Raw genomic sequence first — 72,089 nt, forward strand, 5'->3', positions numbered from 1 at the left:
GAACTGACAAGTCCACGCCTTTTTACTTTCTCTCATTTTTTTCAGATTGTGCATATTAATAGTTCTGTACATTTTTTTAAAGATTTTTCTTAATGTATTTTACATTGGAGAACCAGTTCCTTAACCTCCAGACTGATGTCCTGTTTGCAAATGCCTTGCCCATGTAAAACCATGAAAGAGAAAATGAATAAATGTAAAGAGCATATAGAGACTCAACTTTCAAGCCAACTGCACTTTTAAATGAAAGATTGGGAAATGCAGACACTACACACTTTCACTTAGTGGCAATCAACAGGATATGAGGACTGCCATAAGTGTGGCTGTGCCTGGCCTACTGGCTAGCAGACAGCAAATTACCCCCTGTCACAAAAATGACCATCAAACATTGAAAACGTTTTGGGGCAGCCACCCGTATAATTGTTCCCAACTGCAAAATTGATTCATTAGCAAAGACATGTTTATTCAACCGAGTCCAAAACAGAACTGATTCTCTGGAGACAAAATGGTGGCTTTAAAGGCCAGTACAGGAAGTGATGTCATCAATACCGGAACCAGAAGTGACGTCATTGGCTGCAGGATTTCCCTAGAATGGTCTGCAAAAGATTGAGAGGGAAAATTAGTACACTTCGCCACCCCCTAGTCTGGCATGGAATTACATGTATTCAAGCCCTTTAGCTGTCTCCTAAACACACGTGTGTGACACCCCTTAGTTGAAGAAGCAACTAATGAGCTGTTGTGCAGTGGTTCAGTAAAAGAGGATCCCCATACATGAAGGAAGCAGTTAAGACTATATCTTAAAAGAAAATAGCAAAAGTGTATCCTCAATTGCATTATCTGAGTTTAGAATTTAATATTTTGAAGAGCACAAGATGCATGGAGACTGTTAAGTGCTTTGGAGAAGTGATACAGATATTCATATTTTACTGGACTAGATTTTCTTGGGCAAAGTGTTTCTATGATGTAGTTATAAATAAGTATTCTTTTATGAATGTGTGTAATGGCCCTTATGAAGATGATTATATGGTATATCGATTTGCTATTGTTGCGCCTAAGTTGAGAATTACTTGAAAAGTTAATCAAATCAGATTTAAATCGCATTTCTTCATTACATGTCAATAACAGTGCGGTCTAGTGGCTCAATAGATGGACTATAGAACCACTTGAGTGCCAGTTCAATCCCCTTACTTGTCTTACTGTCTGAACTTAAGTAAGACAGTTAACCTTCGAGTCCTCAACTGTAGATGTTTGTACTTATTGAGCTGGGCATATTTAAGGGGGCAGACAGAAATGTGAAGGGGGCACATGGTGGCGATGGAGGCTTGAAAGGTGCTCTGGATAACTGTTTTTGTCATGTCATTGGATTGCACTTCATCAGGCCTCTACCCTAAGACCTGTCCAACTTGGGTGTCCCACCTGAAGGCTAAGCTTCTGCTGGTGAGGCACGCAAACCCCCTGACCACGATAAGGTGGTAATCCCTCAGGAGGAAAACATAAAAATAAAACAACAAAAAATAAAATATTCCTCATCAGATAATTGGATGGCCTATATCAAATATATTAGAACCCAACAATAACACTTCTCACTATTGCCAATATTAACAAAACTAAAAAGGGTAGGCCAAGTTATTAAAAAAAATCAATTCACCAAGTCTTGAAAAATAAAACTGAAAAATAGAATAAAAAGTAAAATAAAATAAAGAATAAAATAAAATATCCATCCAGATCTTTACAACCAACAACATAAAATTTATCTTTATTGGATGGCCTAATTCTCAAATAAATTTGCAAAATAAAGTAAGAATAAAATAAGACCTCTCAATATAGCCAATATTTGCAAAACTAAAAAGGGTTGGCATAGTAATTAAAAAAAAAAAATTCACCATGTCTTTCCCTACAATTCTCAAACTAATTTGTAGAACACAACAGATTTAGAACAGAACATTTTAACTTTTTTCTTCTTTTTTTGTCTTGTTTTAAGCTTGTTTGTTTTGTAAGCAACTGAACTCTCTGTTTGCAACTAAACAGCTCCGTTCTCCTTTCTCCTCATTTCACTCTACAACAACAGTCTCATGTTCCCCTTTGCAAACACTCTTACAAATTCATCCATATCCAAGTTATTTGTTATGGACTTCTCATGGGCCAAGATCACCAAATTCCTCTTTCGTTTATGTAACATGGTGTGACGATAGGGGGTTAGGAACCGTGACAAAGTGGAGAAGGAACTCTCACACGATGCTGAAGACACACCAATTACCAGGACTGTTACATACAATTTATGCAACTCAGGAAAGGCTTCCTTGTATTCCTGCAGGAGTTTACACACAGTGGACAGGTCTGTTTCCTTTGAAAATTTTTGAGCAGCATCTGTTTTGCAACAAGAACTTCATTTTTCAGACTTACAACATCTGCTACAGTGCCAGCCATCACAGCCAGAGGGTGCAACAGGATGGGATCTAGAAATGCACTAGATTTGGGTGCAAGACTAGATATGGCTCTCATCAGGTCAATCTTCTTGTGTGAAAATCTAGTTTCCATTTCTGAAATGGCCCTGTCAAGGATTTTGAGCAGGGATCTTTTCAGAGACTGATGGGGGGAAATGGTAGGGTCACCAGAGACTGTATGGCCCAAGGTTGAGAGCAAACACTTTGACCCAGGTGTTTGTTCATTGTTCTCCATCTCTTTGTTGGATGTGACTCTTCCTCAGCAGGAGATGACACTCCCAAACAGTCATCCTCATGGATGTTTTTTAAAGAGCCCAGTGCTGCACTAACAACCTCAGAAGCACTGCACAGATCAACTGACTGAGACTGTAGAATAGCATTTGCTGGTTTCAAGACACCAAGCACCCGCACTGGGAACTTTCCAATCTCAAAGAAGTGATGCCTCTTAATTTGGCATAGCAGGCCTGATTCCTCGGTGCACAGGTCAACTGCAGCATCATCATCCTCTGTCATCTCAGATAGGATACTAAGGATTTGTTCTTGATTGTCCACAGTGCACCTTGTCACCTCACCTCATAGTGACTTGTCCATCTGATCTCAAGCAGCCTTTTTAGACAAGGTGCATCATGTTTATTGAGCATATAGTGGTGGTGAAAAAGTTGTAGAGTGAACTAGATAGGCTAAAAAATTATTTTGCACACGGCTCACTCTGCATGGCATGCACAACCACTAAGTGCAGTTGGTGGTTGTAGCAGTGGATGTATGGGACATATCTGTCAAGCCTCTTTTGGAGCAGAACTTGTACACCACCTCTAACCCCACTCATCACAGAAGCCCCATCATAACACTGGCTAAGTATACTGTCAGCACTGTAGCCAGCATCAGAAAGCTGTAACAGGATCTCAGAGGTGATGTACTCTGCATCAAGTTGTTACAAGTCAAGCAACCCAATAAGATGCTCCTCTGGCATGGAATTCTGACAAACCGTATTATTACAGACAAATTTTCCACATTGCACCTATCCCTGGTCCCATCACTTTTGAGGCAAAACCCTGCAGAATCAGCACTTTCATATTTTTCCTGACCTCTCCAAGCACCATGTCAGCCAGTGTTTGGATAATTTCATTTTGGATATCCTTAGATGTGCATTTTGCATTTTTTGGGATACCCTTAGCAATGCTTGCTAGCTTCTCATCCTTCTCTAAGGTATATTCCATCAGTTTTAGAAAAATACCTGAAGCAATGTCATCATCATTACCCGCTGCATCATGTCTCAAGGTTTTTGCAGTCCCATGGACCCCCAACTCATTTAAACAGAGAAACCCTTATAGCACTACCAATACTCTTGACATAGTAATGTTTTTTTTCAAGTTGTGTTTTACCAACCAACATTGAATCCACAGTCCCCCCCTCTGGCCTCTCTGCTTTTATGCTCAGTCCAGATTGTTGAAGCATGTACATGGCTGTGGCTGGACACATGCCTCTGTAGCCCCTTGTCTCGATCAAGTGCTGCTTTCCAGTTGTTAAAACCAGTTAAGGTAAAAACTACATCCCTCTCATTAACAGTGCTGCCATATTTCCGACAGGGGAACAGAAGCATGCGTCCCACACAACAAAGTACTCCAGCCATGGTTGTGTGCGGTACCAGGCAGGATTGAATGATCTTAATGCTGTACCACCTAATACACATTTGGGGTAACTAGCCAGTATTGGCTGGGATGGTGTATTGCCATTTAAGTCACTGGGTAGCTGAGCGGGTTGCTTTGGGGCAGCAATTGTTGGCAGAGGTACAGGAGAAGCAGTGCCTGTTGATGCCACAGGAGTAGACATGCTAGCTGTTGTCTCTGATGTACCAGTAGCAGCATCATTGCTACTGCTATTGGTACAGCCAGGAGCAGCGTCACACTTTTTAAAAGCTTGGGAAAAAGGATGCATTTCACAGCATTAACTTTCCCTTTGTGAGCTGCTGGAAGCTGGGGTGGAAAGTGAATAAATAAGCTTTACTAAAATCACTGTGATTACATCAGTATATGAAACGAGAAAACTGTTGAGTGCAGAGTTGAAAGCTGGGGCGGGGCTTTGTGTCGGGGTCTGACAGACAGACACAGGTCCTTCAGTCGGCTCTGTGCAGCAGACAGGCTCACAGTGGTGCTTGTGGGATTGAGAAAGAAACAATTCTCTACCAGACTGAAACTGTGAGAAGAACAATGGACTAGTCCCCATTGACTGTACAAATATAGATGTATTGTTTAGTTGTTGTTAATTATTTCACGAGTCGCTATGATTTTGACGACAGAGATTTGCTGCTTCCTCAAAGCCTCCTGCAGTTGACGAGCTCATTTCGCTCTGCCCTGCCTACTGAGAAACCTGACACCGAGTCATTTGCATACTAACAGTGATTGGATATTTAGCTGGGGGGAGGGTGAGAGGGGATCTCTACGGAGTACTGTGTGAGCTGCGCACAAACAAAGCACAAAGGGAAACAGCGAACAAGAGGTGAAACCTATCATCTCATTTGTGCCTTTTCCAGTGGATTTTTCAGCTGCTGTAGTAAATCTTGTCCATATTCAGTTTGTGGGTAATCTTTTATTTTCTTTCTCAACCTCTAAAAGTTTGATTTAAGGGGGCAGGACGTTTGTTTAAGAGGGCATTGCTCCCTCTTGACCCAGCGTAGAGCCGACCCCGTTATTGAGTATTGCATTTGGAGAATGTTCACTGTGCAAAGGCAAAATATAGTAAGTTTAAGCAAGGGTACTATAGATTTACTGAACCTGGTTGAGACTAAATTTCTCAGAAACAATAATTCTTCACACAAATAACTTTTGATAGACTAAACAGGATTTTTTAAAGCATCAGCTGTAACATTAAGTGAACAGGAATTGACAAATTGTTGTCAATTTTTTGCTTATGCTATTATGCCCCGGCAGGCAGTGGATAACATAATCACAACTTATAAGGTCATTCTGCATCATTAACCCAACATGATACCTTAAGTTAGTTCATTTGTCCAATTTTGGAACAATGAAAAAAATGTAATAAACCATGGTGGTTTGTAAGCTGCATTGAATAACACGTCGGAAAAATAGCCAATTTATTTGTGTTTATGTGTAAATAACAAAACTGTATTTAGTGGATGTTTAAAACTATAAAATTATATGAAGTTGACTAACCAAAGTTACGAAAATAAACAATAAAAGGAACTTAATGCAAACATATTATTTGCATACACCTGGGTACAGTCTACTGTAACTCTTTGTTTTGCTTGACACTTCCCCTTAGCAATAGAGGTATTACAGTGTGAATTTAACAGGTTTCATTTATATCTGACTGCAAAAAATACATTTTATAAGCACTTCTGTGCTTGTTTACCTGGTTGTGCAATTGAAACATCCCAGCCAGGTATTTTTTTAACTTTTTACAAAACATTTTTCAATCAACTCTCTGCATTTGATGAGCTCAGTTTGATCAAATCAGCTATTTGTTAAAAGTTTGACACTTTTGATGAGCAGACAGCAGTGTGAATGTCAGAAACAAAATGTTACTTTATTGTTCATTGTGTGTGTCTGCACACCAATAATTAACTGAGCTTCATAGATTATCTTTGGAAGATATTATTGCATTTACTTTTTTGACTGAATTGTGCTTTGTTCTTTAAATATGAGAAATTAAAAAAAGAAATGAACTACTAGGAGCCTTATTCTGATAGGAGAGAGGCGAACTAAGTCCAAATCTTTTATTATTCTACTCATTATTTACCTCTTCTTGTATTTAAAAGAAATGAATGATGAATGTGAATTTTGTGCTTCAAATTGGTGCAAATGTGTGAAATTATGTGACTGTATTAAATCTGCTCCATTTCAATACATCACATAAAAGAATACTTCATCCAAAAAATATATGTTTAATATGTTACCTAACCCATGTAGTTTGTAGTGATGGTAGAGAACACTATTATCTCATGTTTTCATGCAGAATTGAGAGATAAAAGTTAATGATATAATTGTAGCAATTAGTGACCAATACTGTACAACAACAAACAACATGAAAAAAGAAACTCTCATGTTACTCATGTCACATAATATACATGTCAGCTATCCAGTTGTATGCACAAAACATGAAAAATGCATACTTTTTTGCTAAAATATTGTTAAACAGTTACTTCAGGAATTAAAGCATCATGGGAGTGACCTTTTGACTTGAAGATTCGCTACTCCCCTTCATTCCTGTCTTCTGTTCAAAAAGTCAAATGAATGAGGTTTTAGTTTACTGTTTTTGATGTGTGTTGAATATTCCAGAAGTAACTATTTAACAATATTTTAGCAAAAAAAGAATGTATTTTGCACGTTTTGAACATACGACTGGTAAATGACATGTGAATTATGTGACACAAATAATATGAGATTTTTTTTTCCCATGGACATTTTTCACATAATTTGCCATTGTATAGCATTAGTCACTATTAGATTTTTGTTATGTCATAAAATTTTTTCTCTCAATTCTGCACAATTTTTTTTTCTCAGCCACCACTATAAACTGCATGGGGTAACATATAAATTAAATATTACTTTTGGGTGGAGTACTTTAATTGCTAAAGAACATGTTACACTCACTCATTCTTTAATTGCTAAAGAACAGGTTACTTCAGTAGAACGGTAACAGCATGAGTGAGAAGAAATAATTAATGAATCATTCATTCTCCAAACCACCTTATTCCAATACACAATCACAGTGGCCCACCCTAGCCAAAACAAATGCAAAGCATTGACCAAATCTGGATAAAACACCAGTCTGCTGATGGGTGTGCTCACAGACACAAACTCATCTCATTCACTGCCAGGTTAATATTCTTGATGTGAGAGGAAACAAGAGTGATCAGAGACAAATTGTGTGGTCAATGAGAATATGTTCACACTGCATGCAGACTTGGGCTTTACTAGGATTTGAGCACAACTCTTTGAAACAATGAGGCAGCAGATGTAAATACTACATTAGCCATTATTCTTTACTTTATTTAGAACCGTGTGTTAAAAATAAAAGCTATTAAAAGCTGCCTCAAAATGAAAATCAGGTAACAGTAAGACAATAAAATTGACACAAAGAATAAGATTTTTGAGCAGCTGTACTACAAGTAATGAATGGAATACAGTTGTCTATGGGACTGGGAGGTGCTTGTGAAACACATAACATCAAGAATGGTGAACAAAATACAATGTGAACAGAGACATCTGAAACAGGGGGTGAAATTATACAGAAATGTGAACAAGAAAGGATTAAGACATAGTCAGTATACTTAACATAGCATTCAATGTATCTTCTATTTTGTAAAAATATTTATATTTTGCTTTTTTTAATTTGCTGCATTAATTTTCTCATACTGAGCACTTTATAAACTGCATTCTAATATTTGTTTTCCTGTGTTAGTGGTGCAATACTGTATAAAATAAAATAAAGATTGGTTGATTAAGGTAATACGAATACAAGCGGCTGAAATGAGTTTCCTCTGCAGGGTGTCTGGGCTTTCCCTTAAAGATAGGGTGAGAAACTCAGTCATCCGGGAGGGGCTCAGAGTAGAGCCGCTACTCCTCCGCATCGAGAGGAGTCAGATGAGGTGGCCCAGGCATCTGATCAGGATGCCTCCTGGACGCCTCCCTGGTGAGGTGTTCCAGGCACGTCCAACCGGGAGGAAGCCCTGGCGAAGACCCAGGACACGCTGGAGGGACTATGTCTCCCGGCTGGCCTGGGAACGCCTTGGGATTCTCCTGGAAGAGCTGGAAGAAGTGGCCGGGGAGAGGGAAGTCTGGGCCTCTCTGCTTAAGCTGCTGCCCCCGCGACCCAACCACGGGTAAGCGGAAGAGGATGGATGGACGGATGGATGATTAAGGTACATATTACTATAGATTAATTATCATATAATATTGCTCACAGCACAATAAAAACCCTCTGTGGCTGCTAGTTTTAATCACAACTAATTTTTAAATAAGACAATTGATATTTTATTTCTGAAGTTAGCCTTAAAACTCAAAAATCCCCAATAGTCTGAAACATGCTTAGCTGCAAAAAGATGTCACACTTGCTTTATTATATGGGAATTTCATTTTTGAGGTAATTAAGATCTAGAAGAAATTGTTAGTGTTTTACTTGAAAAAAGGTTGCAGATTCATAGGTAAGCATATGCAGGAATAAATATAAAATGCTATAGAAAATGGTGTGAATACTCACTCATTGGTATTTTCACTTGAGCGTGCTCCTTAAGTTGTCTACCTTAATAAAAACTGAATGGTCAACATGGTGCTGCAGAGTTCAGTGCTGCTGCCTCAAAACTTCAGACACTATGGTGCAAACCTCTGCTTGGACAAAGTCGGTGTGAAGTTTGCATGTCATCTGAGTGCCTGTATAGGTCTTCTCCTGCATTTTAAAAAGTGCACATTATTGTGGTTGAGGGCTCTAAATTTGTTCGGTATGATGGATGTTTTGTACTGGCATTCTTTTTTGTCTTATGCTACCATTTGCTGTAACGGATTTTGGCCCTCTGCAACCATGTAAAGGAATAATCTGAAAAATAATGAATAACAATACTGAAGAATAACAGATGTGCTCCTGTCTAAAGGACTCACACATCCTTAATTTCACAGCAAAAGTATACTGTATACTATTTTTATATTTTACACACACATTCTTATATAAACAATTGAAAAAGACAGTGCTTCAGGCAGGGCAAAATGCACTTTGCAGCTAACTGAAGTATGTGATTAATAGCAGTAACTGGCTTTTAAACAAATGAATTTAAACAAAAAGCTGCCATGGGTCAGAGCTTTGAAAACTGCCCAAACATTTCTCATTCAAGCAGTGCTGTAATTAAGGAAGAGCAGACTTGTAACTCATTGTCTGTCAAACATGCAGGTCATTAAATTTATTATTACACAAATAACAACGGAGGCACACTGTTTAACTCTATTACCATATGGATTCAGTGCCCTCAGTTCAAATTCCATGCCCAGGTGTTGTCCTTATGACATTTGCACATTCTCACCATACATTTTCCCTAGTTTTCCTACCATATCTCCAAATATGTTGTGGCTACTTTAACTGGAATTTCTGAATTGGCCTGGAGTAGGATGCATGTGTGTGAGTTGACCCTGTAAAGAATGGGCATCATGCCTAGGCTTATTTCTTCTCTTGTGGCTGATTCAGTATTATTACTGCATTTGAGAAGACTATGTTATAAATAACATTTTAAAAACTCCAGTTTCCAAGGATATGTTGTACATTGATTGTATCTGAACACGTGAGGTAGCACAGTGGCTATAAAAAGCATTTATACTGATGTTTGCACACCATTTAGAAAGAAATGGTCTGAGTCAAGGGGTGGCATGGTAGTGCATTGGTAGAGCTGCTGCCCTGCAACAAGGAAACTGGGGGTTTATACCCCAGGTACTCCTGGCATGGAGTCTGCATGTTCTCCCCATGACATTTTTAGGATTTGATATTATCTGGGTCTTAGACTCCTTTATGGTTTTCAAGCACAATGATACAACTATATAACATGGTTGAGCAGGGAGGGGAGGGCCCCCCTTGGGGTTTCAAACTTTTTAAATATCTGTATGTAAAACTGAAGAGTGGGGGGGAGGTCCCCCTTCCCTCTTAGGGTTTTGTGCTCTTTGATATACATATGTAACATCGAAGAGCAGGGAGGTCCCTCTTAAAACTTGGTAACATAAAGAAGCTCTGGGCAGACTTGGGGTTTGAAATAAAACTGAATAAAACATTTGAAAAGATCAGGGCTTGTCGTTATACATCAGGGGCTTAAGCCTCTGGAGCCCCTCCCTCTAGACACAACTGGTTCTCCCCATGTCTGCTTGGGATTCCTCCCACAGTACAAAGACATGCAAGTTAGGTGAACTGGCACTGCTAAACTGTGCGTAGTGTGTGTGTGTGAGAGAGAGAGTATTTATCATTAAATGAACTGGCGCCCAGTTGAGGAATTGTTCCTTCCTTGTAACCAATGCTTGCTGAGATTGCTCCAGCTTCCTTATAACACTGCTCAGTATAAACAGGTTTGAAAAAGGATGAATGGATGGATAGTCTGTGTCAAAGCAAAGTGACTGAAAACAAAGCAGTAGTCTCACTCTACCTTTCAAATCAGGCCAAAGTAAAAATACTATGAGTCCAATTACAAAGGGGGATTGTTTTGAGGTGTCACTTAACTTGAGAGAGTGAGTGTTGCCTACACTGCGGCCCTCCAGGAACAAGTTTATGTTGTCGTGAGTTGCAATCTTCCTAAAATGTTAATATCTTATTACATTTAAAGAATGCAGGATCATCGAAGGTGTGTCAGAAAAGGTGACAGTAAAGTTTATGGTAAACTGGTTGTGCAACCTAATCGACAAGAACTCTGCATGGGGGAAAAAAACGAGTTTGTCCTGTATACTTAAAGAGGTGTTCGTTTCTCATATCCAACAGTAGCTGAGCCAGACTACGCGTAATAAGAAGCAGCCGCGTTTCCTTTCGGTGCTGCAGACAGCCAAGCCGCGGAGAGGGGCTGAGCTCCAGCCATGGGGAGTGTTCTCGACTCCTCTCAGGTATTCCTCACAAGGGCAGGTTTCCGGAGGGGGTTAGCGAAGCACGTCGCACAGCAATTTTAGAAGTTCGGCTGGGCACAAAGTGTAAAATTTGCGACACTTTTTTTTTTTTGTCATGTGCCACTTTTACGGCTGAGGGATTTTTACTACCCTGATAATCTGCATAACTTTTGGGTACTCATGTATGCCAGTCTGTGGAACGAGGTGCGCCGTGGGAAGAGTGGGTACTGGCTCCTTTGCCATTTTCTCCAATTCGTTTTACGTGGGACTCGATTTATGCCCACACATGGCATTTTACTTACAATCTTGTGAATTTTAACCCTTGGGTTTGAGGCTGGGCACTTCATCAAAGCCAGCTGCCCACACCGCCTGCCACGCAAGCATTCCATGACAGTCATCGGCACTGAGGGAATAAATCGGATTTTTTTTTCAGGTTTGATAACCTACAGATATTTTAAGATTTTTTTTTTCAGATCATAATTTTTATTCTCAAAACATGATGAAAATAAGGAAACATTTAAGAGGCAGCGGAAGGGTGCTCGCTTTTATCTTTTTTGCCTCCGTCCTCTGGTTACTTTTTGACATGGCAGCGCTCAGGATTTCATTCAGTGAAGCAAACAGCAAACTTAATAAGAAAGAGATGAAGCTGTTGGAGAAAGTAAGGCAAGGACAAAAGGAGCCCGCCAGCCATGCGCCTCTGTTAAGGAAACGACCCACCAGGTTGCTGCCGAGGAAAGAGGACAGACCCCGATTGGAAGCGGGTGAGCGCGTCGCTCCTCCGAAACTCGACAAACTCCAAAAGAAGAAAGGCAAAGTCGTCGCCGGCGATGCTGCTGTAGGCGGTCGGACTCCAGTCGGTAACGCGCAACTTGTGCTAAACAAAACTGGGGGGCCAGAGAAAGCCAGAACATCCCCCCACGTGCTCGATAAAGAAAGACAGCCCAAGTTACACAATAAAAACAAGTCCCAGATACAGCGAAATAAGCTCAGTGGCTTCAGCACAGATGCGACACTGGGACGCGCGCAACAGGGGAACAGGTCCTCGCACTCTCCAGGAAATCCTAAAGTGGCTCTCGGCACCGCCGAAGACTCCAAACAAGCCGCGGAACATGTACCCGCCGCCGGAGACGACCATAAAAAACTGGGGCAGAACGACAGCCTTGGGGCCGAGCCAGAGAGCGAAGGGAAAGCGTCGCGACTGCTGATTAAAGCCGAGCACAGGGCGCCCAATAAGACACAAGGCACACAGGATGAGAACGCGGCCAAGTTCGGCGTCGGCCCTCCGGGGATCAGCGAGCGCAACATCACCGGAGCTCCTAATAAGGCGACTCGGCTCGACACAGGGAAGCATAAAGTACTGCGAGTCGATCTCACCAGCAATCCAAGAAACCCCGAAGCCCCGGGTCAGTTCGGGCGTGGGGCGGCAGTGCCGCCGGAGGACGAGTTGAAAGCCAGGCAGAGATGGAAAGAGGGCCATTTCAACGTGTATTTGAGCGACTTGATTCCCGTAGACCGAGCGATTCCAGACACCAGACCAGCTGGGTAAGGAGATCCCAAAGATTAAAGTGTTTTTTTTTTCTTATTTAAGTGTACTTAAGTATTTGTCTTAGTGATGCATTTTCTTGTTTCTTGTACAGTTGTAACCGAAATAATTTTACAATAGAAGGTGTCGTTCTCACGTTTTAACGTCAGTTTCTTATTTGAAACTGTTGTAAATATAACCTATATTTTAATTTGCAGGCCGATTTCGTTAGCCATATTTAACCTAAGGCCGCGACCCTTACATAGCCTGGTTTGCACCCAGCTTTAAGCCAATTAAATTTCCTGCCAGGAGGGACACCGACGCCCCCTCTAACCAGAACTGGATAGTCGGTTTAGAAAGTGAAATAAGAGTAATCAGAGTCACACTTAACTGGCCAAGTATGCACGCATACAAGTAATTTGACACCGTTTTTTTGATGACTCTCCAAGTAGAGTTACACGATAGACAGACATACACAATTGCTAAGTATACACCTGAGATAAATACCGGGCACAGAAGGGAATGTGCAAGACAGTGCCGGAAAGGCTGAACACTGGAAGCTGTTATGGAAAAGAGAATAGTGGCAACGTTGGATGCCATCATGAAAAATGCCCCCGGGCCCTCCAGGAGGTGCTGTCTTGGACCAGTTTTTGCCACAGGTCCATTCTGCCTTGGTGTGCTGAGAAGCACTTATGGGGATGTTTTCACCCACCACTATCAGGCAATTAAGTGCATCCTCCTAACGTCCCAGTCAAAATGCTTATACTCTTCAAATTAATTTTGGAATTTCTGCACATTAAGCTGTGCATTTATTATTTATCTATACTTAAGGTGATTGGTTTTTTTTGGCCCGTGTGTATGTATCATTGTTTTTTTTTTTTGTTTCTGTTCTTCCATGGAAACTAAATTTCTCCTTGTGGTTAATGAAAGTTAATTAGCTATATTTAAGAATATTGCAAGATATGAGGGGTATATTGACCAAAGAAAACTGTATTTGAGTTTGGTGGCCTGTGGAAAGAAATTGTTCTTATATCTGAATGTTTTGGCATTGTTTAGTCTGTAATGACTGGCAGATAAGAGAAGTTCGAAGAGGTTGTGTCCTGGAAGTGTGGGGTGAGTGATGACTTTCCCTGTTTGCTTCATGACTGTGGAATAGTGCAGGTCCTGTAAGGTGGGAAGACTGGTACCAGTGACCTTTTTGGCAGAAGTGACTTATTTATTATAGCCTTTTACTGTTTAGTTGCTGTTCCAACCTGTACTGTAATGGATCAGCTTAAGAGAGACTCGGTGATTGCAGTGTACAGCTGAATCAGCAGCTCCAGTGTGAGACTGAAGTCCTCAGTTGTCACAGGAAGTACATCCACCGCTGTACCTTTTTTTTATGGTGGAATCATTGTTGGTCTTTCATATCAAATCCCAGGTGATTATGGCTTCTAGAAACATAGACATTTCCACACCTGACACAGTATTTTTAAGAATGAAGAAGAGAGGTGTTGCTCCTGAAGTTCACTGTTATTGCCACAGTTTTAAACATGTTTATCTCCTGATTGTTCTGACCACAACCAAAGGGCCAACCAGATGCACAACCTCCCTTTTGTATACAGATTTGTCACCATTTCCAATGAATCCAATGAACATTTTGTCGTCTGCATGTTTGAGGATTTTTGACAGAGGGGTCCTTAAAGGTGCGTCCATTAGTATAGAGGTTTATTAGTATCAACACAAAATTAAACTAAACTAAAATGTAAGAGTTGTGTTTATTAGCTGGAGTTTTTGTTTCTTTGTGTTCTTTTTAAATTTATTAAATCAAGATTTTTGAATTAGTAGCAGAATAAGAACAAATATGGTTAATTTTTATAGTGGCACAAAAAAGGATGAGTAAGGTTAATTCACCAGGGCCACAAGTTTGTCAATCAGTCCATCCGCTTTTCTATAACTTTCAGGCTCACTTCTTGAATTATGTGTTCAGCAAGCCAGAGCCAATGACAACAGCCCTGGACTCAAGGCCATTACACAGGGCTCCTCAATTATGGTCCTGGTGGGCCACAGTGGTTGCAGGCTCTAATTAAGAAATAGGTTGAAGCAGAAACCTGCAACCACCGCAGCTCTCCAGGATGGCAGTTGAGGATCCCTGTCATACATTGATCTATACAAACAGTGGTTTTAAAGTTCAGTCCTGGAGGCGCCCCATAAATGCTGGTTTTCATACCAAACAATTTCTTATTTTACTTGGACACCTACGTTAATTAAGAAAGTTGCTGCTTCCCAGCTTGTGCGTGTATTTTTTTTTTTTGTGTATTAGTTTAGAAATCATAAACTGGATATGGTAAATTTTTACTGAATGACGCAGGAATTTGTGTGTTAGAAGTATAACTGAATTTTTTGATTTAAATATGTTGTTCTTTTTCCTTTTTGGTTATTTATGCAGCTATCTCCTTGTGTTTATATAAAATAGAATGTCTGTCTGTGTGTTCCATATATAATCCTACACTGTTTGACCAATCTGAAACAGATTTTGCATACAGACAAGACAGAATACTCTGGAACACAAAATTTTGGACCATGGGGCACCTGTGGGTGTTTTTTTTTTTTTTGTTCTTTGTTTTCCGCACTATGTGTTACAGTTTGCACACCAATGTCACCTGATGGTTCGGACCTAGAAATATCTAGACCAGATTTTGCATAGCTTCTCTCTAGCCCAGGTAACACCGTGTGCTGCTTTAATGTGCCGTAATATAAAAGGGAGTGTTATGTGCTTTTGCTGAGGGGATTGATTGTTGGGTGGGGCTTGATCAAGAGAGGAATTGAACTTCAACACATAGGATAATCAAAGAGCTGCTGTTTAATCCCTGCTTTGTTGGCTGTTATTCATAATTTAAGCCTTATACCGTTTCTCGTATTAGAAATTTGTTAGTTTTCATATACCCCTCGGGGTCAGAGCGCAGGGTCAGCCATTGTACAGCGCCCCTGAAGCAATTGAAGGTTCTGTCCAGGTTGAACCAAGAGAACAAGTCAGACATCACAGCGTTCATGGTTACAACCTAGCAAGAAGTTCCTGCAATTCTGTAATCCAGTGGGATGCAAAAAGAATACATTCCCCAATCAAAGGAGCAGAGACATCAATCAATCAATCAATCAACATTTATTTATATAGCACATATTCATACAAAAAAATGTAGCTCAAAGTGCTTTACAAAATGAATAGAAAAATAGAAGACACAATAAAAAATAAACATAAATCAACATTAATTTAACATAGAATAAGTAAGGTCCGATGGCCAGGGTGGACAGAAAAAATAAAAAATAAAAAAACTCCAAAAGCTGGAGAAAAAAAATAAATACATTGATAGGGAGGCAGTGTGGATGACAGATGGGACAACTAGTAATAACAATAGGGTCAGCCTTTTGAAAAAAAATGAATAAACCTTTGCTTTCTTTCCCTAACCCATTCTACAAATATTCCTGAGCCATGCTGGGTGCTTAGTTTACTAATAAGCACACAAGTTGGTAACACTAAAAGAGAAGCTCCTTAGCATTCAGTGTTGATTGCACTGGTGTCTGCTCTTCCTTGTCATTAATTATCAGTATTTGATTATAATTAAGAGAGCAGACTGCACAGAAAAAATGTATTTTTAAAGAAAATTACATAATGAGTTAATGGTCTAAAGATATATCAAAAATAGAAATATTTCTTTTAAATATAAAACTTGCACTAATGTACTTTTCTGATAGCAAGATAAGAGAATAAATTAAAAAGGACAACTAATTAAACAATAAGTTCAGGTAAAACTAAAAAGTATTGATTGATTATGAAATTGGTTGGCACAAAAGCCTGCAGCCAGAGGGTGTCCTCAGGACTGAACCTGAGAACTCCTGCTTTATAAGATACTAGAGTATCGCATTGTACACTTACTCACACAGTGTTATTTACACATATATCATACTTAGAGTCACTTGTTAGACGTTTTAACACTTTGGGGTAGGGGAGGAAATCGGAGTGCCTGAAGGAAGGTCACAGGTACACTGAAAGAACATGCAAAGTCCATAATGATTTTTGAGCAGGATAGCCTTTTCTTGCTGATTGATTAGGTCCTTTTGTTAATTTACTTTTTTTTTTTTTCTGTGTCATCTAGGTTTACTCTTAAATTATTTAAGGGGTGAAATGGTGGTTATCCCTGCCTCGTAGATCCAAAATACTGAGTTTGAATCTTGGCCTAACCGCTGTCCATGTGGATTTTGCATCTTCTAGCCATATGTGGTAACTTTAAATAGGGACTAGTACGAGTGTGTGCATTGTGTATTCTGCTGTTATGCTGCCACCCCCTGTCCAGGGCTGGTTCTTGGCTTGTTTTTCTTGCTGCTGAGTGAACCCCTTTCCCACTCTTCATGACACAGAACTTGAATTTGATTAAGTAGATTAAAAATGAAAGACTGGAGCTTAGTTAAGTACTGATGTTTATTTAGTAACTTGCATTAGATGCACTTACATTTACCATATTGCTATCCAATCATTAAATGTGTGGTATGAGTTGAGTTTCACAAATGTCAGACTTTTTGGGAAGTTTCTCTGTGAATGGCAGTATACTGTATAGTTCTTTTGGACCTGAATTCTCACATTCTTTGAAACATTAAAATCTGAGTAATGATCATTAAAAACTAACTGCTTCCTGTGGTCCAAGTTTAAATAAGAAAGACTGATTAAAAATGTGCTGCAAAAAGTAAAAACTGTGCAAGTATATATAGGGTATATTTGAAAAAGACTATTTTAAAACTCAAAATAGGTTTAACAATTAAAGTTATGTATAGGTCTTGTGTCAGTAGTAGGCCAGGCTTAGATCAATGGTTCCCAAAATTCAGTTCTGGAGACAGATACAAGTTTTTGTTTCAAGTCACTTTTGTTTTCAGTTGCATACGTACCTTACCTAGGCATGCTGCTGTTTCCCAGTTTCTGTGTTTGGGATTAATTTAGAAATCACAAAAATAAGTTTGGTGCTTATTAACAGCTGCGTTTGGTGTACTTCCAGATGGGCTTAAATTGGAGAAGGACAAACTGTAGTTGCCTTCACTACACTATTGGCAACTGGTGAATCCTAACTCTCCTCTTTTAAGTCTGTGAATAACTGATGTTATATACTATTTGAAACTGGAAAAATCTAATTCTCACTTAGAGTATCTGTGCAGAACATTTTCAAAACCTGGCATGATCTAATCAATAACATTTTAGATTAAGCTCTTAAACCACTGAGGAAGCAGATTATACCCCAATTTCTTTTTCTTCTCCATTTATCTTTATCCGTTCATTAAACTCATCTATTTACTTATTTTTACCAGCTTTAAACTCTGTTGGCCATGATCTCTTTCTTAGGGGTGAGGGTTGATTTGTTTTCAATCCTATTTTTTTTTAAATCGAGCTATTTGTATGGAATGATTACAATAAAATCAATAAAATAAAAAAAAGTTTGGTGCTCAAATATTTATGTACAGTATGTTATATGGGGATCATGTTTTATTCATAGTGTTTTATTTAGTTTTTAAGGTTTTCGTCATCATGATTTTCCTTCTGTTTTTCCAGGAGTTCAGTATAGTTTATCCATTATTTGTAAAAGGAGGACCTTGGTGGGTCTGATGCTGAAGTAGCTGAAACTTTTAAGTGTTCAGTGTCTTTTGCCCAGGTGTCTGCTCTGCTTATTATTATTATTATTATTATTTTACATTATTAGGATTGTATAAGAGGGGAAAACTTCACAGAAAATTGGAAATCCTTAAAAGAGAGTTACGTATTTAAAGATATTGCAAAAACATACATATTTCTAAATGTCTTAAATCTAAAAATCACACTGCTCTGCTTTTCTAAATGCAGACTAAGACGAGGCAGAAAAAAGACAATAAAAAAAGATTAGTTAGAGGCAAAATTACTTGCTAATTGTAAAACTGTTCAGAACAAAATTCTGCAACCATAGGGAACCTCGGGGAGGAGTTTGTCGACCACTGGAGACAGATTCATAGATTGGCCAAGTCAAAAACCATCAGCTATTGCATGCTTCAAAGATTCACTTGGTAACTCATGGTTGTGCATTTGGCTTTAAATCATAAGTAAATCATAAGTTTTTCTGTTTTAGTTAACCACTCTTCATTTACCCCTCCCCCTTATTATGTGTCTTTCAAAATGGCCATAGCTTTTTATGCTGCAAAAAATATCTTCTGAAATGTTATTCACTAGTTGCTACAATTTGCTCATGGTTTTTTTTTTTCTTTTTTCTTTTTTAGGGGTTAGTTCAAATCATTTCTTACAAATTGTTTTGTTGATGCTATCCATAATCAAATAAATATGGACACATTTGTCAACAGACATTTTGTATCACAGTCAGTGTACAGGTACTAATGGAGGGTGTCCTTCATCAATTCATGGCCAAAGTCCGCATGGCTGAAGACATTTGTGTGTGTGTGTGTGTGGATTTGACACTGTTTGAGGAAAAAAAATACATTAATGTTCAAAGTTTATAATTGCAAAGTTTATTTTTCAGTTGTGACAGGTACTTTAGATTCATTATTGTGCTCTTAGACACTAAAACAAGGACTACTGTACGTGAACTAAGAGAGAATAAAATAACGTAATCATATAATTGTACCACCTAAATAAAAAGTTTGTTGAATGCAGTGCAGTAACCATTAAATTCAGCAATGATGAGGATAATAGATAGCAGTCATTTGTTTATTTGTTATTCAAGATGCTTATTGCTTCAGAGTGAACACAGACAATAGGTTAATGTAATACAGCTCTTACTTATAGCACATCACCTTCAGAATTATGAGAAAAATGGGATATAGTATGGGTGTGTGCATGAGTGAACCCTGCAGTAATATGACACCCCAGAGTAGAGTTGTTTGTTTTTTTTTACCTTGTGCCTGATATTTCTGGGGCAACCTCCAATCCCATAATTCATGGCCCAGGGCTTGACATGGTTTTGCTGTTTCTGAATTGTCAGCCCTGACTATTGAAGATCATCCAATTAAGCAAAAAAATTTAAATAGTGAATTTATGTAGCATGCAGAATTCTTAGTTAATTTGCAGTACAGGTATGGAGTAAATCTGCTTTTTTAATAGTTTAAGCAGAAGCAGGTTCATTAATTTTCTCTGGACCACATAATGTGTTGTAGTTGTGGATTTTACTGGCAGTCTTGTAGTTTAGGGTCCAGATCCTTTCGAACTACGCCACATAGGGGATTAGCCATAACTTGCATAACAAACAAGTACAGGTAACAAATAGGCATACTGTTTGCCTCTGATTTGTTTAAAAAAAAAAAAAAAAAAGCTAGATGAAATGAAAGAACCTGAAAACCCAAGAACCAAATTTAAACTATGTATTTCTTCCAGAAGGTGGTTATATTCTTCTCTACTTTTCATTCTAAACAATTTATCAGAAGCTGATTTCCCCTTTTTAACTAACATGCCTAAAGCATGTATTGGAAAGAAAAATATTGGTGCCACCATCTGAAGCATAATTGCATAAGAGAGCTTGCCATGCAGTTTTCTGGTTTTCTCGTTGTTGTAATGGATGTCCTCTGATGACTTCAGTTTCCTGTCAAAACACAAAAGAATGTCGTCAAGTTTTTTTGCTACTCTGATTTGTCCCAGCGTGTATGGTCTGCAATGAACTTACTTTCTATCCAGTACTCATCCCTGCTGTTTTCTGTTTAGGGATTTACATTAAGCTTTACATGAAACCATTAAAGCTGCATTACCAGTGTTTGTGTACAGTACAGTAGTGTAATTTTCTACCTGTGTATTGAATTAGCATATTAAAACCTTTTTTCCTTCTAATGGAAAATATTATATAAAGCAGGTGACTAGTAATAGAGAGGAAAATGTATGTATAACAGATTATAAGTTACTGTTCTGTTATGAAATTGAATGGCTTTTAGAGAGCTCTTAACAAGCACCTCAAGTATGAAGCATATGGCTGTGTGAAATTCTTGAGTAACTCTCATATCTATTACATTTTTCAGAAAAACAGTGCTGGACAACATTGAATTGCCGAAAGGTGTTGAAACTGGTGTATAAAAGTATAATTAAGCAAGGTGTTTAATAAATATAGATATTAGCTTGCAGTTTGAATGTAATAGGTAATTCTTTGTATACACTTTACCTTCTCACACAGTTAAACACTCAATTATTGCATACATGATATGTGCAAATAATGTTATTTTAAAGCATGCAAGTCAAGAACCAGTTGATTGTGTGTAATTGAGAGACGCGTAACAAGGCCAAAAATTTAAATGCCTTTAGTTGAAGTTAAAATGGCAGCCTCAAAAGAAACATCTCAGAAAGCTCAGCTCAGCAGTTTTTTCAAGAAAGTGGTAAGACAACCAATGACCCAACTGAGATCACTGTCTGTGAAAATTAGAAAGTAAGCAAAAGAGACCAAATGCTGGGCAATGTTCCACTTGAGATAGATCTCCAGGTCTGATGAATCCTGGCTTTGGTGATTCATGCTCGAGAAGGATATCTTTTTAGGTGACAGCATCTCAGACTAATGGTACTGGGTATGTTTTTTGTTGTATGTTTTGTTCATTGTCACAAGCAGAGTCAGTATGATTGCCACATATTACTGTGGAGAAATCTTTTTGGCAAGATACGTCATGTCACATGCACTAGAAAATCCTGAAATGGTTTTAGGAATATGACTGAGTTCAGTTTAATATAGTGGTCTCCACAATCACCATATCACTATCCATCACCATATCTTCTTCTCATTGTATATAGAATGTATATAGAATTTACATAAATCTTGCTATATTTTTGTCATTTCCTGTTGAATAAGAACTTGGTCTGAATTTTTCGTTTAACACCATTTTAATAATTCTACAGTTTAACCAACAAATACCAGCTGTTAAAATAAAATTAGTGTCTTGCATGTTTTTATTTCATCTTACTAATATTGCACTTGTCTGTGAGAAGGATGCATTTTGAAAAAGAGCTCAGAAAGATTTTTATTTAATTTTCTAAAGAAGTTTTAATTAATTAAAATATACTTCATATTTTGTATAGCAGTGTGTTCTTTGCCTTTGTAGGTGCTCTGAAAATCTGGTACACAATGAACTCCCCACTACCAGCGTAATAATATGTTTTGTTGATGAGGTTTGGTCAACACTGTTAAGATCTGTTCACAGTGTTCTCAACCGCTCACCATCTCATCTAATTGAAGAGATTATTTTGGTTGATGACTTCAGTACTAGAGGTAAGTGTGTAAAATTATTTTTTGACATTTATCTATAACAAGATGTTGCCAATGAGGACTTGCTAAGATGATGCTCTCATTTTGTTTCTTGAGCTGCCCTGCCTGAGAAGGCAAACGTACAGTCTTACCTCGCAACACTGGGAATACAAGCCCCCAGTTTTCTTTCTCCAATAAAGGGAATCTCCTTTGCGCAGTGACAAATATGGCCAGTCAGCCTGGGATATTGTTTTTCTACTGCACAGTGCCTTGCTTTTAGCTATTCTTGCTTTTGCAGAAAGCCATGCAAAGTCATTGCCTTGTTTAAATTTGCTTTGCTTTGCTTCTATTATATACTGTATTTCTTTCTTATGCAAAACCTCTGATTTTTTTCACTGGAAATGACTTCCATTATTTTGTGTTAGAATTTCCTATATGAGACAACTGAATATTAAAGATGGAATCAGTATGTCATCACAGTTCCATGTATTAAGATTAGTGTTGTAACGGTTTGCAGTCCATGGTGGTTCATAAATCTATGGGAAGAATTGCACTCATGGATACAAATGATATATGGTGATATTTTTAAATACTTTATTTTTCCCTTTGAGTATCTACTGATCACCAATGTGGAATTAAAAAAAAAGCACCAAGCCATGCAATAACTCCACACTAGAAAAGTAGGTCAAACTCTCCTCCATGAAGAAAATAGCATGGATTTGGTGTTTATGAGAACAGAGGTAACACCAAGCCAGAAAAATAAAAAGTGATTACTGCACAGTGTGGGTGCTTGTCCATTAGTTAGTTTCTTCAGATATGGCAATATGTGCCTACATTGCTTGCCAGGGAAAGCCATGCAGCTAGTATAGAGTTTTTGGAAGGTAAAGTTAATATTAATAATTGTTTTTTCACAATACTTATCTGTGAACTTGGGTAATTACCAGCATTCAGAGTAAAGCATTACATCCATGACATTACCTACAATAAGGAAATCAATTCACCAAACAGAAGTGATGTCCTCTTTGCTAGCTGTTAAATTAGGTTTCTAGGACTTTTTTTGATTATTAAAAAAGGGAGTTAAAATTGGCCAAATAGGATGCTTTGGTTTGTTTGCATGATTCTGGAGCCACGTGGTAGTGGTGCTAAACACGGTGTCTCCGCATTTTTTGCCGAACATAGCAAGAATGGGGAACCATTTTTATACCGTTACTTCACACTTTTTTAAAACTGCAGTATCATAGCAGAGCCACCTTACTGGAAAAATATGGTCTTCTGTTGGCTTCTTTTCCTCAAAAATGAGAAATACATATGGTTGCTTTGGTTGGCATTTTTTTTTTTTTTCATTAGCAAAATAGTAAATCTCTTCTCATGTTCTAGTTTTTCATCTTCACCAGCTGGCAAACAGTTTTGACAAGAACAGGGTTTTCAGCCCAACACGCTTACCAGTCATGTTCACTTAAATTTAAATCTCAACTTGACATTATTTTGGAAGTAGTCCCTAATATCCTACTCGTTAACCTACTGCTCAGTTAATTATGTGATTGTGGGTCTGTGTGTGTTAAGAAAACATTCTAATATTTGTGTGAAACTTCTTATCAAGTTTTCAACTGTGTTCTTGTGGAAGAATTAATTTTAAAGGCTCCACAGCCACATTCTTATAGTCTAAAGGCAGTAGTTCCTGGCACAAGATCCTCTTTCTTTTTTTTCCTCGGGTATTGTCGCAGATTGTGCTAGTCTATGTGTAGCTCATCACTGCCCTTTCTTTTGCAGAGAATATACCAGATGAATTGGTTCAGTGCAGTTTTTTGAATGCTGTGTGAGAAGTGGGTTTTGAATTGTCACCATATCTGTACATTCATCTGTCTGTCTGTACTCCATTAGGGATAGTAAACTCCAAAAAAAAAATAGGTAGACAATTAAAGCACATAATCCAAAACTTGTGTGCTCCATTACAAAGTAATGTGAAGACTGACAGATAATTTACAGAGTATTTTTGCTTATTCTGCTGAGCACTGAAAGGTCACATGGACCACATTGTGCATGTGGACTGTTTCTAGTAAGATATGAAGAGTCCAGCAGTTATTCCATGGTTATTGCTGACAAATACAGGTATTTATCATTCCAATTCTAATCCATCCATCCATCCATCCATCCATTTTCCAACCCACTGAATCCGAACACAGGGTCGCGGGGCTCTGCTGGAGCCAATCCCAGCCAACACAGGGCACAAGGCAGGAACCAATCCTGGGCAGGGTGCCAACCCACCGCAGGACACACACACAAACACACCCACGGGCCAATTTAGAATTGCCAGTCCACCTAACCGGCATGTCTTTGGACTGTGGGAGGAAACCGGAGCACCCGGAGGAAACCCACGAAGACACGGTGAGAACATGCAAACTCCACGCAGGGAAGACCCGGGAAGCAAACCCAGATCCCCTAACTGCGAGGCAGCAGCGCTACCACTGCGCCACCGTGCCGCCCCAATTCTAATCCACAGAGAGAAATAATATATGGACAAAATCAAATATGCAAAAGTTTGGTATCCGTAAGTAAGAGGAACCATTGCCAAAACATGAGGTGCTTAGCCAAATTTGTGAAAGAAGGTTAACAGGCTTTTCTTAAATTTCTATGATCTCCTGTGCAAAAAAAAAGTCAAAGCATTTGACATTTTATTTATTTCTGTTTGATATTGCTCTAATGTGTTTGAATAAGACACGAAGACACAGATTCCTATTTTGACAAATGCATAATCTGGGAAAGGACAGAAAAAAACTCCTTCGGCAAAAGCCTCTGGCATTTTCCTTTGCCAAGTTCTAATCCTTATTCTGAAATGAAGAGATGCTTATACACCCCACTAAAATGCATGTAAAACAGCAATGATATCAGAACCAGGAACTAGTAAGAAAGTGTGAGGTTTGGTCACAGTAAGTCACTAGAATATAAACATATTAATTTCAAAATTCTCTTTTTAGATAAAAATTTAAAGTACTGTAGTAAAACAATGCGAAAAGCATTCATGAACTCCCAAAAGCTTACATTCTGAGAGCCGGAGTGCTTGTCATTGCCCCAGCAGTAATAGACTAAGAATACTGTAACGGCACAAACATATTCGCTTTAGACACAGTACTTTAAAAATACATACAGTTTTCTTTTACAAAAATGTAAAAGGCAAACAACATACTGCTCTGCATGCAACCAACCTAACAATGCTTCTATAAGCAGAAAAAGCAGTAAAGAAGAAGTCACTGATATCAACAAATGTTACATTATAAATACTGCTCATTGTGCTGACTGCATCATGTCCTGAATCTGAGAAAGTTCTAACCCCTTCTGTTGCTTTGTGTACACATACTTACACAATCCAGTATATCAGTCTCTCTCCTTTACTTACTCACTGCTTGACTACAGTCTTACTGTTGCTTGCCTGTGCTGTAAAAGGTGCCAGTGCAGGAAAACTGTAAACTGTTCTTAAGTTAGTCTTTATTTCTTTCTGTAAAAGTCAAAACTCCCAACTAAAGGTATTTTACACTTTGATTAAATATTGTATAGCTTAGTTTCAGCCTTAGAATGTTGATGCTAAATAGGATGTGCTCTGCATAAAGCTGAGCTGAAAACGACCAAATTGAAATGACCACGTGAATAACATATAGTTTATTGCAGTGCTGAAGTTAAACATTGTTGAGAGACCTTGCATTCTATATTCCATCACCCTCCCTATGCAATAGCCTAGCTCAGGTCAGGTCAGGTTGAGGAGCATGCACTGGTACACTGTAGAAAATGCATAAGCAAAAACTAGACAAAAAAAACTTTAAATGTGAGTTGTTTGCTATTATGTAGCAAACAATTTTGCCAATGGGGTAAGCAAAATTTACTTGTAAAGATTTCTTAAAGTAAGCTAAATAATCAAAAATACAATTTTTTTTGATAAGTCAATGATTCTTACAATAAGGAAAACAAGATTTCATGTCATGATATAAATACTTTTCACTTACTTAGATTTCATTTTTGCAGTGTACAGTACATTGCCGCACCCACAACATGACAAAACTGCTCGGGATCCTGGTTGGCAAACCCCCGGGCAGACACGCGGTTCTGTCACACCCTCCAGAAATAAACTTCTATCTTCACGTCCCCTTGGCCTGGTCCAGCCACTTGGGTCCTCAGAAATGAGGATCCTGCGAGCTGGATCAACCTATGGGAGTTATACTACATGGCCGTAATGCTGTTACTGACTCTCCCTCGCAATACAGGAAATGTTACCTACACGGAGCTCTGTGAATAACAGCCCGTTCGATACAAAGTCAACCTAGTGGAACCCAAGGATTCTCCAAAGAAAGTCAATACCAAAGGAGTCCAGTCTTCATCTCAGGTCACAGCATAGTGTCCATGTCTTGCAATCGTATAGCAAAACAGGAAGCACCAGGACTCTAAAGACTTGGACCTTCGTCCTTTTGCAACGATATTGGGAATGCCACACAGCCCTATCCAGTGACCTCATAACCCCTCATGCTCTCCCAATCTGTCTACTTACTTCATAGGAAGAGCTACCAGAAACATAAATGACACTTCCAAGGCAAGTGAACTTCTCCATGCAGTCGACATTCCCTCTGCAGACAGACACACAGCTGATGGCTGTGCCCAAGAGGTCATTAAAGGCCCAGTTCTTTGTTAGGCGTAAAACCAGAATGCTCTGGTCTCTGGTAGGTAAGCAAGTGATTATAGTTGCTATTGAGGATGACCCTAGCAATGACCATACTCTGCACCAAGAGCAGTGTTATCCCCCTGTAGTTGCCACAGTTCAGTCGATCACCCTTCATTTTCCAGAAATGGAACGGCAAGTCTCCTTTTCCATTCAGTTGGCATTGTGCCTGTCTCCCAAATGGAAGCAAAGATTGCTTGCAATGTCAAGAGAACTGCCTTGCCACCAGGCTGGCGAAGTTCACTCTGGATACCATGGATCCCTGTAGCGTTCTCTACCTTTTAGTTGGTTCACCATCTGTATAATAGCAGTGAAATTGGGGCTTTCATGACCAGTTGGGAGATCAGCTTCAGGAACCATGGACCCAGAGATGTCCAATCTCCTAGCTGGAGGATCCGCTTTAAACAGCTGCTTAAAGTAGCCAGCTCAGCAGGTTACAACTGCAGTGTCATTCGTAAGCATCCTTCACCTGTCTTGACTGCGACTCTCTGAGGAACAGTTTTGGATGTGTATAATGCTTTGATTCCTCAGTATGCAGGACATGGGTTGCTAGAGCACAGATGGTGTGACTTGCTCAAATATTCACCTAACAAACGCCTCCTTATCTGCCTTCCGAGCCCTTGCAGGCGTTCTTATCAGTTCCCGGTATAGACTGAATTTGCCAACAAACCGTGCACTGCAACTTCTTTCAATTAAATACCTCCTTGTGGGAACACTTTCCAGTTCAAAGACTAGTATAACTAACCACTCCTTGTAGAGCAACACATAGTGCTGACTATAAAGATATTATATCAAGTTTTGAAATTTCTGTGTACAGTTGTGTTTGAGTTTTGTTTAACTCTTCTAGAACTGTTGTCATTTTGATAAACCTTTAAACAGATCTTTAATTTTGTTATGCCTCCATTATATTTTGTGTAATAGATTACCTGAAAGACAAGTTGGACAAGTATATGTCTCAGTTTCCTAAGGTGCGCATCCTTCGTCTGAAAGAGAGGCAAGGTTTAATCCGTGCTCGACTTGCTGGAGCTGCAGTTGCTAAAGGTATTCTTTTAAGTAGTTTTCTGCTGTTCATTTTGTCTCGTGTTTATTTTTTTTTACTAAAAAAACACCTCTCTATTAAATTTTGATGTATACTAGAAAATGGCAAATAATATAAAACATTTATTGGGTCTTTTAGGAAATTTGCACAGAAAATAGGCATATGCTGTATGATTTATTAAAACAGATGAATGTCCATATTCCCTTAATGATTCTTGTTAAATCAGCTACACATGATCAGCACATTCTTTACATTGGCACAGGGTTTTAATATACAAGTATTAAATTGTTGTGCATACACATTCATCTTGTGAGAACCTTACATTTTCAGTTCCTTTGGGAGTACACCACTCTCTTACCACGATTTTTATTGCTCCCAATTTATGAAATGTTCATAAATGTACCTCATTTCCACAACTCATCCTGAGCTATTCTGAGTCTTTGAATACAGAAAATAAAATGTATGAGGACAACTAATAAACCTGTTTAGTAAGCCATGCATCTTACAAACTAGAAATTGCACTTATATGTATAAAGAAAATTGGGGAATATTCTAACACTTTTTTTCTGGGTATGTAAATTGAATTTCTTTAATACTGTTTCAGGTGATGTTCTGACATTCCTGGATTCACATATTGAATGCAATGTGGGTTGGCTGGAGCCACTTTTAGAACGTGTGCATTTGGATAGAAAAAAAGTGGCGTGTCCAGTAATTGAAGTAATAAATGACAAGGATATGAGGTAAATCTTAATGTTCAATTCTATAACATTAGTGTTCATAGCAATCATGTTTTTAGCAATAATGAGGAAAGGAATATGTCACATTTACAGTCAGTTGCAGTACCAGTTAAGCCTACAGTCGGTTCACTTAAAATAACATTTGTTTATCTTTTAGAGTATAAAAATGTAAGGATATGAGTTACAGTTAAATTGGCTTTTCAAATTAAAAAGAATGTATGCAAACGCATTTTATGCTTTGTTTTAGTTATATGATAGTTGATAACTTTCAACGAGGAATTTTCAAGTGGCCTTTGGTCTTTGGCTGGAAGGTAATCCCAGAAGATATTGTCAGGAGAGAAAATATAAAGGATTCAGATCCAATAAGGTAAAATATAATCATTCTCTAGATTGATGTATAGTATGTCCGGGGGACCAATATGCATCCTCAGCTGTTTCTCAAGCATGGTGGTACTGAAGTGGATCTATTTTTTCAATTGTTCATGTTGTGGTTTGGTTAAATAAATAGTTTTTTTTTTTTCTTTTTTGCACAGATGTCCTGTTATGGCTGGGGGTCTGTTTTCAATAGATAAAACATATTTCTATGAGCTTGGAACCTATGACCCTGGACTTGAAGTATGGGGTGGTGAAAACATGGAAATCTCTTTCAAGGTTTGTGCATCAGTTAAAATGATGTTGTAAGGCAGGATTTTCTATACGTCCACTTTACAAGAGTAGAGTTAAAGTTAATTAACACTATAGTCAAGTGCCCTCTGAAAGTTCACTACGATTTAACAAATTTAATCTGATCCAATATTGGATGCCACAGCAACTTTAACTCATAAGAAATCTTTTATTTTGCTCCAGTCCAAATTAATTACTCCTGTGATCATATCTTAAAAAAGCAGATGAAGTTTGCATGTTTCTTGGTAATGCCCCATGGATCTTCCAATCATTTTTTATTTATTTTTTTTTTACTTCTAAATCACTATCTGACAATAAAACCAATCGATCCAATTCTGTTGTGCTTCCATTAAATTATAAATGCCAAGTACTACCTGCAGTAGTTATTCTCCTAGCTTGTGTTAGCCCTTTTTGCTAATAAGTAATTGTAGGTGCTTGTGAAATTTAAGAGGTTTAGGAGTTTAGTTTCTATTAAAATGTATTTTAAAATGAAACAAGACCAAATATTTTGTTATGGTTATTGTAGATCTGGATGTGTGGAGGAGAAATTGAGATCATTCCATGTTCCAGAGTGGGCCACATTTTTAGGAACGATAATCCATATACATTTCCAAAGGACAGAATTAAAACAGTTGAACGGAATTTGGCTCGAGTTGCTGAAGTGTGGCTGGATGAGTACAAGGAGCTGTTTTATGGCCATGGATATCACCATTTGCTAAATAAAAATCACATTGATATTGGAGATTTGACAGAGCAGAAGAAACTCCGTGAAAATCTGAAATGCAAAAACTTCAAATGGTACCTTAATAAAGTTTATCCGGATTTGGATGCACCCTTATTACGAGCTGATGGTTTGGTAAGTTACGTGTTAAACATTTGTAGAATTTATTTAACATTTTCAGTTATTTCTTGAATCATATTTATGACCAGGGGAACTATTAATCCATCCCAGTGCCAAAATATACAAAAATAAAGGTAAACTGCACAAAAGGATATACAGTAATGGAGAATTGGACAACGGCAAGAGAACAAAAAGAACTAAATAAGCAAAGTAACAAACACAAATGAAATTCTTTGGTTTCCTAAATTTCTTAAACTCTACCTGTTAGTACTGGTTACTGGTCTACATGCTACTCCATAGTACACAGGGTTCTGGCACTAATATATTTTTATTTCTACATTTGAAGTTACTTCCAGGCCTATGCATAATTCCATCTGCATCTAAACAGACCTACTGTACATTTGCACCAGGAACAACTAGCCTGCAGTCTGTCTAGTGCCTCCACCTCTAGATTCCCTTGCTTTTTCAGCTCCCTCCTCTACTTCTTTCTCTTGTCTACTACATGCACATCCTCCTTGGCAACTGCTAAATAGCTTGCTCCCGGTGTCTTTTGGTAAAGTTGTATTTTTTACTTGATTCGAGATATCGAGGGAACCTGGCAGATACCCTGTCATGGAGAGTGTACCTTGTGTATTTTTTATTGCTTTGGCAAGGTAATTTATATGATTTCTTACCAGTGTATGTCTCCTTTCATGTAACAAGGTTTTAAAGGTACTTTCTTTGCTTGCTCAGTATTGTCCTTTTGTTGCCTACAGCTCCAGCTCTAAACCTGTCACCCTACTACATGTAATTTTTAAATCATTACGAAGAAACTAAATTGCTGATTCTGCATGAATTAATTCCATGTGCAAAAATATTATTATAATAGACTGTTCATTCAGGTCTTTTATTAAATGCCCAAAAGTATTTTAATTTAATGTATATCCAGTTTTACTAATACATTTTTAAAGCTTAAATGGGTCACATCTCTTGACACTGCTAAAGTTATAAATCTGCAGGATGGATTACAGAACTAAGTTTATATATGTTGCCTGATGGATATTTTGCTTTCTTTTTTTGTTTTGTTTTATTTTTTTAGCTTTTCAACAGTGGAATCAGAAAATGTCTTACAATACAAAACCATATTCCTTCATTTGAAGTTTGCAATACCAGCAATCAGGTAAAATCAATAGCACATGTAAAACATTGTTCAATTGAGCACACTTTCCAGTAGATATTAGATAATGTTCCTGTTAGGTTAAAAAAAAAATCCTTTTTTTTTTTTCCCACTAAATCTTTTTAAATATTTCAAACCATTTTGAAAAGCATTTTGATTATAGATAGTAGTTGCATTTCATTTGTATCTCTTGTGGGCGCGGCCTGGGCACAGACAGGCAGACATGTTGTTAAGTCACCAACACACGTTTATTTACAACTATTTACACAGATTTTTAGTGTCACGCAAACCCCCACAAAGTCCTGGCCACACAACACCTTTCTTCGGGTCGCCTCCACTCTCTCTTCTCCTGCCTTGTCCTGCCTCCACCCGACTCCAACCTCGAATGAAGTGAGGCGGCCCCTTTTATTCCACCCCGGATGGGCTCCAGGTGTTTCCCGGTACTCCTCCCTGGACACGCCCCAGTGTGGCGGAAGTGCCGGCTGTTCTCCCGGAAGCTCTCTGGGTATCCCTGCTTCTCTTAACACTACGCTTACTTTTGAGCATTTTACAGGCAACTGTCCATGAGTGAAACATTTCTCCCATAGATCAGTTCCTTCTTTTTCTAGTGGCTTGACTTTTGTTGATTATCATTAGAAAACAGAATTTTACAGGGAACTTCCTGTTGAATTAAAATGGGTAATACATAGGAATAACATAAATATTGAGTACTAGGCTGACCCGCCTATTAAGGCGACCGACTTTTAAGTTGATCACTTCTGAAGGCATACAATATGTAGATCAATTTGATATTTTATACAAACTCATTAATTTGGTTATATTGCATTTGAGCGGTATTACTTTAATACTCGTAGTTTCTGTTAATTTTGTGATCAAATTTAAACTTTTTTTCTATATTGAGGTGGCCCTGTTGAACCCCCCTGATATTTACTACGCGGTGAGGCATTTGTACTCAATCAACATTAATTATTTCCAGAGACATAATTTTGTCTATTTTTCCAGCGCATCGCACAAAAGCAAGGGAACGATGGGAGCACCAGAACTCTGCTCACATCATGTTGCTTCGTACCGCAAGCTGCAAGTAGTAAGTCTGTGATAAGTGAATACCGCTACGCTTTTACACTCACGGGACGTAAGGACAATCCCGACCGCTTTTATGTAGTAAGAAAGAAGAAGCAGATATCGCACAGTCTGGAGTAGAAAATCATCTTTTACGTGCATTGCAAAATGGACGTGTGTGAAACTGCGCACCTGCGTAGCACTCACGGGACGGAAGGACAATCCCGACCGCTTTTATATAGAAGGATATTCTCATTATTATCATTATCAGTTTTTTTTTTTAACCATGGCCAGAAAATAAAGTGTTTTACTGTAACTTGTTATATTTGATTATAATGTCTACAGCAGGGGTGCCCAATGCGTCAATAGCGATCGACTGGTAGATCGCAAAGGTAGTGCAGGTAGATCGCGTTGCATTCCAAAAAAATTTTTTTTAAACGTTAGCCTATTATATATTCCTGCCTATGGCATTTGCCACTTGATTGACATACAGGGCATCCAGTCTGAGATCTCTTTTCTTCTTACACACTGGTCATCCTGCATGCACAATCAAACGCAAGAGCTACTGCAAAACTCCGCCTCTGATCTAGTTCGCCTTCCAATTTATATCGACTAAAGAAGGGATTTAAAAAAATAAAATTGTTTGGGGATGGTATGGGCTGGATGTGGAATTGTAAGAGGATTTTTTTTCTCACAATGTCACAATTGAAGTGCATTTGTCTGATCTGTCAATCTGTCATCGCTATTCCAAAGAAGGAAAATGTGGAAAGGCACTTTCGAACTGTTCATAAAAACTACAAAATTAACTTCCTTCCGAAAAGCGATCCGAGAAAGAGAAAGGAGAGGGAACTAAAATCGCAGTTAATTGGACAACCATCATTTTTCACTCGGCTGAATTCAAAAGTTCCTTGACTGCATTATTCGACTCTACTTATTTATGCAAGTCAGCCTTTTCCCACATGAAGATTATTAAATCCAAATACTGTAGTGACCATAAATGTATTGAATTGTTATTTAGAATTTAGAATTTTTATATACAGTGGCTTGCAAAAGTATTCGGCCCCCTTGAACTTTTCCACATTTTGTCACATTACAGCCACAAACATGAATCAATTTTATTGGAATTCCACGTGAAAGACCAATACAAAGTGGTGTACACGTGAGAAGTGGAACAAAAATCATACATGATTCCAAACAATTTTTACAAATAAATAACTGAAAAGTGGGGTGTGCGTAATTATTCAGCCCCCTGAGTCAATACTTTGTAGAACCACCTTTTGCTGCAATTACAGCTGCCAGTCTTTTAGGGTATGTCTCTACCAGCTTTGCACATCTAGAGACTGAAATCCTTGCCCATTCTTCTTTGCAAAACAGCTCCAGCTCAGTCAGATTAGATGGACAGCGTTTGTGAACAGCAGTTTTCAGATCTTGCCACAGATTCTCGATTGGATTTAGATCTGGACTTTGACTGGGCCATTCCAACACATGGATATGTTTTGTTTTAAACCATTCCATTGTTGCCCTTGCTTTATGTTTAGGGTCGTTGTCCTGCTGGAAGGTGAACCTCCGCCCCAGTCTCAAGTCTTTTGCAGACTCCAAGAGGTTTTCTTCCAAGATTGCCCTGTATTTGGCTCCATCCATCTTCCCATCAACTCTGACCAGCTTCCCTGTCCCTGCTGAAGAGAAGCACCCCCAGAGCATGATGCTGCCACCACCATATTTGACAGTGGGGATGGTGTGTTCAGAGTGATGTGCAGTGTTAGTTTTCCGCCACACATAGCGTTTTGCATTTTGGCCAAAAAGTTCCATTTTGGTCTCATCTGACCAGAGCACCTTCTTCACATGTTTGCTGTGTCCCCCACATGGCTTGTGGCAAACTGCAAACGGGACTTCTTATGGTTTTTTGTTAACAATGGCTTTCTTCTTGCCACTCTTCCATAAAGGCCAACTTTGTGCAGTGCACGACTAATAGTTGTCCTATGGACAGATTCCCCCACCTGAGCTGTAGATCTCTGCAGCTCGTCCAGAGTCACCATGGGCCTCTTGGCTGCATTTCTGATCAGCGCTCTCCTTGTTCGGCCTGTGAGTTTAGGTGGACGGCCTTGTCTTGGTAGGTTTACAGTTGTGCCATACTCCCATTTCTGAATGATCGCTTGAACAATGCTCCGTGGGATGTTCAAGGCTTGAACTGACTGCACTCAGACCAAAGGGGGCTGAATAATTACGCACACCCCACTTTGCAGTTATTTATTTGTAAAAAATGTTTGGAATCATGTATGATTTTCGTTCCACTTCTCAAGTGTACACCACTTTGTATTGGTCTTTCACATGGAATTCTGATGAAATTCATTCATGTTTGTGGCTGTAATGTGACAAAATGTGGAAAGTTCGCCTGGTCTACAGGATGCAAATTTAAGTGGCCCATGTAAATATTTGAACATTTTAATTGTTATTCAGAGAGAAATAAATTTTTAAACTACTAAGAGCACGGAACTTGGAAAGCATCTACAGTTAGATTATTTGTTCCCTGGAGGGGTTGGTGGAGACTTCCTTTGTGGTATTGGTAGGAAAGATACTGCAGTAGAACTCCATAGTAAACAATATGATCAGTGACGGTATTTGGTAATGTTACAAACGTGTAATTGTGATTTAAAGTCGATTCATTCGAGGGTAAAAACTGCTAAAAATTTTGACTCTCCATTAGCATCAAAGGCTAAAATTAATACTGCTTCATTATACAATGGGTTTGTATAAATATATACCAACATAAAAAAAACCTAATTAACACACTCAAAAGGTCTTCATTCTGTTCAGTCATAGCTTGGCTCCATCGGTTAATTTGCAGTGTCTTTTATAAATGTATCATGTCTAAACACAATCCAAGATGAGGTAGAAAGACAGACAGATTTTGGGGTATTTAGTTTTTCTGTCATGGGGAGTATTTACACAAATATTGATATATCAAAATGTCCTGTCTTAGTGGATACCTCCAGCCCTAGATGTACCATTATATCAAATTTCAGAGTTATATATCTAGATGTATAGGTACTATTATCTGTCAATGCTGATCCTTTTGTATTTGTATTCCACAATAACTGTCTGTTACTTTGGGGATCATCATGTTTTAGAATATTCAAATATTTGTGCTTCAAAAAGTCTACTTTTTAATAAGGTATGCTCTAGGAGATTATTGTAATGTGTCATTACACACCACAACAAGAAAAAAAAATAAATTTCAGATTACCTGTTTCCTAGTGAGCTTAGAAATGCAATTTGGAGAAATATTTGAAAAGTTAGCATGATAGTTTTGACCGTTTGTTTATTCAATGTGTGTTTTATGTTTTATTATTAGATATTAGGAAATATGTTTTGTAAGCCATAATTATTTGTGACTTGAATGCAGCAATTATTATGGTAACTAGTCTTGGTATAAGTAAACTTTTCTTTCCCTTAAGTGAAATGGCAAGATTACTGACATTAAATAAATAAAATAGACCTTTAATTCAATATATTTAAAAGTAGAGGGAAGATCTTTCAAGTATGCCAATCAGCTGACTTTTTGCTTTCGTAAAAAGTTTAATACTAGGCTTGCAGCTATGGCAAGTGCCAAGTAGTGACATATAAAATAATGACATATTCAGAATGGTTACTTAGTTTTAACTTCATTGTTTGGGAATTTTGCAGGCTGGCTTTGATTTCCCTACATTTTTTACGAAATGATGTAATACGTTATTTATTTTGTTAAATGTTTCATTTTTTAATCCATACAAGTACATCTGAAGATTTTAAGAATTTTAAAAAAAGAAGAGTAGCCACAAACCCATTAAACAGAGCAGTGTTAAAATATGTGGCAGAGAAATGTAGTTGTCATTTGCCTTGAGTGATTAACTGGAAAAAAATAACAGGGAATCTGGTTGAAGAAGGTACATGTTAGAAAGACTCTTTAAAATGTAAGTTCAGATTGTATTTGTACTGTACTTTCAAAATTGAATCATTTTTATCTATGTGATTGTTCATTATCTGTAGACTCCTAGACCTCTCACTTCACAAACTAATAGTTTCTGAACTTCCTTACCTAATGATTGATTGCTGTAAGCTAGATTACATTTTGTTCACATATTTACATAATATTTTAAAATAAATTGGTGTAGAATATTTATTCAGATGTGATTGCGTGACAGAGTGGTTATCACAGTTTTATATCCATGGTGTCTTGGACTTGAATCCCGGCATTGTTTGTGTAGAATTTGTACGTTCTTTTTGTGTCAGGGTATGTGTTTTTGAGAACCTAAGAGTTTCATGAGGTAAAGCTCTGCAGCCATGTAAAAATTATGCAATTAAGTTTTTATCTGTAATCTGAATTGCCAGTTGTGTTAGTCTAACTGTATACATGAGTGTGACAAATGATGGACTAGTATCCCCTCCATAGGTTGTTCAAAACTTGATTATGATAAAAGATGGTTAATGATCACATAAATTATTATTTGCATTTTCAAAAATGAAACAACAATGCTTATAAGCACAATAATAGATATACTTAGAACATATTTTCAAAAAGTAATGTTTTTTCTTTATAGTATAGTTTTTCCTTCATTAACAGAAATATAAACCAAATTTTGATGTTTTGAAAAGCACAATAATGGTACAGTAGCTAGTGCCTCTCCCTTACAACTTCAGAAGCTCTTGGTTCAATTCCTAGTCTTGCATCCATCTGCACAAAGTTTGCAGATTTTCCCACTACTACCATTTCCACATTACTCCTGTTGTTTTCCTCATAACAAAGGTTTGTTTGGCAATTATTGATTGATTGAGTATGTATGAATATATATGTTCCATTTGTGGTTGGTTCCGATATTGTGTCCATTGGTTCTGGGATAGAGCTTCCCAGTTCATTATAAGGTGGAAGAAAAGTAATTTTAGAATTTTGTATTGTTTTTTTCCTGAAAAATGTATTGGCAGAATGTTGTTTAGTATACAGTTGACAATCTGCTCTACTTAACACAGACACCTTAACCAGAATGTTAATATGTAAACCTAATGATGAAGACTATAATTCTGTAACATGCGTAGTGATATAGTGTTGCTATCAAACTGTTTACTTCAAAAATAGGTTAGATCATTTTTTCACTTCTTTGTTTAATACTGTTATACATGATCTAGTATCCTTTTAAGGGTTATTTCTTGCACTGTGTTTGATGTCACCAAGATGGACTTTCTTACCCTTTTCTAGTTATTCATGTTGTGTGTCTTTCTTTTGCCCTTAATCACAGATACAACCTTTGAACTACACTTGGTTAAGATTAATTAGGCAACAGGATAACTGTTTAACAATAATGGATTCAAATGGGGCTCTTGGCTTGGAACAGTGTGAAAATGCAAAACATCATATACGGTGGCTTCACAGATCCCTAATTTCTGATCCATTATTAGTAAGTCCAATTTTATTGTTATGTCTTTGGAAAAGGTGACATATATATATATATATATATATATTTATATATACATATATTTATTTCTTAATACAGTATAACTTTCTGTGATGATTTCAAATGTAAATATTGTGATGTGCAAAATTCAGGTGGTCTGAAGGTTATATCAACAAATTTATTAGAATAAAAGTACCCTTTGGTATTTGTACAGTTGTACATTTTGAGTTTCAGCAACACTCGTATAGAACTGACACCTGATTTTTTTTTTTTTTTGGAAAACATGTTTCCTCACATATCCTCTTTCTTCTAGCATAAAATATTTTATTGAACCACTGTTCAGCCTAATGTAGCATGTCAAACTGAACAGACCAAGAGTTAAATTAAAGTTAAACTACATGCAAGTATAAACAAGAAATTGGCATTGTCAGACTATAGGTAGAACCTGTTGAAGACCTAGGTAGGGAAGGACTGATAGAACATCCAGAGAGTTAGAGTACCTATTGAATTTTTATAAATGACAAGTCCAGCATTGTTGTCTCATGGGTTTATTTAGAGAGTAATATGGATAGACAGGCTAATCTAAAGATGTTTTGTAAGTTATATATGAAATTGTACCCTTCTCGCTTTTCCGGTATAGTAGCTAAGTCAGCCTAATGTGATCACTGTATTTGGTTTGATTAATTACTTGGTGGGCTTTTCAGTGTGAAAAGGAAAACATTTAAGCAAAACAAGAGTTTTAGTAAGAAATGTATTTTGACAAGTGAGACATAGAAGACTAAATGGCTTTCTGGCAGAAACGGTTTGTTTTTGAAGCTCCGAGGAATATTGAAATGTCTGACGAATAGTTGAATAGACTACTTGCATAATATGACTTTAGTATTAACATGATGACTTAGCTTATTATCTTTCTGTTGCATTTATAATATTCCAGAAAAGAGTGTGGTACTAAGCAAAACATTACTTTTATACATGTATCACTGCTAAATTATAATGTATAGTTAGGAAGTGGCTGCTTGTTCAGCTTCTAGCTAGTCTGCTTATGCTCCTTTTTTTATGTAATATACAGTATATGGTGGTCATCCATATTCAAAATAATATTTAAATGATTGAATCCATTGTCTGATTTAGGATTTAAATTTAGTTTCAGTAAGTATTTTTCTGTGAATAGTAATCATAATGAATTGATACATTTATGAAATCCTTCAAAAAAGTATTATAAACATTTGTATAATTTTTATAATCTTAAAAATTACCTTTTTGCCAGTTAAATTCATAATAATAATTGTTTGCTAATATTGTTTAACAAATGTATTTTTAAGTAGAGATGCTAATTGTGGTTTAATTATTTTCTTTAGACAGATCATTTAATTTTAGAACATCTTCAACGCCCTATGTGTTTAGAAGCTAAACCAACAGAGAAGATTCCATATTTGCAACTATGCAATCCAAGCAATCCATTCCAGAAATGGCAGTTCACAAACTATTTTGTACAATAATAATATAAGTAGTTGATGGGCCAAAAAGACTTTAAGTGAAGATCTGAATTTTGAAGAACTTTTTATTTACATGTAATATTTGCTTATGGTTAAAGAAGAACTTATTGACAAGTGTGTACATAATTTATGTAACTAAATTATTTGTGTTTTGGTTTAGTTTTAGTTAGCTGGACTCCTAAACAATGTAGAGTAAATGTACTGTATTTAGGTGGGGGAGGCAATTTAAGAATATCTTGGAAAAAGTTCTTACTCTTGCTGCTTTTTTTGTACAGTTCACAATGTTTTTCATGCAATTTTCTGACCCATCATATGTTAATTATTTGAGTTATTAAAGAAATGACTTTACATTGAAAAGCTACATTCTTTGCTGTACTATTTTTATTGACTATCATCTAAAGTGTATCATTTTCAATTATTTAGGAGGGAGTGTAAGTAATTTTAATTTGTGTTTACTGTATATTTGTATGCATAGTTTGATAGACATTCAACTTCATGGATGAAGATGTGGTGCTGATGTGCTTATGAATAAGGGGAATACAGTAGCAGTGTGTATATGTATCATTTAAAAAATATGTATAACATAGCTAGTGAGATTTTATGTTTATAAAATAATGTATAAATGCAACTCTGTGTTAATAAAGTGGGTTTAGGATAATGGGTGGGTGGGTTTGCTGGATGTTTTACTATTTACAAAGAAACACATCTCAAACTTTTATTTTCTGCCCTTGTTTTTGAATGTGAAAAGTCTTAATGTCTAAACTTTCTCCACTAGAGGTCGCATTTGTTCAAGAAATGTGTTTGTATCTTCTTGCTCTGTTACCAAAATGAAAGAGAGAGAGAGAAAACTTGTATTTACATTTTTAGTAAAACTGTCTCATTTTAGTAATCAAATAATGTTTGCCTTCTAATGATATGCTGCATTTTTGTGCCTTAAATGTCATGAATTCCTGGTGAAATTAGGGTTAGGGTATTGCAGTGATGCTTAAAGAGTAAGTTTTAGAAATGTGTACAATATTCTTCATTAGTACTTTTCATTAATTATGTTAAAATTTGTGGGAAAAAGCCTGAAACTGATTTGATCACAACACATGCTTGAAAAATGGTAGCATTATAGAGTAGAATTCTGAATGTTTAAGTAAAATATTTGTACATTACGTACAATAGTGCCTTAAAACCATTGGCCTGACCATCTCACTTGCATCTACACAAATATTTGCCCTAATAAAATATTTGGAAATAAAAAAAGATTAAGGAAGTAGTAATCTCTTTCACCTCACAAAATGTTATAGGAATGTTCTCAGAAAGGGAAATTTACAGTTGCACTGTATTGCTATAAAAAATTGCCAGAAAGACATTAAAAAAACTGGTTGATATGAAACTGGCAGCATTTGAAGCCCTGTACTAGTAACTGATTTAGTCTTCCTGAAGCAAAGTATAGGACAAACACCTACAATTTTTAAAGCTTATTCTGTATTGTAATGTTTTAGCAATTCAGTGTTTTTTTTTTTGTTACAGTATTGAAATATTTAAGATCTTTTAATATTTAAGAACTCCACATTACAATATTTATGATAATTTATATATGTATCATAATTGTGGGCATTGGGTTAAACATAAATGTTGAATTAATTTTGCAGTGTATATACTGTTCTGAATGTTTATACCAAAAAAATAGCCCCACAATTATTTTTAAACAAAAAGATCCCACAAAAGATTTATGTATGAGTTACCATATGTAATAAACCATTATGCACTTAATATTATATTCTTCTACAGTATGGCAGTGTGTGCCTGGTGTGAATTTTAAAGTTTAAACTTTCATTATCTGAAAATTAATAACAGTCTATGCAAAAGATTTTTTTTATTGATCTCCAGATCAGTAATGAGCTGTTTCTAATCTACTTGTGTTAATCTGTCTTTAGGAAATCAATAATAAATGTATATTGCAAAGGCACAAGTCCTTAAAGATGAATTAATTCATAAATGCTCAAAGAATGATCCTGTAATGAGAGAGAAAACATTTTTGTTGTATTATGTTAAATTGTAATAACCAAAGAAAATGTTCTGTATACTGTATGTTGATTTCATATTTAAAAAGAGTATTCTTGGAAACTCTCAGCACAAGATAAAATTTCAATGAGGAGTGCCTGAAAACATCCTTGTGTGCTTTTTATTCTAAGAACTGTGATAGGTAAGGGGCACTGAGCCCCATACAACTAACACACAGGCACAGTTTAAAACAAAGGGTTTTATTATAAAATACCTCAGAGAAAAGGTTTCTTCCAGGTCGCACAAGCACAAATAGACACAATAGGCTTCTTCCATTCTTCGTTCCAGTGCTTCTGTCTCCATCCACCTACCACCAATGAGTGTTGCCTTCCTTCCTCCCAGCTCTGACTCAATGGAGGAGGCTGAACGACAATCGTTTATGTTGGACCAATGAGTACATCTGCTGCCAGGGCGTAGCCCAAAGGAAGCACTTCTGGTTGAGGCAGAAGTCCCAAACAGTAGCGATTGTGAATCCTAACAGCACCCCCTGGCAGTTCCCATGGGACCCACAGAGTTCTACATGATACTGCTCTCCTGATACTGCCACCTAGTGAATGGGGGATGAAAATATTAAAAACTAGGAGCTTCGCGCCCCTATGCTCCCTTATCTTGTCCCTCCCGTCCGGATAAAGGTCCCATACTCCTCCTGGTTGAGATGCCAGATAATCCATATTGGCACTTACAGAACTTATTCCTTTTTTTTTTTTTTATAAACTGTATAATTAACCTTAAGTATGCTGATCTTACAGTGTTATTCCACTAATTTGTTTGTTTATAATATTATTTTGACGACTTCTATGAATGCGTACTTCCACTCACATTGTAAGTACTGGAGTTAAGGTTTTAAGGCTTAGTGGTTATTTTGATACCAGAGTCCTCCAGTCACCTCTTACAGCAAACAGAGAATGGTGGCTTTGTTCTTAATTCGGCACCATAGGCTTAACGAGGGTATGGAAGTGGTAGCAGAAAACATAAAAAAACAAGTATAATGTTTACAGAAAACTAAGAATGTGGAAAAATGACTTGTAAGATTTGAAAGACAACCTGTAGTACTAGGGTGTTGTACTGTGTTAGCCATTATGAATGTAGAGAAAAGCCAAGCAAAATGACACCTTTTATTGACACCTTTTAACTTTTTAGTTAGCCAATAAAAGGTGTCATTTTGCTTGGCTTTTCTCTAAAGGCAACCTGCAAATTTACAATTGTTGATGATTTTCACTTGTAATTTACTTTATTTAACCATGCTTTTGATATTAAAAGGTAACAGGTGGTACAGTGGTGCCCAGCTTCCTGGTTTTGAATATTGCAACCACTTTTCTATATGCAACATGCATGCTTTTCCATGAGGTTTCCTCACATAACAAAAGATGTGTATGTTAGATTAACGGGTGATTCTAAATTGGCCCTGTATGTGTGAGTCAGTAATTAATGTAATGAATTGGCATGTGTCCAGTCCTGGTTACTGTATTGCACCCGGTGTCACCAGGGTTAGGCTGTGCTCCAGCTGTGTTAATAAATTGGATTAATCAGGTTTGAGAATGCTGCGCTTAGTGTTAAGGAACATGTGATGTGCTGTACATTGCAAGGACAGGAATTGAGGTTTCTGAGTTAGTAACCAACCCTTCACAGAATATGCTGCAATGTTTAGTTAGTAGTAGAAGGATTCGTACTTTGTGAACTGCTTACTTATGGTTCAGGAAAACAAATATAAATTTACTTTATTACTGTTTCAGTTTTTATTTTCAATGCTTAAGTCTTGCTGCATGGAAAATTGTAGTAAATAGATCTTGTAAATATAGCAAATGCTCCTGTTTTAAGTTGCCACATAATAGATTCCTAAAGTGCATGTTCTTAATTTCTAAATTCAAGAGAATACTTTTCTTCACAAGAAGATGCAATAGGCCCTCTTTAACAGGAAAAAAACAAATTCTGAGAGCTCCATGAGAAAAAAAATGATTTGATGAATTAACAGGTCTCTTTCCTTTCAAAATACAATATTGCAATATTTAATACAATATTATTTGTATTAAATATTTTGCAGTGTTATGACATTTGCCTGGGTCTGTTAAACATATATCAGTAGACACATTCTCAGATTAAAACGATTTAGATTAGATTTTTATGACACTTTTTATAATGTATGTCTGTTAGTTGCCAATGAAATAGAGTAGAAGTAAAATGTAGAGATCTGATTTAAAAATGTTAATATGTTCACAGATCTTACAAAGATTGTAAAGCTTCATTACTGTTAATTAACTTAAAAATCATTTATACTGCAATCACAATTTTTCTAACAAGTGTGCTAGAGAAATATTTAAGGAGAGGGAATAACTACTGTAAATGAGCACTAATTCAATGCAACACTTGCTTTGTTCCCAGCTGTTAGAAATATTGATATATACCCAACAGTCTTTTGTCATAAGATCATGCATGCATCATTGATTCAAACTCATCAATTCTCTGCTTGGTGTTTCCTTTTCTGATTTTACGGTATGACACTGTGTTATATTTAGAATGAGTATTCTTGTTAATGTCAGGTTTCTTTACTCCTGCAGACAGAGAATCAGGGATAGGGCTCGTTGATTGAGAGTCCTGTGAACCATTCTCCTGTTGTGATCCTCCCCATAAAGCCTGTTCTTGGTGGTCTTCAAATTCTTCTGTTGTTTCTTCATGACTGATGCCAGAACTTCCTGAGTGGGCTTTTTCAGAGTCATCACTTTCTTCATGACCAAGAGCAAAATCTACTAATTGGACTTTACCAGGGTCACCCAAACAAGTAGGCTGGAAGGTTTTTGCTTCTTCACCATTTACTTGGAATTCTCGTTCTGATTCCTCAAGGCTTCCTGTATAAACAGATCAAAGATGCAAAAACAAAGTTAGTTTGGTCTGTTTTGGTCATAGAACACACGTGCAGACACACACTGTGGATCAATTAATAGTTGCCAATCAATCTAACCATTGTTATGAGAAAAGTACTATGGAGTACTGTTGACATGATAGTGGTGGGAGAATCTGCAAACTTCATACAAATAGAGACAAGGTTTGAAATTGAACCAGGAGCATCTGGAGTGATACCAATTATGTAATAGATATGTTTTTATGTCTCAAACTATGAATAATACATGTAATTTAAACAATTTTTTTTTCTTTATCTCCTTAGTATGAAGGAGTAGCCAAAGGTTAATTCTACATTGAATGCTGCAGGAAGAGATTATAGTGTTAATGTGGAGCGTTCTTCAGGAAGATGGAGAACAAAGTGCAACAAATCCATAAAACAATAGGCTGGGTATGGTATAAAAAAGTTATATTCTCTAAATATTAAGAAGATATTCTCTTTGTTGTAGCCAACCACTGTTTTTATATATATATAATAAAAAAAAAAACAAACTCCCATTGTTCCAGTGTGTGCTATGGTGTCACCCCCTGCACTTGGGTCCCAATCCAGGTGGTTTGTGGTGTGATAGGGGCGGCAATGAGCTGTAAGCCCATGCTCCCAAATTTGAGGGTCCACATTAACTAAATCAGGGGTCATCATTCATGGTCCTGGATGGCTACAGGTTTTTATTCCAACTAATTTCTTAATTAGAAAGCAGACCATGCTGATGATGATACTTGGTATTGAACTGTTTGACTTGTTAATGCTTGCATTCATTCAAAAGCAATTTGAATTGCACTATAGAGTTTCCTTCTGTGATAACATTATCCAAGTGTTTTGTGGACCAGAATAGATTTAAATTTAATGGTCCTTCCAATTCACCTTTTCATTCATTTCTAAACATTTGTATCACATCATGTAAGCTGAAGAACTGCTGGTTTATTGGTTATCTGCATCTCATTATTGACTAATGTTTGATTAAGAAAACAGACAAGAATTAAAACTGAAATGCAGCTGCTAAAATATAAATTAGGCATTTAAGAGTTCTGAATGGTAACAGGCAAGAGAACTAAAATTAAGCCCAAAAACATTTTGCTTTGCTAGTAAATAAAAGGGTTCTAATTAAAAAATTGGTTAAAGTGAAAACCTGCAGCTATAGCAGACCTCCAGCACTGTAATTGTGGACCTCTGATCTACAAAGTAGCTAAAACTTGTATTTGATGAATGAAAGCACTAACAAGGCATAGAGTTAAACACCAACTATCATTATCAGCTAGGGCTGAGTTCTAATTAGGACACTGGCTGGAATAAAAACCAGCAGCTACTGTGGCCCTCCAGGGCCGTGATTGAGGACCCCTGAACTATATGGTTGATTAAAAGCTGCTAGACGTGTTAGTGTTTGCTGCTAATTCATTTTAAGGTGTACAGTCTGAAATGTCAGCTAGGCCATTGGTTGGGTGTAAACAAATGGCTTTAATGATGCAAAAGCTTGTCTACATCTCAAAGAGCATGTTTTGTTCCCATATTAGTCAGATTATGTGGGTCTAATCAATAAAAGATATGCTCAGCATTTTTCACACCATATATTTGATCCACTATCACAAGCAGTGCCATAATGTGAAATTTCCTTAAAATGTCTACAAAGACATCTAGTATCTTCTAATGGAAAAATGCTTATATAAAAATAAATATAACAGTATCTGTCTAGACACATGAATATAAACATAACCATTGGTGCTTTAGCATCCATTACCTAGCTCCCCGCAAAGTATTCAGTCTTGTAAGTAATGTGCCATTTTAAAACTAATGACAGCATCCTCTAAAGCTATTATAGGTATAAACAAAATTTTGCAATGAAGCACTTACAAAGAAACATTATTTGTTTTACAGGAGATAAACTGGCTGATAAAACACAGTCTTACAAAGTTCTGTGAAAGAGAATTGATTGTGAACAATGGATGCCTGTCTTCCAAACTTCTTAGACTAAATTGGTTGGCAGAATGTTTCTTTTCAGTGTTCTCATTACTCACTTGGCAGACCAAGTAGCTCATCAGGAGTTGCAGTGTCATTTATTATAATACAGTTTAATGTAACTGGATTCCTGGCAAGAGGAAGCATAAACAGAAAATGGATGAGTAGATGTTTTTACTTTTATTGAATTGCTTGTGAATTTGTATTATCTATTTTTGATTGTGTTATAAACAATTTCCCACTGCCATGGAGAGTAGTGCCTGTGATAGATATTTGTATACTACTGCTCACTTTAAATCCCTAATAAAGATAAAGCGCTACATCTGTTCATAGCACTAAATACTAATGTACGATGAATTGCAGTAGTGTTACAAACTGTATGCTACAGTCCTTCATTTTATGGCTCATCAGGAGTTGCAGTGTAATTTATTATAATACAGTTTAATGTTACAGCCTCAATATCAAAAAGTGGATGTCTTCACAAAACCATTGTGCTTTTTTATATACAGTAGTTTCCAGGTCTATTTATCTCATTTAGGTCTGTAAGATTTTCAAATATATTAAACGCATTATAACAGTTTACATGTGTGAAAAAATGGAATAAAATGTAAGAGCGATTGAACAGAATAAATGTAAATATTTTGTAACTAAGCAATAGACAAATAGTGTGCACAAGTCCTGCAACATTTCATTATTTTAAAATTAAGTATACAGAAAATAAAGTACCAATGTACATCTCAAAAAATACTTTTATTATCCTATTTATTTTATGTAATGTCAGATATTCAGGTAATCTAGCGTGCTGTTTCTGTTAGTGACCCAAGTATTTCTAATCATTCTTTCTGCGCAGTCTTTGTAAGTCAAGCCTAATATGGTGGCTTGGACTGAGGCTCTCCTCAATGTAAGGATATTGCTGTAACTAAAGAATGGTCATTATATAAAGCTGTAAATCTAGATAGAATGGTGATCTTCATTCAAATTGACATATATTAAATGTGTATTCTTTGACATTTAGAGTAGTATACCTTTTTAACTGATTATTATTAAGTACAGTTTTCCTGTTATTTTAAAAAGTGTGTCTTCCAACTTCAGTCTTGGTAAATTTAACTCTTGGCATATTAGGCAGTATCAGTACTCTCATTATATAAGAAACTGTCTTGAGTAAGTCATCCTCATTTTTAAAACTACAAATTTATGGCTAAAGCCATCATAATATGTCAATTACTTACATCGATTATCTGACCAGTCACCTCAATACCCTGTCACTGTTTCTGTAATTACCAATTCTTTTTTTTGGGTACTAAAACCAATACTCTTTTTTTGCTGTATTAAGGAATCTATAATATACTGCAAATTATAATAATCTACACCATTCCTGAGTTTATTAAATGTATCTATCCATTTTCCAATTGCAGTATGTTCATTACAGAGAGAGACGGACAAACACCATGTTGACAGCGACTGAGAGAATAATAAAATGTTGATCTTTTAAGCAATGAGGTAGGCAAGCTAATGTTTAAAAAGAAGAAGATGCTTTTTCTTGGCTTGCTAATTGAGCTTGTTTAGAATACTTGCTTAGTCTGTTTTTATGATGTCATTCATTATACCATATCATAACATTCTGAGAGCCATGTAACCCAATTCAGGATCTTGATTAAGCAAAGACTGTCAGCAGCATATCCTTATGCACAAAATTACTTCTGCAAATTTTTTTTTTTTTATATATATAAACTTACAGGCTTAAAAGTTAGTGGTAAAGATTTGCATAATTACCAGTGAAACCACTTCTCATTCTTACCTTTCTCAGAGGTGTCCTGAACCACAGTCTGCTGCACAGATTCAGGAGTATCATCACATGTGGTCTGTCCTTCTGCATTTGTGACAGGACTACTTTTGCCAGGTTCATGGTCTGTAATGTAAGTATCTGAAATCTTCAGATTTTCTTTATTCACAATGGTTTGTTCACTGATATTTAATGCAGGTTGAGACTGATTTACTTCTACTTCACAGATTAGTGGTGTGTTTGTATCAGGTTTGGATTCTTGTCCACCTCTGTCACATTCCAAAACATGCACTTCACATTCAGCCTCGGAAGGAAGTTGGTTTGCTTCAGAACCTGTTTGAGGACCATCTGAGATTTGCACAGTCTCAGCAGTATCAGAACTTGATTCTGTGCTATATTCAGTAGGAGAAGCATCCAAAATGATTTCATTGTTCCCATGCTTAGGGTCTTGAGAAATTATACTTGATTCACATTCAGGTGAGCCAATGTCTTTGAACGACATGGGTTGATCTGATTGATATTCTGAAAGAAGATCACTAGAGTGAGCTGTCGTAGTCTCTATTTTTTCCTTTATTTCACCAGATGGTTTAAGGTCCTCTCTAGGTGTGGTTACGGTGAAGTTTTCAGTACATTCAGGAGAAGGTGTATGTTTGTTAATTTCAGCGTTAGCTTCAGGTAGTATAATATCAGACTCACAAACAGCTGCAACTGTATCTGTATCAGAATGAAGTGTTGTTTCATTAGCAAAGTGAGAAGGGGTACTTACATTAGAAGCACAATCTGGTACAGGTGCAGAAATACTGATCTCAGAATTAGATTCAGATACTATTGCATCCTCTTCAGCCGTGTCTTGTTCTAAAGCATTTTCACTTCCTTTGGGAGCAGGTTCAGAATCCACTACTGACACAACACAGTTGGGTGGTAAATCACTCTGCTGATTTGAAGTGGAGTCAGATTCAACTCTTGAGACAGTAGAAGTATTTGCAACCTCATCATTAAGACTTGAAGCAGTTTTAGGTTTCAGTACTGAGACCCCACTATTAGGTGCTGCCTCACTGTCTTGCTGTCCAGTAGATTCAGATACTATCACTGACTGACTGCTGTTGAATGACAGATTATCACTTTGAAGTGAAGCAGCCTCAGATTCCACTGCTGCATCACTATTGGATGCCTCCTCAGTGTCTCGCTGTCCATTAGTTTCAGAGTCAATCACTGATGTATTATTAAGTGAGTGATCACTGTCTTGAGGTGAAACATTTTCAGACTCCTCTGCTGCACCACTATTAGACGCCATTTCACTCTCTTGCTGTCCATTAGTTTCAGATATAATCAGGGATGTGTTAAGTGAGTAAGCACGATCTTCAGGAGAACCAGTTTCAGATTCCTCTGCTGCACTACTGTTAGTTGCCGCTTCACTCTCTTGCTGTCCATTAGTTTTAGAGTTAATCACTGATGTATTGTTATGTGGGTGTTCACTGTCTTGAGGTGAAGAGGTTTCAGATTCAGGTGATACGCCAGGGTTGAATGTTAGCTCAATATCTGGACATACAGAAAGTTCACATTCCATCACTGTGTCATCACTAAGTGGCTCTTCACAGTTTTGATGTGAAGTAGTTACAGATTCCTCTGCTGAGTTAGTACTGATTGTTTGTAGATCATTGTTTACAAAGGATGCTGTTTCAGAAGCCACTGCAGGTACAGCATCATTAGAAGTTGTTGTAATATCCATATTTAAATCATCATCACCTTCAGTGATAGTGTTGGATAATGGCACATTATCTTCAGGTACAGTAGGTTCAAAAATTGTGGTATTACCTACATTTGATTTAGCTACATGTACTGCTGTTGAATCGCCAGGATTGAATGCTGAATGAATATCTTGATTAGAAAACACTGCAGACTCCTCTTCAAAGGTTCCACGGTTAGATACTGGCTCAAGATGTAGATGAGAAGTAATTGTAGACTCTATCAGTCCTTCCCCACACTCAGACATAGGACTATGCACAGGGACTGGGTTATCTTCAGACTCCAGTGGTTTAATGTTACACTCGGGTGCAGACTCATTCAAACTCGGTGTCATTTCTATAGCTTCAGTAGCAATTTCTAGCAAAGTAGCCTCTTCATCTGAAACAATAGTTTCACTGTACACATCAGAGTCTTCAGGACAAACAATCTTGTTGATCTTTCCCATTCCATCTATGATCTCAACAACCTTTGACTGGCATTCTGTAATGAAATTTTCTGCCAACTCATTTGCATAGGTGAGGTTGTTTATTTCTGCCATGTCGTCTGCAGCTCCAGAATGATTTTGTTGTTGTTTCGTAAGGAAAATATTTTCTTTTCCTTTTCACTGCAACTGTTTTTTTTCATCAGAAAATAAAGAGCCTTTATTTTCCCAATATTGAGCTTCACATCTGTTCTGTGTGCCTCTGTGCCAGACAAGGAAGGCCTGATAGAAAACAGTCAAAGCTTTAGCACTCTAGCCGTATTCACATCCATCCAGGCCGTCCAATCACAAACTGTTTATTTGGTCACAATTGCCCACTTGGATAATAAGAGAAAGCACCATCTTGCATCTTAATAAATGAATAATGTGTGGCAGTCAGGCTTTTGTGCTAGTTTGCGATGTAATTCTTTAAGCATGCTGGGCTGGTGATAAACAGAGGTTTTCTGTTGTAGCAACAAGTAGTTCTTTGTCTACTCATTTCAACAACAGAGGCAATTGTTCTAATTCTTTAATCCATCCTGAGTGACCACCTTCACGACGAACAATTCAATTTCTCTAGATTAACATTCTCACAGAGTTTTAATGGTCATGTTGGAGAAAAGTCTTGGTAAGCAGCTCACTGGTACTATTATCTGCCAAAAATGTCATTTTGCATGTACGCTGCCATGGATATGGTGGGAATTATAATTCCTAGGTTTCTGGGTTTGACAAATGTTTCCCTGTATTCATTGAATATTCAAAACAAAACTAGAACTAAGATTACACAACTAATGTACAAAATATGAAGCTGTGGTAGTTTTTAACAAATTAGCATAGAATATCACATGCCCATAAAGCAGGTTTAAGGGGAAATTAAGGTAATATTAAAACAACCATTATCTGGAGCAGATTAACTACCGATATACTAAAATTTTGAAATGCTTTGATGGAGGTTGCAAAATAGTGTGGAGTATATTCATTCATTCATTTTCCACTGTTTATCCAAAGCTGGGTCGTGGGTGTAACAGTCTTAGCAGTGAAGCCCATATGCCTTTTTCATAGCCATGCTTGGCAATTCATATTATCAAATCCTAAGGCATTCCCAGGCCATTTGGGAGATATAATCCTGCCAGTGAGGCCTGGGTGTTCAGGAGGCATCCATATCAGATGCTCAAACCACCTCATTTCGATGTGGAGGGTCAGCAGCTGTACTCTGAGCCTCTCCAGGATGTCTGTGCTACACACCCTGTTTCTAAGGCAAAGCCCAGCCACCCTGTGGAGAATGGTCATTTTGAGTGTTTGCACCTATGATCTCATACCTTCTTCAAAAGTACCACATAACTGCGCTCGCCGCCCCAAACCGTCTGTCGATGTTGCCATCCCTTTTCTGCTCACTTGTAAACAAGACTCCAGGGTTCTTAAATTCCTCCACTCGAGGCAGTTCCTCACCTGTCACTTGGAAAGGACAGTCCACCTTTTTCCTACTGAGGACTGCATTCCCTTTCTGAGTCGCCTAATGGTTCGCCACAACCTTTTTGAACCTGATCGATAGTCGCTTTCCATGGTCTCTCTGAGCAGGCTTTTGCTTCCCTGACTACCAAGGCCACGCCCCTTTTGGCTTGTCGGTACCTCTCTGCTGCTTTGGTAGTTTCCCATGCTTACCACACATGGAAGGCCTCCTTTTTCAGCCTGATGGCACCTCTGGTGTCCATCATTGGATTGTTGGGTTTCCACCTCGACAGGCACTTATGGCCTTCATGCCGCAGCTAGTTGCATCTGCTTTCACAGTGGAGGCTTTGAACAAGGTCTGTTCAGAACCTATGTCCCCAGCCTCGCCCGGGATGAGTTAAAAGCTCTTTCTGATGTTGGAGTTGAAAGCCTTTTGGACAAGGGCCTGTGCTAGACGTTCCCAGTCCACCCTCACTACTTGCTTGTGTTTTTTATGTCTGTCCGGGTGCCTCACCTACCATCTGACCCAACTCACCACCTGGTGGTGATCAGTTGACAGCTCTGCTCCTCTCTTCACCAGGTTGTTCAAAACATATGGGCATAAATCTGATGATTTGATTATGAAATCGACCATAGGTCTTTGGCCTAAGGCACTCTGGTATCAAGTACACTTATGACCCACCTTATGCTCGAACATGGTATCATTATGGACAAACCATGCCTAGCACAGAAGTTCAATAACTGATTTAGAGGATATATATCTTCGAGGCCGTTCCTCCCAATCACACCTCTCCAGGTGTCTCCCTCATTACCCATGTGGGATCCTTTCCAATGAATCAAGAGGGCCTGGTACACCAAACTGACATTTGGTGCATAGGCACATATGGAAGTCAGTGCCCTCTCCTCTACAAACCTTCACACCACACAAAGGTGTTGACCAGGCAGGGACTCAATAAGCAGTCCATTCTCGCGCGTCATCTTTCCCCACGGATAACTCCAGAGTAAAAGACAGTCCAGCCTCCATTGAGGTGTACTTGTGTTTGCGTATATAAATCATTGATGCTGTAGCAGGATAGATAGCCAGCCTGTGGAAAAGCTGAACTAACAAAAAAAAATTATTAAAAATGTGTTATCACCATAGCATTATCAGAATGCTTTTTGTGACAAGGAGGAGTAAACTCATAAAGAATAGAAGAGAGGAGTATTCTGTGCTGCACAAAAGATGTCAGGGTTTTGCAAGACTTTGGCCCAATACCCAGGAAAAAGGCAGTGAGAGCTTTTTTCCATTAGACTTGAGTAACTGTCCTTTAATGGAAAAGAGTGTGAAGTGCAAGCCTTGACTCCTAAAAGAAGCTCCAGGAAGGAATGCTATTGATCCCTCCCTGTTAGTGAGTATTGAGCTATAAAAGACAAATGGAGAAAATTATGGCAACAGCACGACGGGAAAGCAAAGGAGGCATTTGTTGTTTTCATTTGGTTTTGCTTTTACTCCCCTTTAAATCTTTCTGTTGTAATGTAGTACAGTATCTTCATTATGTCCTAAATTTGATGTCTCAGCATTTATACTGGATTAAAAGGGTTGAATAAGACCCATGTATAGTTTCCATACTTTTACAAAACTCTCAGCAGACATTCAAAATATGATTGCTGCCAATCATTATTGTACTTGTAATGGGGACAAAAAATATACTCGGTAGTGAAGAGAAATTAACCGAGTTAAGGACCATACGAAATGCACTTCATTTCTAAAACTTGCTTTGTTAATGTGCTTTTGATCCTGTTTCAATTTGATGCTTTTTTTTGTAACATCTAACATTTTGTCATGTCTATACAGTGTCCTTAAAGGGCAAGATTTACTTGGTTAAGGAAGCAGTTTGCTGACAGTAAGCATATGGTATGTCCTAAATGAAAAGTGTTAGAGAAGGGATGCCCAATGCGTCGATCGTGTTGCATTAAAAAAAATTTTTTTTTAAATGTTAGTCTATATATCCTCCCTATGGCATTTGCCACTTGATTGACATACAGGACGGCCAGTCTGAAATCTCTTTTCTTCTAACACACTGGTCATCCCGCACGCACGATCAAACGCACGAGCTACTGCAAAACTCCGGCTGTGATCTAGTTAGCCTTCCAATTTATATTGACTAAAGAGGGAATTTAAAAAAAAAATTGTTTGGGGAGGGTATGGCCTGGATGTGGAACTGGAAGATGATTTTTTTTCTCACAATGTCACAATCAAAGTGTGCTTGTCTGATCTGTCAATCTATTATTGCTATTCCAAAGAAGGAAAATGTGGAAAGGCACTTTTGAACTGTTCATAAAAACTACGAAACTGACTTCCTTCCGAAAAGTGATCTGAGAAAGGGAAAGGAGAGGGAACTAAAATCACAGTTAATCGGACAGCCGTCATTTTTCACTTGGCTGAATTCAAAAGCAAAGGCAGACACACCGAAGCATCGTTCCGGGTGAGTCACTCGATCATTGAGCATAAGAAGTCCTTCCAAGATGGAGAGATGATATAAAGAGGCCTTCGTTGAGACAGATGGCTAGGAAGAAATTCCTGCTGAGATTTCAAGACCCCTGGCCGGAGAAAAAGGAGTTTCTCCTTGTCATTAAACATGCAGAATACAAGCAACTTAACGATCAATGGCCGCTAGACCTGGCATTTTTTTTCCGATCTAACCAACATGTTGAATGAGCTTAATTTACAGCTGCAAGGAAAAGAGAACTCCATGGTCAATATGATTAGCTCAGTTAATGCTTTCAAACGAGAGATGCAACATCTGTCCTCAAAGCTGCAGGGCCTTGATTTGGGGAACATCCAAAACTTCACGTCAGAGCTGGAGACGCAATGGAAGGCGTGTGCGCAACTTGACAACATACGCTACACAGAGCAGATTGAAAATTGCCTGTCAACTTTGACAGACGGTTTCAAAACTCAGCTTTACTTGAGCCAATCGCTACATTTAAGTGCTATCCATTTAGGGAAAATGTTGAGGGTGATTCACTCGCATCAGAAATTGCAACACTGTTTCACCTAAAATTCCTCTACAGTGGAGGATGAAATTTTGACACTACATGATAACATTCAGCTGAAGTCTGGGGCCCTTGGACAGTTTTGGAACTTACTCACAGAGGAAAAGTACCCAAACATGAGGAAATGTGCTACCTCCTTGACTGCATTATTCAGCTCTACTTATTTATGCGAGTCAGCCTTTTCCCACATGAAGATTATTAAATCCAAATACTGTATTGACCATAAATGTATTGAATTGTTATTGTGCCATAAAGGTTATTCAGTTATGCAAGGTACGACAACATATATTTTATGTATAAAGTATACTCAGTGTATGTGTGTGTGTGTGTGTGTGTGTATATATATATATATATATATATATATATATATATATATATATATATATATATATATATATATATAAAATAAATAAATAAATATTTCTGTTTCTTTTTCCGGTTTCTTTGTGGTGGTGGCCTGCGCCACCTCCACCTACTCAAAGCTTCATAATGCTCCAACAATGATGGATGGATTTAAAGGCAGAAGTCTACGTAACCATCATCATCATCAAGCCCTTCCGTGAGAACCCTAAATCCAAAGAGGACTGTTTCATTTATGTTAGGTAGAATGCCCAGAGGGGACTGGGCGGTCTCATGGTCTGGAATCCCTACAGATTTTATTTTTTCTCCAGCCGTCTGGAGTTTTTGTTTTTCTGTCCCCCCTGGCCATTGAACCTTACTCTTATTCGATGTTAATTAATGTTGATTTATTTTGTTTTCTTATTGTGTCTTTTTTCTATTCTTTATTATGTAAAGCACTTTGAGCTACTGTTAGTATGAAAATGTGCTATATAAATAAATGTTGTTATTGTTGTTATATAATTTTTTTAATGTAGGTAGATCATTTCGACCTGGTCATTTTAAAAGTAGCTTGCAAGCCGAAAAAGTGTGGGCACCCCTGTGTTAGAGACTCTGAGACATTGCAAGTCTGCAGTTTTTAGAATACATGTTTTCACTAATAAGGACTGAAGTGTTCTGCCCATTGAGTCTGGAGTCTGCTTCTGACATTGTACAAACCGCTTCTAACTGGTTTTAGAATTGTCCCTTCTGAGTGTGTCCCAGTTCTGATGTAAGTTACAAGTGCCAGCACTGTTTCTGAGTGCAAAGCAACACAAGTACACTTCACAAATGTGAAATGTGGAGTCCAGAGTACAAAATGTATGAGTTCCTCCCAACATGAAAGCCTGGGGGATGGAAAGGGCAGGATTTTAGATATTGTAAGTCCCTTTGATAGGAGGTAAGTGCACCACTTCAGAGTATAAGCAAAGATGTAGAAATGTCTCGGGGTGGGGGGAAGTTTGTGGAAAAGACCATGGAGAGAAGAGCACAGGTCACTGAGAAAGCTTTAAGTTAATACTAAGACATAAACTTACTACAAGATTAAGTCCGACTTGAGAGACTGAATATCTAGCACTACAAGGTTGTATGGTGTGTATTTCAACATTATATTTGCTTTTGTTTATGACACTAATAATAATAATATTAATCCTGTTTTACAACTTACACATTTTGCTCTTTTTTTGTTTGGGTTTGGAAGACAAGTTATTTTGTCGGCTAGGATAATCGGGATTAAGAGAGATGCAACATTCCCAATAGAGAAGCTACAGTGGCAATCATACATGGGTGAAGCGTAAAGGAAGTGGTGTGAGTCCTGGGTGTAAGTGCATTGCAGCTGTGAACTGTATATTCCCAAAGGTTGGTAAACATAAGAACAGGCAAAGAGGAATGGCGAGAGATGGGGCTGTGATGAATAACTTTGGTCTGCAGGAAAAGAATCTGCATTTCATAAAAGGAGACTTGTGTTTTTAGGAGACGTATCTTGAAAAATGTGTAATTTACATCCAGTCCTTGATCCGTGGTCCCTTGAAAGGTAGGAGTAGACATTCTGTTTAAGAGAAACGTATGTAAATCTGACTTTTGCTTCCTTTTTTTCCGTAATCTTGTCTCGACCTTATCAGAAAGGCAGTCAGTGTGAATCTCTTGACAAACTGTTTCGTGTTTTAGGAGACATTCAATGATTAGGATCTGCCAGTTAGTGATGTTCAATCTGGCACTTTCTAAAGTATGGTATGAGGGTGACATTGAATGACTTCCTTTCTCCATTCTGGGTTCATTTTACCTTGGCTGAAGTAGGAGCAGAAGACTTGCCCGGGAAGACCAGAGTTGGGCATTGTGATGCAAAGGCCTCTTTAGCCGAGTTGGTTTTCCAGTTTTGTGACTTCAGTATAGCTCATCTTTGCCACGGTGAGGGTGATGGAATTGGTGTGGTGATCCTTCCACCTGACGCCACCAGTTTTCTGAGGTTTTTGTTGACTAGAGTATATTACCCAGAACACACTATCATACAGAACAGGAATGAGAAGCTTCATTTCAATTTTCAGGTCACAGCTCCTGAAGATTCTGCTTTGCCATGTCCGAAATGAAGTGCTTATAAGTTGTACAGTTCCATGCAAAAGTTTGGACATATTTTGTTTTGATTTGAAATAAAAAAATATTAAATACAACTTTGACATTAAGCAAACTAAAACAATGGATGTTTTATGAAAATGCTAAGGAGCAGTTTTAATTTATTTAATAAACTGAAAAAATGAATAACTTAATACTCGATGCAGCTTTTTCCAAAGTTTGGGCACACTTTCAGTTGAAAGTTCTTGGAGGTCCTGGTCAGGAATTGTCATTAGGATTTGTCAGTTATGTCTTTTCCAGAGCCTAATAAATTATTTGACACTTCAAACAGTGTGCAAAACACAACAACCATGGGCTCTTCTAAGCGGCAGAAAAAGAATCTGAAAATTAAACTAATTCATGCCTGCAAAGTAGGGCAACAATGTAAAAAGATATTAAAGCACTTCCAGCTAGTAATTTCCACAGTTCAAATGGCAGTTAAGGGGAATGAACTGTGCAGTTCAAGACAAGTTTATAAAGACTAGCAAAACTGACAGACAGAGCAAGGCAAAGCAAAATCCCAAATAGACTGCCAGGGACCTGCAGGCAGGTTTAGCTGAGAAAGGTGTGGTGGAGTATACGGGAACCTGGGTTCAAATATGTGGCCTGCTGCTATCAAAGTGGAGTTTATGTATTCCTCCTCTGTCAGTGTGGGCTTTTCTTAAGATTTTTCTGTATCCCAAATTAATTTTTAATTAGTCCAGTATGAGCATGAGAGTGCCCTGTAATAAACTGTGCTACTTTCCATCTTACTGACAGCCTCCATGACACTTTATTTGTCCTATTGGTATGCAGTAGTTAAAATATCGTTTGGCTGCAACTCCAAACAGCAGCAGGCAATAAACCATATTAAGTATATATCGCTTTATCGATGTTTATTGTAAATAAATTCTCTAAGCTACTGTTTTTATTGTAATAATATATTTAAATGGCTAGCTAAAATGATTTTCCTTTTAACTTTCTTTCGACATACTGTATATTTTACAGAGCACTGCAGAGCAAAAGTGTAACTGAGATAATGAGTTAATAACATTTGCACAATCACTTAATGCAGTTTCCTTCAGAATTGCAGGGAGTCAGAACCTATCCTAGGCATCATTGGATGCATGGCTGCAGTCCATAGTAGGGCCCAGTCTTACACACACACACAGGTTAGTTTTAATTAACAAGCATATCTGAGATGTTGGGATGAAAAACCCACAGAGACATGGAGAGATCATGAGTAATTCTAATAGATGCTACACCCAGGAGGCAGTAGTGCTAACCACTGCACCACCATGCTCTCCTACCACAAGGTAAGGTTTTTATAAGTATTGCAGCAGCTTGCCAGAAGTTTAGTGCATTTTCAGTTGTTCTTTACAAGATATTTTTTAATGGAATATGGTAAAGGCTTGACTCATTAATGAAGTTAAGTTGGCCCAAGACAATTCCTATTCTAATATCTGGATGGTGTAATGGATGGACGAACATCCTAGCCGGGATGTGCTTTTGTTGCTTTACCTAGCAGGAAGGCTACTTTAATGGGTTACAAGGAGACTGGCATCAAGGGACACGACAACACTTGTTAAATTTTCAGCACTGGATATGATAATAGTGTTTTTCCTCAGATGTGTTGTAAGAAGCCATTTAGAGCTGGAGTTTTTCTTTAGACTTTGAAACTCTTGTTTGTCATCTAGCTCACTGCAGATTTCGCCCAACACTAGGCATGCTGTATGTTTTGAATTTCAACAAGGGTGAACTTCCCTTCCAGCTCGTATTTTGCCTCCTCCTGTTTTTTTAGATTAGGGCATCAATTCTGGACACATGGCTTTTCAGATATGCAAAAGACTAACTTTATTGTGTCGTTTATATTATTTACTACTTGCTTCACATTTTTCAAGTTTGAATTGGCACCATGAAATGAATAGCTTGCATAGCCCTGCAAAAGAACTTTTCTTAGTGTACATCTTCTGAATTGCTGCAGGAAACACCATTAAGGTGATAAGCCAGTTGCATTTTATATTGGAACCATTTTTAAGTTTCACAGCAACTGAAAATTCTAAGATGGGCCACCGGTGATCCAATGTGGTAGAAGAACTCTCTCTTCGGTTTCTTTGTGGTGGCGACCTGTGCCACCACCACCTACTCAAAGCATCATGATGCACCAACATTGATGGACTGAAAGCCAGAAGTCTACGTGACCATCCTCATCATCAGGTCCTTCCATGAAAACCCTAAATACAAAGAGGTCTGTTTGACTTATGTTAGGTAGATTGCCCAGAGGGGACTGGGAGGTCTCGTGGTCTGGAACCCCTACAGATTTTATTTTTTTTCTTCAGCTCTTGGAGTTTTTTTTTTTTCTTTCTTACTTATTCTATGTTAATTAATGTTGACCTATGTTTATTTTTTATTGTGTCTTCTATTTTTCTATTTATTTTATAAAGCACTTTGAGCTACAATTTTTTGTATGAATACGTGCTATATAAATAAATGTTGATTGATTGATTGAAGAAAGATATCAGAGCTATGGTGAACCCAGGACATGGCAGCCTTTTGGAAAGATGAGAAGGTGGATGCTATCATTCTTTTTTTGGTTGTACTTAGTGAAGAACACTATACAAAATAATTTAAAATGAACTTAATTTGCAGCTGCATAGAGGTAACATAGAGTGCTAGATACTACTTTATTGATTCCAAAGAGAAATTCACATATTCCAGCATCAACATAGATCATAAGTTGTGCATTGGCACTGTAAAAGCAAAGTGCAAATCTGTATGCAAGTGAAAGACTCAAAATGATAAACTATGCATGGTGAAGGTAGTCATGATTTAAGGAGGCATTTTAAGTGGATAGATTTAGGCAGAGAAGAACTACAGTAATGTCTATATGCACTCCTTGGTAGAATGAGCCAATGGCTAAAGGTCCTCCGGTAGACGATGGGTAGAATTAGTCATGGCTGCCTTTTCTGCCTTCCCAGTCAGTCTGTTCAGATCTCCGTGACCTTGTGTTGCTTCCCCACATAAAAAGGTAAATTCACCACACTGTGGATTGAGAGAACATCCTCTTCCAAATTCATTGCAATTATGTGGTTTGTCCAAGCATGTGCTTTTTTTAATTCACTTTGAGAATTTTAAATCTTTACATTATGTCTAAACATTTATTAGAATCATCTTCTATGCAGGAGACATTTAATAATCATCTCTCAGTATATGTGTTTTCTTGCATGTACGGTATACTTTTACTAACACATTGAACACTTCCCCACATGGGTGGCTTCAGGAACAGTTTGGCTTTTCTGGTGCCTTGTTTCTTGCATGTGAGCTTTTAAATGAGGCTTTTATAAATGAACTGAGCAATCTGTTACCTTTTTCTCAAATGCGTTGTTCTGTATTAAAAGTTTGCTCATTTTTTGTTTCGTTTTCACTCAGTACAGCTGTATGCAAAGGATTTTTTCTGGCAATTATTTTTTTACAATCTTTTTATTAATTGTTTGCACACTTAAGGCATTTTAATATTTTAAAAAAATATTGAGGGCAAAAGTTTCTTAAAAACCATGTGTTTTTAAATGCCTTTGGATTATACACAAATGATATCAGTATTTCATTTTCTTGGAAAAAATTGTTTTGGCTGTAGTCATTTTTAATGTTTGGTTTCTAATAGAATGCCTGGTTTCAAATAGTGTAATGAAACATGTCTTATTCCATATATATTTTTTAAATAGGAAGTTTGAAATATTCATGAAGTTGTGTTTTTGTTTTATTTTGTTGAATGATTTAGGATTTATTTATTTATTTTAATAATGCCTTTTTCTTCAGGGAAATTCAATACATTTTTTCTAGACCGAGAGTGTCGGGCAGATCATTCCGTGGATTTGGGGCCCTTTTAGCTAAAACATGACCTCCCACTGTTGTTATATTAATCTTTGAATTATTTAGTGGATGACACCTTGAGGTCCTAATTCACCCTCCTAGGTCTTCAGATAGGTAAGTAGGACTTTGACCAGTTGCAGATTCTAAAATATAGGAGTTGTAATAAACTGAATACTGTCAGGCTTCCAGGTTCTGCTCAGTGAGTGGAATATTAATACTGTTTTAAAGAGAGTGTTTGGAGAAGTGGCTTGCAGAGAGTCTTCTGTAAGACAATAACAGAGCTGCAAAGCATTTCTGCATCTTCAGTTAAAGTGTGGTGTTTACCCAGTGTTAAACAATTGAGCTGTGTGGGATTTTTAAAATCCCCTTCTGACTGACCACTTAAGGCTCTGGCACTCTTCTTGCCGCTCCAGTCCAGTCTTGTTCCTGCTTACTACACATTTTTTTTTGATGTACTCTTACAGAGCGTCAGAGTCCATAGACGAGCTCTTATTTCCATGCTGATTTGAAATGTTGCCACAAGGCACCAACCAACATAATTAGTAACACAGGGGGATGGGGCCATGCTGGGTGCTTACAAAGTTTATCTTGTTTGGCTGATGCTTTCTTCCATAAAGAAAGCGCTAGCAGCTTCAGACCACACCAAAGCACCATCTTAGTCTGTGATCTAGTGTGCATGTCACAAAGCCACTCTTTGCAACCAGTTTTGACATCACACACAAAAAATAAACAAAAAGTAATTCAGGTTAAGTGTCCAGGATCAAAATACAAGAGTCAGCATGCATCTGCAAAAGTAAAAAAAAAAAAACTCCCATACTGAAAAAGAGAGAAAGCTAGAGGTGCAACATTTAAGTTGTGTAGAATTTCATTGGGTCAGAAGGCTACACAGCAAAAGTGCATCTTTGACCTTCCTTTTTTTTTTCTTTCTTCATATGTACCCAAATGTGGCCATTGGTGCCACGGCCCACCTGCCAAGTTGTTTGCCTGCCAAAGGTAAAGTCATCCCTGATGGAGGATCACAGGAATCATGGGAAAGAGGGGTCCTTTCATCGGAGCAATGTTTCAGCCGTGGCATGGCCAAATGGAGATGCAGCTAGATGGATGAGGTCTCCAGGACTCTAAAAATATCCAAACCTAATTATGTCATATCATCTACTGTTAAACCGTAATTCTAAAATTTTTATTATGCTGTCTTAAGGAATTGTTCTGTTGTGTATATTGTATTGTATTGACCCCCTACTTTTGACACCTACTGCACGCCCAACCTACCTGGAAAGGGGTCTCTTTGAACTGCCTTTCCCGAGGTTTCTTCCATTTTTCCCTACAAGGTTTTTATTGGGAGTTTTTCCTTGCCTTCTCAGAGAGTCAAGGCTGGGGGCTGTCAAAGGCAGGGCCTGTTAAAGCCCATTGCGGCACTTCCTGTGTGATTTTGGGCTATACAAAAATAAACTGTATTGTATTGTATTGTATTGTATTGTATCAGGGTTACACTAAAATGTAGCTATGAGAAAGCCATGTTAAAATAGTGCGTTTTTAGCAGTTTTTTAAAGTGTTCCATCTTGGTGAATTTCTATCGGTATGCTGTTCCAGATTTTAGGTGCATAACAGCAGAAGGCTGCCTCACCACTTCTTTTAAGTTTAGCTCTTGGAATTATAAGCAGACACTCATTTGAAGATCTAAGGTTACAATTTGGAATGTAAGGTGACAGGCATTCAGAAATATAGAACGAAGCGAGATTATTTAAGGCTTTGTAAACCATAAGCAGTATTTTAAAGTCAGTTCTAAATGGCATAGGTGACCAATGTAGTGACATCAAAACTGGAGAGATGTGCTCGGGTTTTCTTTTCCTAGTTAAGATTCTGGCACTGCATTCTGCACTAATTGCGACCGATTGATGTCTTTTTTGGGTCGTCCTGAGATGAGTGTGTTACAGTAATTTAGTCGACTAAAAATAAAAGCATGAACTAATTTCTCAGCATCTTGCAAAAGTCCAGATCAGAGGATAAATATTTCTAACATGCCTATATATAAGGAGAAGGGTGACATCCATGATTGTGGAAATTATAGGGGTATAAAGCGGATGTCGCATATAATGAAAATATGGGAAAGAATAATGAAGAAATGAATGAGAACAAAGACGATGATGGGGTAGAGCAGTTTAGATTTATTTATGTCAGGGAAAGGAACAGCAGATATGAAATTCGTGTTGTGAAAAATTATGGAAAAATACAGAGAAAAACAGAAAGGACTGCATGTGGTATTTATAGATTTACAGAAGGCATATGATAGGCATCCCTAGCAAGAAATGTTGAGATGTATGAAGGAAAAGGGCATGGAGAAGTATGTAAGGATAGTAAATGATATGTATGAAGGTTCATACACACAGGCAAGATGAAGTGTAGGAATAACAGGTGTGTTTGCACTTAAGGTTGGATTACATCATCATTAAGCCCATATCTTTTAGTTATGGATGTTATTACGAGGGGAATAGTAGATAAGGTCCCATGGTGCATGCTATTTGCAGATGACATTGTGCAATGTGGCACCACTAAGAATTATGTGGAAAGAAAACTGGAGTAGTGGAGAAGAGCTATGTTGGCTTTAAATCAGTAAGAAAAAGTCAGAAAATCTAAGATTTAATGGACAGCAACAAGGTGGAAAAGTTAACCTTCACGGAGAAAGGCTTGCAAGGGTGGAAAAGTTCAAATATATCAGATCAACAATGAGATGCTGGAGAGCTAGATCTAGAAATAAATCCTAGAATGCAATCAGGTTGGCAAAGATGAAAAAAAATTAGTAGTGGTATTTGACTGAAGAATCAGTGCAAGAGTGAGGTGCAAAGTTTTTAAACCAGTGATCAGACCAGCAATGTGGTATGGATCAGAAACCTGGGCAGTTAAATGTTCCATGAAAGGAAACGGGAAAAGTACAGAAATGAGGATGTTGAAATGGATGTATGGAGTAACAAAACTTGACAAGATCATGAATGAGAAAATTACAGGTACAGTTAAAGTTAGGGAAATCTCAACCAAAATACCGAAAAGAAGGCTAAAGTGTTGTAGGCGTGAGAGAGAGAGGAAAACAATATGGGGAGAAAAATCATGGATTTTGAGGTTTCAGTTTTGAGGAGAAGAGGACGACCAAAGAGAAAGCAGATAGATTGTGTTAAGAGGAATCTTAAGAGGGAGAAAGGGGTATTACATGAGGAAGTGGACAAGGCCGACCAACTGTATTATTGGGGAATACCCTGAATAAGTTGGCTGGACTGTGGCAATAAATCTGAGTCAAAGGAAATTGTTAATTTCTGGAATACCAGGCTGATCCTAGCCTAATCAATTAAATTACTGGGAGCAATTATTTTAAAAAAAAATGCAGAGCTTTACACATCAAGTGAATGTGTATTAGTGACTGTCAACATGGATTTAGATAGGGGAGATTGTGTTTTGCTAATATTCTGGAATTTAGGAGTACAAACCAAAAACAGCTGTTCATAAGGGTGCATGTGATATAATGTACCTTAATTTTTAAAAAGCCTTAGTAAAGGTTCTGGATGAAAGACTAGTAAACAATCATCACACATTAAAAATAAAACTTTTTTTTAGATTTGAATACACAAAGTGTGTGGAGTCCAAGACCATGTACAGGAGTGATTAAGAGAAGGTATTTGATGATTGGGTTCCTTAGCATAATTTTTAAAGTATAAGATAAGGAAAGTCATTGTTCAAGCTGTACAATCCACTCTTAGCATCTTGTGGCAATATAGCATGGAGTTTTGGTCTCCATATAAGAAAATGGATACAACGTCATTAAAGAAAGTTCTGAGAAGGGTCACTGGACTCATTCCTGGACTGTGAGGCATAGGGTAGAACTGAAGTAGTTTAGGCAAATAGAGTTTAAGCAGTGTTATGACAGAAGCTTTCATAATTACACAGGGAATTATTGCAATACTTAACTACTCTTACTGTACAATTAATTCCTCAGCAGGGACAAGAGGATCAGATGGAAATTGGCTGTCATCACATTAGATGACTTTTCCAGCAATTTTCATAATCTTAGCCAGTTGGAGGCATGCAGCTGTGAATCCAGTTGCCTAACGCAGCATGCCCAGCGACTCACTCGACTTGCCCTAAGAAAATCAAACGGTTTAAGTTTAATTTTGTCTTTAGTCATACAGGTGGGCTTTGGAGAGCTGAAAACCAATGAATGTTCAGTGAATAAGAAGGAATAAGAAATCTGTCAGGTGTCTCATGTTTTACGTACTGCAACAGAATGGAAAAAAGCTTGGAAACTGTGGCTTAACTTTCCGTACACATTAACCTTTCATACAACTCAAACTTTATCAGGTGGGAAACTACTGGCTGTCATAAAAAGGGGCAAGCTCGACTGTGCTGTAAAGTCGGCATACAGTTGCGTGAGATGCCTAGTGGCTCTCAATTACTTAAATTGATATGGTCCACGACAAGATCAGCAACTGCAACCACTACCCAACTTCTAGTCCCTGGGAACGTCAGACTTAATATGACACTGGCTTTAGGGCTAACTTTTGCACAAATGTATTCCTTCACATGGAGTTAATGGTGGAGGATGTGAACATGAGAACAACTGTTGATAATAACTTGATGTGATTCTCTTCCAAATTTACATCTACTGTTATGGCACCTGTCTTCCTTAGGTGCATCTGTCCACTAAAATAAAACCTCTGATGGCTGTAAACATCAGAGTATTTTTGTATAATTGCGATGAACAGCAAAACTTAAAGCACCCTGGTTACTTTGGCCATTGTATAAAGACACTTTGTTAAAGTCACTAATCTGCATGAAGGTGCACACAGGAAAGATGTGACTTTTACTTGCAGAGGAGAGATGGCAGTGTGGTCACAAACCACCATCTGCTGATGTGCACCTATACAATGTGAGATCAGCTGTTTCATGCTGTACATAAGATCAGCTGAAGTGGAAACTTATTCAGAGGTCAACACATTTATTATCACAATTATATTAATCAATGTTTGCAGTTAAGGCTCAATGAAAGGACACTTTTGGTAAGCTTCTACTTAGCTTGAATGTATAAAATATTTAGAAATGAGGCAATGCTGGAAAGGACATGACTTTAAGCACATGCTGGGCTCACTCAGAATGTACCTTCTCTCTTTCTCTTTAATTTGACTTCTCCTACATTATACAATGGATTTAAAGGGTATTCAGTCCCCTTCATTTTCTGCAAATCTTTTCCCATCAGTTTACACTGAGTAACCCACGATGACAAAATGAAAACATGTTTTTCGGAAAAGTTTGCAAATTTATTAAAAGTCAAAAACTGAAATATCTTATGTATATAAGTATTCAATCCTTAATTCAGTATTTTGTAGATGCCCTTTTGGCAGCAGTCACAGTTTCAAACCTTCTTGTGTAAGTCTCTACATGCTTTGCACAACTCGATTTGGGCAGTTTATTTTTTTCTTCCTGGCAGATCCACTCAATCTCCATTAGACTGAATGAAAACTACTATCTTCAGGCCTATCCACAGATGGAGTTTAAGTTTGAGCTGTGGCTGGGCAACTCAAAGACCCATAGATACTTGACCCAAAGCCACTCTAGCATGGTTTTGGCAGTATTTTTTGGGCCAATGTCATACTGAAAGGTGAACCCTTGTCCCAGACTGATGTTACGTTCACTATGGAGCAGGTGGTTCCAAGGACCTCTTTGTATTTGTCTTCTTTCATTCATTTTTCTTTCAATTTTGGCCAGCCTCCCAGTCCCTGTCACTGAGCAGCACTCCCATAGTATGATGTAGCTGCCGCCACCACCATGTGTCAATATAATGATGGCATTAAGCAAGTGATAAACAGTGCTTGGAGTTCAGCCCAGAGAGTTCAAGTTTTGTCTCCTCAGACAAGAGAACATTTTTCCTTATGGTCTCAGAGACCTTTCATGCCATTTGGCAAACTCCAAGTACCCTGCAAGCCATTACATGTCTTGTACTCAAGAGTGGCTTCAGTCTAGTCACTCTACCATAAACTCTTGATTGATGGATTGCTGCAGAGATGGTCACCATTCGAACAGGTTCTCCCATCTCAGTAGAGGACTTGTGAAGCTCTGTTAGAGTGACAGTTGAGTTGTTGGTCACCTCTCTGACCAAGGCCCTTTTTGCTCAGTTATTGTTACTGTAGGAACTCTAGTGGTTCAAAACTTTTTCCATTTCTCAGTTTTTGAGGTCCACTGTGCTTCTGGGAGCAGTCAGCGCTTTAGAAATGGTTTTATCCACTTGCCTCACCAGAAGTTTATCGCAAAAGTCTACGGAGAGCTCCTTGGACTTCATAGTTTGGTTTTTGTGCTGACATGCAGTCTGAATTATTTTTGACCTTAATATTTGCCTTTCTAACAGATGTCCGATCAATTAAATTTACCGCAGGTGGACTCAAATCAAGTTCTGGTCACATTTTAAGGAGAATTAAAGCAAACAGGATGCACCTGACCAAAAGTTGGAGTGCCACAGGCTCTGAATATCTCTATCAATGAGAGGTTTCACTTTTTGATTTTTAATAAATTAGCAAACCTTTCTAAAAACATGTTTTCACTTTGTCATTATGGGATACTGAGTGTAGACTGAAGGGCACAATTGGCAAATGTATCCATTTAAAATTAAATCTACCACGCAATAAAGTGTGCAGAAAGTGAAGGCATCTGAATACTGAGTCAACTGTTAAAGCATTTCCACTTCCAAAAAGCCAAATGAAAAGACCTCTGAGGATTTCACTTAATGAAGACAAATTCCTGGTTTACTAAGCCACTTATAGCATCTGATGTTTCTTGTGTCAACCTTTTCTGCACAGTAGTTTTAGTCTCTTAATGAGGCCTAATTCGACTTGCTGTTATTACAGAATAAGACATTCCATGGTTGATATTGTGGCATAGTCTGTAACACTTGTTCATCACCAGTCCATTGTTATGGGTTCATTTCTTGTCAATGGCAAGTCTCATGTCTTTCGGTACTTCTGTTTTCCTCCTATATCTCAAAGATGTGCAGGGTAAGGTGATTGGCAAGTCTAAATTAGCATGCAGATACCACTGGGTAGTAGCAGTAGTAGATTGGTGGCCAAGACAGAGGTTCTTGCCTTGCACCCGTGCTTTAAATTCATCCTCACTGGATTGCCTATAGCTGGTCTAGAATGCTGCCACAAGGCTTCTGTCTAGATCATTCAAAAGATCGTGCATCACATCTATCTTGATTTCTTTGTACTGGCTTTCCATGAAACAGTGAATTAATTTTATGATCCTGGTTCTCACTTTTAGAGCTCTATTTTTATTCTGATTTATTCTTTCTTACTCTAATTTAAGACTTTGTGCTTCCTGTATTTATCTTTATTCAGTGTTTTATTTGGATATTATTTGTGTCCAATGTAGTATATGCCCTGTCAAATTTCTCTGAAGTGCTTTGAGCATGGGAAAGCTGGTTTATAATTACATTATAGTATTATGATGATGATTATTTTTGCATGTTCTCCAGTGTGTGTGTGTGTGTGGTTGTTCACTGGGGACTAACCTTTCTTGTTAGTCAAAAGACAGGTAACTCCGAGTAGACCTGTCATGCTTCTGCTCAGATGCAGGTGGTGCAACTGCACTCCCAACCAGACACAAAAAGGCCTCATTGAATAGGCAAGAATATATTCTTTTAGCCAGATAATGATCAAGAGAAAAATACACACCCCCATCATTCAAGTAAAATAGGACAGCTGCTGCAGAAAACCTCAGCCCTTTAATCAACAAATCTGCAAAAAAAGACATATGCTGGTATAGAGGGTGGGTTAGGACTACAGCCCACTGCATTCATCTTCCAAATTCATAACATGCACTTGCCGAATCCAGCTGTGATGCATCGATATGTCCTAAAGGCAAGGCCTTTTCATGTGCCTGTTGTTCCCAGGATAGTCTCTGCCTCCTATGATTAAGAGCTGAGCAGAAAAAATAAAGTCTGTGTAGAAGATGTACAGGTAGCCTTGCCTGTGTGGTTGCAGGCTGGTTTAGAAAAATGTCCCCACAACAAAGTTCAGAAAAACCAATTGAAGTGTGATCTACATATCCTACAGTAACATTTTTTTAAGTACTTTAATTTTCCTTTTTTACTTCTTAAAGTGTCTCAGCTTAACATTAGTGGTTGAATTCTATTTGTTGTAACAAAGAATCACAGCAACAAAATAAATGTTTTGTTGATAACAGGCCATTCAGGCACACATAATACATCTATTCACTTACTAAGAGATTTCAAAGGACTCCCAAATTGTTTCTTTCAACTCATATTTAGTAACATGTTCCTTTGGTATATTTGTAGTAGTCTGCATCAAGATAAACTCATAATTGTGTAACCAAATTCCATCTGTGCCTCCCAGGTTTTTGTATATGGAACTAACTTTTAAAGCAACTTCCTAATGGCCTTTTAAGCGCTGAGGAGTCTTTCTAGTTCCAGTTGCTCAATATATATTTTTAAATTTGACTGGCTGAATATTTTTAGTTCCCAAAAAAGAAGAACATTACAGTTCTTTAAACATGAGTTGCACCATGTCATATCAGCGCTAACTTAAATTGTATCCAAATCTGTTTGTGGGAATTGTATGAACATTAAAGTATATGACAGTTGTGACATCAATCAAATTTAAGCTGTTACTAAGAATCATAAAAAGGGGAGTGGCCTTTTTTTAACAAAGCACATATGTGCTTTTGTGTGTTTACAGCATGTTTTAGAGCTTGTGCCTTCCATTTTGTGACATGTGTCACTACAGTGCACCCATAAGTGCCTACCAAGTTCCAAGACATACTAGCTATTTTTCCTGTTGAAGACATGTAATCGAATAAATGTAAATGTATTTGATATGTCTTGCCTTACATGTTCTCTTAGTGTTCCTCCTATGATTTTCCTCAGTATCCTTGTATGGCTGAACCTCTGTTGCCGACCATTTCCTCTCTTTAGCGCCTCCCTGTAAAGCCTGCTTTTCATACTCTGTCATGTCGAGGCACCTTGTTTGCCTCCTGCCCACTTTTTGACTACCACCATGGTAGATGGGCCCTCATTAGCCACTGTGAAACCATCTTTTGTATTTCCCGCAAGTACTTCCCATCTTCATAGACATCTCCAAGGGTTCCTCCTACACGTTTCATTGAGGTCTGGCCAATGTCACCTTTCACATAAAGCATTAATAAGCCTCAAGTATCTTCCATAGCCATGACATAGTATTACTTCCTTTTGTGTACTGGCACATTCCACAACTTCTCCCTCTAAGTCACGTTTAAATACTCGGGTTCGATGTTCATAGCCCCTCTAAACATGCCCAACACTAATCTGCCGGGAAGCTTTCTCTTACTTTGACTATAATGCTTATTGTGCAGCAAAGTGTACCCTCTTTATAACAAACTCTAGATGCAATCACTGCTCGCCAAACACACATGTGTGAATGCATTTCTATGAACTTCTGTATTTTTGGCCCTGACAACAGCAGTGAGGATTTCTGCTTGACCGTACAAAACTCATTTCCCTTTGTAATCAACATGTTTCTGGGCCCATTTGCTTCTACATTACTTTTCGCTAAGACTAATGATGTTGCCGAGGTCCGTTATGCCATTCTGTTAGTTAGATGTTTGTTTTGGTGAGTCTATTATCATTTAACATGAATGAATTTTCCACTGTGACACAATGAGTCATTCTGAACTGAATTCTGAACTAACCACATCCTGTGTGTGATCTCAGCTCTTCTGCTTTTCTTTATAAAGTTTTGATAGTGCTTAAGCAAGATGTCGAGAAAGGTTACATAAGGTTAATTAAATTGAATTCAGCCTTGATGTGGAAAAATGTCTTGATCTTCTTTAGAGAGTAACATTTCGGTTATAGTCAAGCAAAGTATATTATGCGTTTTTGGAGCCCACGCCCAACCACTAATTGCATGGGCTTTGACTATAGCCTTTGTGTTTTCTATTGGGGTATTTCTGTTTTCCACATCCAGGTACCCTGTGGGGGTCAATGTGCTCTGCGATGGGCTAGCATCCCATCTAGGATCGGTTCTTGCCTTAGTTTCTGCATGGCTGTTATCACCAACATCTGCCAACACATGTAAATTTCAGAGATGACTCGGAAATGGGCTGCCACAGGTAAAATGGGCCAATGTGTAAACTGTTATGTAGTTACTTAACAGTTGTGCCAATAGAGGCATGTTAAAATACAGAAGTAGTTGCGTCCCACCCTGTTTCTACTGTAGTCAAAAAAAGAAGTTGCACTTGCAGTGTGCTAATGAACAGAAACAATGGAGGACTGGAAAACATTCACCTGATCTGAAGAATCCAAGTTTCAACTAACTTAACACTGATTTTTGCTATTATAACGTCATGTATTATTCTTATTGTCATCTTCTATTCTTCTTCACATTCATCACTAAGCACTTCTCACCCTATCATTCTGTATGTATAACTTGTATGTGACACATAAAAATTGATTTTTATTTGAAATCATATCAAAATTAACATAATTGGTGGAGCACAATCTGTTTTTCACACAGAAGTAGGGGGGCTCAATGTGACAAACAGCCAAAGAGGGAGAGCCATGATTGAAGCTTAACCATGACTGTTATCATATAGCAGCTTGTGGAGGATCTCCTAACACGTGTCTGTCTGGTTTGCAACATCTAATTAGGGTGAGCTCCGTCTTCACCGATTACCCATCATGCTCACACTAGTGCTGTCTTTCTCTCAGTAGATGCAGCTCTTTGAATATCTAATACATTTTCAAGCCATTCACAGTGTGTTCATCAAGCAGCAATCGTTAGCCATTATTGGACAAATGTTAAATCTATATTTGAGAGACGGCCTCACCTATTCTGTACTTTGCACTAGAGTAGGGGAGCAGATGATCCCATCTCCGTTGTAGCAGCTCTAGCATAAACATGGGATTCAACCAAAGCCTGAATGATTCCACAGACAAAATATCTTTGTTTTTAAAAGTTTTAGTTGAAATTCACAGTAAAACAGTGAGAATTAAAGTAGCAAAAAAAGTTCTTGTTAAGAAAAGTTCTGTTCAAAGCTTAAATCTTGTTACATTTCACATCATTACAAATCACTTCAAAACATTTCTGAACCATTTTAAAACAGTCAGAAAACTGTATGCTTATCCCATTTCTAAGTTGAAAATGGGTCTTTTAAGTCCCTGTGTACTGGAACCTGATCTAAATAACAAGTGACACAATTAGCACAGTGTATCTCAGTTATAGTGAGAAAGTTCTATCTCTTATTAACTTATAGGGGAAAAGACTATACCATTGTCTATGACTATGAAAGAAATTTATATTCTATTCAAATGAAGCAAACACTAATATGAGTTTAACTCAAAGCTTTAACTTTCTAAAATTGGTTCTTTTACATCCATTGTTCAAAAAAAATTTAAAGCCAACCTTTCTAGGCTTTTCTAAAACTTGAAACCTGATACTTCTGTTGTGGATAATTTATGTTAATTTTTCTGTGCTCGTACAT

At 37.6% G+C, this 72,089-nt stretch overlaps 1 protein-coding gene and 1 long non-coding RNA gene across 2 annotated transcripts; one reads left to right on the forward strand and one right to left on the reverse strand.

The window, feature by feature from the left end:
* The first annotated feature begins 10,912 nt into the window (after positions 1–10,912).
* On the forward strand, positions 10,913–39,237 carry LOC120531748 (polypeptide N-acetylgalactosaminyltransferase 5). Its single transcript, XM_039757439.1, has 10 exons — positions 10,913–12,562; positions 21,615–21,781; positions 27,381–27,500; positions 28,103–28,238; positions 28,483–28,602; positions 28,769–28,886; positions 29,425–29,754; positions 30,818–30,898; positions 37,225–37,383; positions 38,739–39,237. Exons 1-10 carry the CDS (start codon positions 11,517–11,519, stop codon positions 38,877–38,879), a joined length of 2,418 nt encoding a protein of 805 aa, XP_039613373.1. The 5' UTR covers positions 10,913–11,516; the 3' UTR covers positions 38,880–39,237.
* Positions 39,238–42,645: 3,408 nt separating this feature from the next.
* On the reverse strand, positions 42,646–47,705 carry LOC120531749. The gene is made up of 2 exons (XR_005634153.1): positions 47,573–47,705; positions 42,646–43,771 (listed from the first exon to the last, which is right to left on the reverse strand). It is a non-coding gene; the product is annotated as an uncharacterized LOC120531749 (long non-coding RNA).
* Positions 47,706–72,089: the final 24,384 nt, after the last annotated feature.

The sequence above is a fragment of the Polypterus senegalus genome, chromosome 6 (genome assembly GCF_016835505.1).
Source record: "Polypterus senegalus isolate Bchr_013 chromosome 6, ASM1683550v1, whole genome shotgun sequence".
In the NCBI taxonomy this organism is placed as follows: domain Eukaryota; kingdom Metazoa; phylum Chordata; class Cladistia; order Polypteriformes; family Polypteridae; genus Polypterus; species Polypterus senegalus.

Coding starts and splice junctions, on each gene's coding strand:
- LOC120531748 (XM_039757439.1), top strand. CDS start 11,517: ATGATGAAAATAAGGAAACATTTAAGAGGCAGCGGAAGGGTGCTCGCT. Junction 28,887..29,424: donor ACATGGAAATCTCTTTCAAG/GTTTGTGCATCA, acceptor TGGTTATTGTAG/ATCTGGATGTGTGGAGGAGA. Junction 37,384..38,738: donor TAATTTCTGATCCATTATTA/GTAAGTCCAATT, acceptor TATTTTCTTTAG/ACAGATCATTTAATTTTAGA.